The following is a 60,948-nucleotide window of genomic DNA, read 5'->3' as shown; positions in this document are numbered from 1 at the left end:
CTTTGGGAGAATGGGGCTAGTATGCGGTATTTAATACTGCCTGGCAGAATTTTATAGTGGACACCAGTGAAAAATGATCTGAAATTGCCAGTAAGGGACTAGGCAACAGCCTGAGCTGCAGCAGAAGTGCAGAGAGAGGACGCTCAGGGCCCTGCTGGGCCCAGGGGCTCCCGGGGGGCGGGGGGGCTGCCCATGGAGGTCTGTTGGGACAGGGCCTGGCAGCCACGGCCTGTCCCTCCCCCAGCCAGGAGCAGGCAGTCAGGGACACTGGGTAGCCCCAGCCCCGGGCATCAGGCACCTCCCTGGGGATGGGGATGGGCTGAGGTTGGGCCAGGACATTGCCCCGTGGGTGGGTGGGTGGGGGGGGGGGTCAGGATTTGGGCCTGGTGAGGGGAACCAGGATCAGACATGGCTGCAGGAAGACCCAGCAAAGCGGAGGATGGGAGCCTCGGCTGAGGCAGCCCCCAAAGGAAGGTGGTGCGGCCCTAGCCGGGGTGTTTTCCAGCTCTTCCCTCACGGCAGTTCCTGCTGTGGGCAAGCCAGCCCTGTCTGCTGCCAGCTGAACCCCTGGTAGGGGTGTCCTCAGGACAAGTCCCAACAAGGACTCCTTGAACAGCTAATAGCAATGTTTCTATCAACAGGAACATATATAGTATTACTGCTTCTACAATGCTTTAGGTATGTGAGGCATTTTATTGGCAAAGAGAGAGATAAATTTAGGTATGATGTGCAAGGCAGATGGTTTCACATAGCTGAGTGCTATGGGCAGGGCTCCTCAAGCAGTGGTCTGTGGCCAGGCTCCATCCGCAAGGCACAGCCAAGTAGCACCACGCCACAGTAGCCACCAAATGAGCGTGGAAAGGCAAAATCCACTGGCCACTTAAGGTCAACACTGAGGAAGTTCCTGTGCTATTTGCTCATCTGAATCTGGTCCCGATTTGCGGACGTACTCTGTCTTCCTACTCCTAAGACGCCAGCTGGAGAGAGAGGGTATGTAGGCATGCAGGAAAACCTGGGAACATCTCATTCTGATGGACAGAGGAGGCTGGAGGTAACACCCCCGTGTGCCTTTCAATTTTCTCCCTAAATGCTGCCCAAGGCTTCTGGCCCCTGTGCACTGCAGGACATCGTTGCTGCTTGGTCCTTAGCTTCCTACTCCAGCCATTGCTAACTGCCTCACAGCATTGGCAACTATTTGGACAAGTTTTCGGGTATTAAGGGGAAGATGACAGCACAGGTGAAGTAGGAACAAGAAGGACATCTCACCAACAAAATCATTTGCAAAGCAAAGTCCAACTGCCTTTCTTGAGCATTATGGTTCCACTAATGTTATTGTTGCATCCAGTGTATAACATAAGAAAGGAAAAAAGTGAAGGTATGCTTCTGAGCTCAGCAGGAACTGGGCTCAGAATTCACAGTTCTTGCTCCAGTCTAATGTCTCTGAAACTGGGGCATCATACCACACAAGAAGACAAAATCTGAGCTCCCCTACTGGCACCTACTACTAGATTACAGGAGTCTGTGATTTGGTCAGAAATCAGACAGAACAATCTAGCTGCTAGGAAAAAGACATTTTCGCCATGGGTAGCAGTGACTACCAGTTTCTGCTACATTCATATGCCAAGGCAGCTGTCATTCAAGAGCTCTTCCTATCATCAAAACTTACTTTGCGACTGAGAAGAGCAGCAATTGATAGACTGAAAAACACTCTTCTACCTGAAATCAGAGGAGCTACTGCAATCCAGGTGTCACTGTCATTTTCACATTATCTGAGTGAAAGCAAAACATCTCCTCCACTAATCAACCAAAAAAAAAAAAAAAAAGGAAAAATGAGAATGTTCATAACTTTATCATCCTGTATTCTTGAATTAATTACAGTAGATTGACTCAACTGTATGTTTTGAAAGTTAATATTTTGGTTCACATGGAATTATTTACTGCATAAAATAAAGTAATAAATATTTTTAGTCATAGGAAAATAGTGTGCATTAGGAACAAGATACACACGTATGAAGAGAAATGACTTCTGAAAAACTATTTTGGAGCTCTGGCTTAGGAACTATCTTGCACCTTTTTGAGAAGCAGCTGCTTTCAGATCTTCTCTTCTCTTCTCTTCTCTTCTCTTCTCTTCTCTTCTCTTCTCTTCTCTTCTCTTCTCTTCTCTTCTCTTCTCTTCTCTTCTCTTCTCTTCTCTTCTCTTCTCTTCTCTTCTCTTCTCTTCTCTTCTCTCCTCTCCTCTCCTCTCCTCTCCTCTCCTCTCCTCTCCTCTCCTCTCCTCTCCTCTCCTCTCCTCTCCTCTCCTCCTCCTCCCTGCCCTGCCCCTCCCTTCTCCTGATAAACCTGCATATTTAGGATATTTACTTATCACCGTGTATCTTGTTAGTTTGGTTTATAAGTAAGTCCTACAGAACTTAATCCAAAAGTACTTGAGGATCTAAAGTAAATTGTTTCCCTATTGTAAATACACAAATCTGTTAACAACAATGTAGAAAAATTTTTGGTGATATTTTGCTATGATACTTAGAATTCATGTCATTATATCCTTGATGTTCTTTGCCAAACTTCATTTAAAAGATAAATTAAATAAATAGGAATGAAAATGTTGATTCCAAGTTGGAGTCTGTGTTGTAATATTCATCCTAAACTACAGTGGAAATGAGTGAGAGCTTCCAAAAAGCCTTGCTGAGTTCTGCCTCCTAGGTGGTAAGCAGCCAGTGCTCCAAAGCTCAGCTGTTTCACTCCTTGGTCCCTTTAGAATTCATGAGCTCTCTGGCCAGTGATAAGCTGCCTCAAGGGTTTCTAATTAATAAATGCTGACACCACAGGATGAAAAGTAATAACCTTGTATGGGTTCATTTTTCTGATTCAAATGAATCAAAACTTTCAGTCTGTTAACTTTGTCCTTCCAAGTTTAATGTTGAATCAACCGCTGCCTGTCTAAATCATTCAAGTTTTATGCCAAAACAAACACTATCTGTCTGCCACAGCTGGCACACTATTGGCTTAAAAGCACAAAGCTGGCATGCAATCTATATCCTGTGTCCTGAGTACATGGGCTGAAATACAATTGATTGTGTGCCCACGACTGACTTTTCATTGAATATATATGTTTCAGTGATCTGGCAGTACACAGATCTGATGTGAGTGACTTGAAAGCCACAGATACTTCTGATCTCTGTTTAGCTTTTTTTTTTTTTCCTTCAAAAAAACCCCAAACCTGTCACTTTAGGTTTGAAAGATAAGCTGTAGTTTAATTTATGGAGTTGGAGTAACTATATAGGAAGTTTCACATTGACTTCATGGGTTCACTTTCTCCTACACAAACAAACCCAGTGATTAGTGATAGCTCTGTGATTCTGCTTGAACTCTTAGAAACATCTGGTCTTTTACAATTTCCTGATAGAAGGCAGGCATTTTTGCCTTGGTGTATGGTAACATAACGTGTTATTGTAATGACTTAATTACCCACAAAACAAAGTGATGGGCTGACACAATAGCCATAAAACATTTGGAGTCTGGTTGGGAAAAATATGTCTGGGGAAAAGACCAAACAAGAGTTTGTTTTCCCTTTCTTTCTTTTCTTGAAAATGCTCATGGTAAATAAGACTCAGAAGACCTTACAGCATGAGAAATCTTAATCTGCTATTTCAATTACTAAGTATATAAAGCAACTATGGGATGAGATAATTATGTCACCAACTGAACCAGAAGAATACAGCAGAACTTTTTTTGCAATCTGTACATAAGAGCACAAAGGAAATGTGTAATGACGTAATTGCTATTAGTTTGCAGAATATGAGAACTAATGTTCAGGTAGTATAAATGTAATACAAAGTACAGTGTAAATGAACATACTTGACCTTGAGGCTTGATAAAGTATACGCATTAACGAAGGTAAACGACAAAAAAGTTCAGTCAGATGCCTTTAATCTTCTTTTTGGTTTTAGGAATTCTCTTTTTTAACACTACTGTTTAAAAGCGGTGAAGAACCCATGACGTAGCTTATGCCTTTTAACTTGTAACAGTAGAATAGCACTATCAACTTTGGAAATTGTTTTGCATTCATATTATAAACATTGTTTGCATTCCTAGTCGTACTGAAATGCATGCCAGTTTGGCACTTCTCTTACTAACTTTAGCTGGGCCATTTTCTCCCCTCTTTGGTATTTATTTTATACATATAAGGAAAACTGAGCACCAACACACTGAATAGTGTCACAAAGAAAAAGACACATAGAACAAAGGATTTTCTTACAACTTTAACTTTTTTTTTTTAAGTAAACAGTAGTGACCTACAGGGGTGTGTGCTCCTGTACCTGTTCAGAGGTATCTTATCTGCCACTATACATTTTTGGTATTTTTTGTCAATCTGCATTTTTTGTAGACCTTTCCTTGATCACAATATCAGTTGGCATTGGGGTGTTCTATCTGACTCAGCAGGTGCACATCTGATGGGACAATGTATCTTGATACTACAAAGCAGTGGACAAAGGTGGATGCATGAACGTGCTGAGCTGGCAGGTCTCTGCCTACCTTGTACAGCAGCAATTTGAGAGTTTGGAGGTGCGGAAATACCTACTTAAAAGAATTTTCTCCGACCAAACTCTGTTTTTTTGTTGGTGGGCAGACATGAAATGTGTTTAGAAATTACACAGATATTTGTCCTTTCCCCTAGAAAATGCTAGCCCTCAAGTAAAAGAATCATAGTTTAAAATACACACTTCTCAATGAAACACAGGGTTTTGACAGTAATTATAATTTTGCCATTAAAGCTGCTTTAGCTAAGTGCTTGGACATATGTTAAATTTCATGCACTTGTGTAGCCCTGTTGAAAACAATAAATCTATTCAGGTTGTTATTTATTGGCTTATGTGCTTTCCTGAAGTGGAATATAAGGGGGGGGGGGGGGGGGGGGGTAAGGAAAAAAAAAAAGGCTATCTAGTGTAATTAAAGTAACAGAAATTCATCACTCAAAGTTACTGTAGTCTATCATGTCACTTAAATACAAACTTCATAGCCAAAAGTGTGAAGTATTTTTCATATTGGGGCAGTGTACTCCATGTATTGCTAACATGCAACTCTGGGGTGGAGCATGACACTCATGTTAAACACGAGAGGCTTAGGAAGTGAAGAGAAAAAAAAAAAAAAAAGGCCCATTACAAAGCTGAAGGAGGATGCAGAGAGTTGTGCTCCAGAGCTCTGCTCTTGCTTTGAATAACGAAATTGTGTGTACACAAGGGCACACAATACAGCAGAGTGAAAAACAGCTGGTGTTTTTCCTTTCTGTAATTAAATACTACAAAATAAAAAGTACTGGAGAAATTTATGAGCAGATCTTCATAAACAGCAAGAAAAAAAAGAGCAAACTCCACTGCCTGGGCTCTGTGCTTGTTGCCATATCTTCCTCTCTGGAAGACAGACGGACTGGAAAGATGTAGTGTCTCAGGCTTGTCTGTAGGGTACGGGGCATGGGGAAACCTGTGACATTCAAGCACCATAGCTATTCTGGAATAGTTACACAAAAAAGCATCTTTAGCCTGGATGCAGACAGATTTTAGAGACAGCGTAGAGCTATAGGAATAACAAAATTCATCGAGCTCCCCTTTGGTCTTATCGGCAGCAGCAATGTGCCATTGTTGATGGCAGCATGCTCCCATTTTACAGTTTCTTTAAAAGCAGGGCTGGGAGAGGACTGCTGTGGATGCAGGCTGCCTCTGAAGTTTCAATGCCCTGAGAGAGGAGTGGGCAGTTTTCAGTCACTGCTCTGAGACGCTTCTCTCTTTTGTACTTTTGCCTTTCTCGTCTGTCATGGTGCTTGGCTTAGATGGAGAGAGAGGCAGCTACCTGGCAGTGCGAAATTTTATCACAGCACTGCTCACCCCACTGGCCTCACCATTGCTGCTCCGCTTCCAGCGGTGCGTCCCTTCTGCAAGCTCACAGTAAAGGGGTGAGGAGGTTCTGCAATGCAACTTACAGCAGAGTTAAAAAAACCCCAACCAAACCAAACACAAAAACCAACTTGAATTTTAAAGCAATTCCACTACTTAGATGTATGCGATTTAGGAAATCGGTTTGCCCTCTGGAGATTCTCAGAGATTAGGTTTCTCTTCCAAACCCAGTGCTGACTGCAGGGCAGTTTGCAGAGAAGACACATTCCTTCTCTAGGAAAACTCAGCAGCTTTAATATGCAGCCAGAGCCGGACAAAGCAAAAGCAGGTGCTCTGTGCTGGAGGAACGAGGTGGGGGGAGATGATGATTTATGTTTAGAAAGGTTAAATGTTTTTTTCCAGACTTAGGAATGTTCTTTTTTTTTATTTTTAGTAAAAGGTTTCTAAGGGGAAAAAACCTTGTGGTTTCAAGAGGATTTTTTCCCCAAGACATATTACAGTTGTGCAAGAAATCTTTATTTTGTCTTTCCAAAATTTAGTTCTCAAAACTGGAAATACTTGCTTATTATTTCTTCACTTTACTCACTTTATGACACCATTCATGTTCCCCCTATTTCTTGGTAGACACATGAGGGAAGCCACAGGCACTGTACTGCTGACTTGACCATTCTAGCAATGCGTAGCGGCCCCAATCTATATGGGTATTTGATCTGTGGCTATTGCTGTGAAAAGCTGCGTTTAATTACTTTTTTTCCCTCAAGCATAAGGACTTTATTTTTATTTTTTAAACAATAACAAATTCCACAAGTAGGCCCCAATTAATTTGTATTTATTTTATCTTTTATTATATATACATGCATACATGCACAAAACGTCTCTTCCTCCCAGTCTGCCTCATTTTCAGGCTAGGCTAACATTTTTAAGAAAAATATTTTATAAAAGACTAAGCCCTTTACAAAGACATGCACCCTCTGCAAAACTGCCACTCAGTATAATCTAGCATAGTTGTGGGGGAGAGTCCTGCATCCCCTTTAAGCATGTTTATTTATTCTATTGAGTTGTTTCGTTTATTGATTCATATAACACACAGAAATATTCTCAGAAACAGCTACTGCCCCTTGCTTCCCACTGAAGTAGCTATTTTCTATTCCCCCATGAACTGCTGAAGAAGAGAAACAGTAGGAAAAGAAGAAATAAGAATCTCTCTCCTCTCTTCCTCAAAGGCCCAGGAACTGGATCTCTTAATAGAGCACAGAAAAAACCAAACTAGTAAGTTACATACATCTGTGGGGAAATTTAAGTTGGCATATAATAACCATTTCTTTTGCTTGAAAGACTCTTTTGGTTCTAGAGGCATTTCCTATTATGACAGTAAAGATTGTGTCTGTCTGTCATGCCTAGAACTGGAGGACCTCTGTAAATCCACCCTTCTACATCTAACTGGAAAAATGGATCCATGATTTTCCTCTGCCCTTTCTACTGAAATTTATAAAAAGTGCTGCTACCATTTAGTTACTAAAATAGCAGGCTAGGCTCTTGACCTGGTAGAAAATATGTTCTGCACCATAGTAATGTCCCTAGCATTATGCTGATAATTCCTCAAATAATAGGATATGGCTACTTAGTTCGCTGTCTTCCATTGAATCCTCTTTCTCTGTTTCATCGTTGTTTGGTGCTTGGGGCTTATTTGGATTATATGGTCAACAGTATGGCAAATGGCCCATCAGGAGATTGGTTTCTGTTGAGAGTCAAGTCTGTGAAATAACGATTTCAGCTGAATGCTTATCTGACTGAGCTACTAAGAGACAGGAAGCCTTATTCCATTCAACAAAAATCTGAGTAGAAAGAATGGGTTTTATGACTTCCTTTCCAAGTCTACATAAATGAAGTCTTCACTTCCTCATATGGCATTTCTCAAAATATGGGGTTATAATACATACCAGGTTGACTCAGGTAGAACATCACCACCATTCAAAAATGACACTGCTTTTCCAGTAACCCAGAGAAATATGTTTCTTGAGTAATGCATAGCAAAAGAAATCTCTTTATAGCATTTATTTTATTAATGTTTTTTTCCACTTCTAGTGGCTTACTTTTTCTCTCCTCAATACATTTTTCTTTCTCTCGTTCCTCAATCTTTCCTTTTCTGCCCATCTTTTTGGATTTCTGCTGTAGATCATCACTTCAGAGAAACATCACATGCTCTTTGTGCTGAATTCAATCTGCTCAGAGAGCCCTGTGGTTTTTGTGCTGCAAATCTTACAATTATGTAAAAAGAGAAGTTTCTATAACTCACCTTCCCTCTCAGTCACCATCAACACTATTGAGGAATCCCAGTCCCAGTCTGGAAAAGGTAGGATTTGAGTGGAAATCACATGCAGGGCAATGTGGTAACTATAGATAAGAAGAACCAAGAGCAGATGAAGAAAGGAAAATGGAGGAAAGTATTGCAACTAGTGCATAAGCAGGGGAGGTAATTAAGGAGCTGCTACTTTCTTAATATACTTTCCACAGCTCTGTATATCCTTTAAAATTATTCTATGCACAAAACTTGGTCAGAGTAAACAGCTGGAAATAGAGAGGTAACTTTATCTAGTATCAGAGAAGACTACAGTTACACTAGGCCATGCACCTACAGCATGCTGGTTTATATATCAATAACTGTCAGTTCCTGTTCATGTCCCATAAGGGTCTCAATATTCACTATGCAAGTGCATGCCAACATCATGGGTTCAATATCATTTCAGCATCTGACCCAAAAGGTGAGCAAAATGAGTTTGGGACACATTTAAACCTTCAGCCTTTTCAAAAGTCAGGAAATTTTTTGTAAAGTGACCAAGGTACCCTTGAATTTGTGCAGGGGAGAAAATCTGCCCTCTGAAGACCATGCTTGTGGGCTAACTCTCAAAATGGGCTCACAGGGATGTGCTGAGTAAATATTTAGATCATTGTAAGGGGATTATGGAGATTCAATGGTGCCTTAATTGAAACTGTGTACTGCTTTGTAGGAGACAAATCTGTATTTTTTTCTGAAATGCACATCAGGTCTGTTCCTCAGTTGCAGTAAACCAACACAGTCGCTAGAGAAAAAGCAAATGAAGTTGTACTGAAGGTTTGAAACAGGAAGATTCACCTTCTCCTAGGTGTATGTAAATTCAGTGACTTGAACAAAAAATGACTGCATGTATTTACTGTAATTTTACAACCAAATATAGCACCTGAATGTGCAAATGCCCCATTTGACATGTAAGTTAGCACAGTAAGTTTTAGCTGAGCTCATCCTGAGCACAAATTGTGCTTTTTCTGTACACTCTTTAGGTCATCTAGTAGATGGCTGTCATATATCTTGCATTTGCTGTAGCACGGAACATTTCTTCATTTGCCAGCTTCACAGAGCACAGGTATTTTTTTTTAATGAACTATTTTATTTTTTTCTTGGAAAGGGTATCCAGGGTTGTAGATATAATCAGTTACTCCTTAATTGATTTCAAATGTTGAGATTCAACGTAACATGAATTGAACCACTAAACTGTACTTCACCCACTACAGATTTTCTTTATAGTCCTATATTTTGTCATCCCTAAGGCTGTGGGATACAGTATGTGATACTGCACTCCTGGCATAGTCGTGTGCACTGAAGTGAAACACATTGTGTGGGTCATGTAAGGCGGAAGCTCTTATTTCCTTTGGAGACAGTGACATCTGGAAACCCTGCCTCTCACGTTACTGTGAGAAGGATCTCATCTGGGGAGAGATGAGAAGCTGCAAGTGTCATTTCAGCATATCATCATTTTCCCAGCAGGGGAGTCCTCTCAAAGTCAAACAATTCACTTTACAGACTCTGACATGTTTAATGAGAAGTAAAATAAATGTTATGTTGCAGATGTGCAGGTCCAAAAGTATTATTTTATTTCATGGCAGGCACACCCCTCTCATTCCAAACATTTAATTAGATCCACTACCATGACATGGTGAACTGGGAGAGGAAAAGGAATCAGGAGCAATCAGAAAAATATAACAGGTAAGGGAAGAGGCCAGGGAAATAACACGTAACCTACGGGCCTCTGTGTTCTTCTGGAAACCACTGAATCAACCTCAGGTAATTTCCTTTGCTAAGTTTGAATGGTAGAGGAGAAGATTTTCTTTTGACAAATCAGGTGCGAAGCAACTTGGCAACTGCAAGTAGCAATTCAATGAGTGAACAAAAGAACAAAGACAGAGTCATCACTCATGCAGAGAGAAAGTGAAGGGAGTTTTATTGCCATCCTGTACAGTATCAATCACCGCATGTCAGTAAAGACTGTTCTTTGTGCCAAATCCAAAAAGCTAGTCAATGAAAAAAAATCTGCTTGCACTGTGCACTTTCTGCTTCATCAGCCAAAGATGGCTGCACCACCGGTAGTAGAACTCCTATGTATGATGGAGAATGCTTCACATCTTTAATCCTCCACCAGTCTATTTTTTTCATATGTACATGGATTTTTTCTGCAAAGTTGTCAAGATTTTGTCCAAGATATCTGACACAAGCCAACCAACATTTGACTAGCTCAGCCTGCTCCCCATTCAACTTATTCTCCACCGCTTTCTTGGACTGAGGAAATAGTTCTAATGGAATATGTAAAAAAGTAGTTTTATATTTCTTGTCTAAAATATTCCAGGCGGCTTTTTACAAACTATGACAGAGAAAGGAAATAGCTGATGGAGATATTTTTCACAGTTGGCTAACCACAATATATAAACATACAGTTATGATAAATATCAATACCATTTTTTCCCAATTAAAATATGCATTACATAACACCCAGGGGATTGCTATATTGTCGCTATATGCAGACTTTTAACTTTCCGCTTTTTGTAATTTTTAAACTAGATGGACTTGAAAGAGCCATGGGAGTTTGAATATGAATTTTCTTCAGTGACTGTGTGATTGGTTAGAACTCAGAAACAAATGATACATTTTCTTGAAAGGTCTTAGAATATCAAGCTTCCTACAAGAGACTTCTAAAAAAACTTGGAGCAGATACAGAGTTAAATTTTCATGGTTTTAACTACATTTCCATGACATTTCTCTGAACTTTGTTAATAAAGAGCTTAGGAGAACACAAAAGCTACTACTCAGTGTAATACAAACTTCACCTTCTGAAAACAAGGAAATGCAATTAAGCTACCCACCCTTTTCTGCCTCTGGAGCACCCTCTTGCACTCTTCTCCAGAGGCCCCAAACATGACGTTTAGCTCAGCTTTACAGGGAGCAGCGTGTCTCTTTGAGCCTCCCAGGCACTACATCAGTGCAGGTGTGGAGCTCCTTTGCTCCTCAACAGACACTAAGCCTCAACATTCACATGATGCTTCTTTCAGCTCATTTTCTTGTCTGGCTTTGAGCTTCTAAATTAAACCTTGAGAAATTTTGTATGTGAATCCCCTCCCACTACCTGTTTGCCTAAAAGACCATGACTGTTATGTGCTTGAGACATATCCAAAAGGTCTTGGTTCATTTTGGGAAAGGTTGAGCCAAGGTTTGAGCCTTAGCTGTACATATAAAACAAAGGATCAAATGGCTTTGTGTGCTGCTCCATGGCTATGGAAGGGGGGCAGCTTTGGAATTGATTTCTTGAATAACCTTGAACCTGGGACACTAACCCTGCCTTGCAACCTCAGGAGACCAACAATTTTCCAAACAGTCAGGGTTATATGTGAATTTTAGAGTACTTGGAATAGTCATCTTTGAAACAGTAAACCACTGTCAATTCCAACTATAACTCAATCTTTATTCTGGCACTGTTCCCATTTAATTCTGTGACATTTCTGAGTAAAGAATGATTAAAAACTGAGTACGGACATCAGAATTTGTTCCACATACTATAATGCTGTGACACTGCGTGCTGCCATGTCAGCTCCAGAAATGCATGCTTTCCTGGCAAGACTTCCCAGTTTGATGTATAGTTTAGTGACCTCTTCACACTCCCTTCCAAATGCAGCTGTAATGAGGAGTTACTTATGGCCTTCTATTGAAGTTGAGGAGTTCTTTTCATGCCTGTCTCTAGGAAACAATTTAGCAGATTCCTCCAGTTTCTTAAGTGAAAGAACTAACAAAAAAACCTTATGTGTTTGTGGTGCAAGAAGCACCAGGCATTTCCCCAACAGATTTTACTCTTAGCTGAGCATTGTTACATAAATTGGATACATAAACTGACATGAAAATATGTCAGACATGCAAAATTTTCCTGAAAAATATAAAGGACCAGCTACATTTTGTGAGATGTTTTTTTATTATGCATGCCACTTCTCTGGAAGATCTAAGTTTTCCCGCAAGAATCTTTTCTACTTCCAGAGGCTTATACAATGAGCATCACATTTTATCTTCATGTTGCCTGCTTGAAACATGAACTGTGTATTTACTGAGGTTTTTCTTTCATGCTTGAAGCTTCAGAAAACTGCACTGATGCTATTTCAGTTCATATCTATCCATAAAGTAAGTCCAAATTAATTTTTTAATAAGTACAAAACAAAAGGATTTTTTCTTTGTTCAACCATACATAACTTCAACCTTTTTGAGTAGTCAGAGATTTAGAGAGAAATTTCTCATTAGAATAATCACTCAACAGGTCATGATCTGACTAGGAAAAATTCCTTGATCCTCCCTTCCTAAGAACATTCCTACACAGTGAGGGTCAACTTCTATTTCCTACTGACATAAATCTCTTCTGTTTGCTTAGTATTTCGTAATGTAGTTAACCTGATACTTGTGGATTATTCCAAGTGTGATAGGAATGTTACAGACAGTGCAGATAACAACTTCTCTACTTTAAGGCTATCTGATTATTTTTTTATTAACTTTTACATTTTCCCCATGCTAATACTCTAAACGAAAATTTTCTGCTTTTAAGGCTGTCTCAGAGTTCATTTTTAGGAAGTTTCAGAAAAAAATAGTTGGGAAGGTTGTTTCTGATGTTGGAATGAGCCTGTCTTACATCTGATTTTCCCAACTCATACGTATAAGTCATTTAGAGGAAGCTTTGTGTCATCATTTTTGGAATAAAAATTCAAAATTCAATTTAAAAAGGAAGTAGCCTTACTTGGTAATGTCAAGAATGCAGTTTGGGAGTTACTTTGAAGAGCAGATCAGGTGAGTCAGGAGTGTGGGAAAGCAGCCTCGGTGAGGAGACAGTAGGTAGACAGCAAATCTGGAGACTATACAAGAGATGAAGGCAGGAAAGACATCTTGTGATTGGTTTCACATATAGGGGACAGATAAGGGGAGATGGTTAGATAGAAGAACGGCAGAGTATAGTTGCAAGAGAAGAAGAAATATGTCCAAGAGGGAAGCTGGCTTGGTAGAGAATACTTGCAGATAGTTCTAGCACCCTCACTGCAGAATCAAACTTTTAAATGTCTGAGTCCATGGCTCCCAAGAGGTATGTGTGAAACCTGTACGAAAGTGTAGGACCATCCTTGTCCAAAGCCTGAGTCATTACTCAGCCACTGCTTTTCCCACTGTCTCTGCAATGTCTGGCAGAAGTCTGTACTGATGATCCAACCTGTGTGTAAACATGGTTTGACATGAAGGAATTTCTGGGTTTTTTAATGGGTCTTATATCACTTTGTGAACTTCTAAATAATGAGGTGTGGTACAAGAGCTGAAATAATTTGTTCTCTATAACCTAGCAGCCTGACTGTCTCATGGGTTGTCTTGCTGTTATAGAGCTTGGAAGGTCAATGAGAAATTAACTCCCCTTCAGAATCTGTTTTTTATGAGTCCAGCACTGACTTAAATATCCAGATTTAAGTAATTAAATTATCAGATTTAACCTGAATTTAGCACATTCTACCTTCCCCTGTTTCTGTGTGATGGGCTTAATGTCCTCATTCATTCACTCTGCGGTTTTAAGTACTCATTCTTCTTTGTCTTCACTGTTAATTTTCAGTATCTGCATTTTCCACATTTGTTTTTTTGGCTACATGCTGCATTGTGAAGCCAGGTAACAATTTGCTAGTCAAAGAACAAATTATGAACTCATAGAGACTTTAAACAGAACGGGCCAAAGAGACCTTGGAAAGGTTAGATAGCTGGTAATACTTAAAGAAACAAATATCGATCCAGGCTTATCAGAACAATGTGTGAACTCTGACACCTCAGTTATTCACTGTCACTGTAACCTTTAAAGGCATATTTTGTTCATTTTGGTCTTTGGTAAGCACCTCTGGATCTCATTCATTTTAGACTTGCTTTTAGGAGGGGAAGAGTCATCCTCTGGAAATGCCTGTGTCTCCGTGTTGACCACAGATAGAGTCAGTCTAAGACTAGCTAAGACTTGTATAACTAGCTTCTGAGTTAAGTGAGAAAAAAAGTATTTTTGTAGTTAGGGCAGCTCTTGACCCACCACAATTGGAATTTACCAAAATCTCACTTTCTTATTTGACATTTTTTCTTCCTTAGCAAACGCAATTCCATTAGTTTTAAAATTCTCCTTATGGATCTTCTCCTTTTCCTCATGCAAATAAGAAAGAAAAAAAAAAAAACAACTTTTTTTTTTATTTACCTGGGAAAGGATGCTCTTTGACATTTTTGTAAACTGTCGTGAAGTTGCAGAACAGACCTAAGCAGGGAATGTCCGTAAGATGACAGTGTTCCAAGATCCTGTGCCATGACCTGCTTACCACTTCTAAAATGCACAAGCGTATATGACATATATACAGAGTTGGTGGATAAGGGAGGAGGAACTGACATCATCTACCTGGACTTGTACAAAGTATTTGACACTGTCCCACACAACATCCTTGTGTGTAAATTGGAGAGATGTGGATTTGAGGGATGGACCACTTGGTGGATAAGGAATTGGCAACTCAAAGAGTTGCGGTCGATAGCTCGATACCCAAGTGGAGACCAGTGATGAGTGGCGTTCCTCAGGGGTCAGTATTCGGATTGGCACTGTTTAACGTCTTTGCCAGCAACTTGGACAGTGGGATCAAGTGCACCCTCAGCAAGTTTGCTGACAACACCAAGCTGTGTGGTGTGGTGAACACACTCTAGGAAAGGGAAGCCATCCAGAGGGACCTTGACAGGCTTGAGAGGTGGGCCTCTGCAAAATGCATGAAATTGAACAAGGCCAAGCGGCAAAGTCCTGCACATGGATTGGGGCAATCCCAAGCACAACTTGGGCACAGAGGCTACGCAGAGAATGGATTGAGAGCAGCCCTGAGGAGAAGGACTTGGGGGTGTTGGTGGACAAGAAGCTCAAAGTGAGCCAACAGTGTGAGCTTGCAGCCCAGAAAGCCACACGTATCCTGGGCTGCATCAGAAGAAATGTGACCAGCAGGTCGAGGGAAGTGATTCTGCCCCTCTACTCCACTCTTGTGAGACCCCACCTGGAATACAACAGCTCTGGGGCCTTCAATATAAGAAGGACTCAGAGCTGTTGGAGTGAGTCCAGAGGAGGTTCACAAAGATGATCAGAGGAATGGAGCACCTCTCCTATGAGGACAGGCTGAGAGGGTTGGGTTTGTTCAACCTGGAGAAGAGAAGGCTTTGGGAAGACGTTATTGTAGTCTTCAAGTAGGTGAAGGGGGCCTACACGAAAGCTGGAGAGGGACTGTTTACAAGGGCATGGAGTGATAAGACTAGGGGTATTGGCTTTAAGCTCAAAGAGGGTAGATATAAGGAATAAATTCTTTACTGTGAGGGTGGTGAGGCACTGGAACAGGTTGCCCAGAGCAGTTGTGGATGCCCGATCCCTGGAAGTGTTCAAGGCCAGGTTGGATGGGACTTTGGGCAACCTGGTCTAGTGGAGGGTGTCCCTGCCCATGGCAGGGGGGGTGGAACTAGGTGGTCTTTAAGGTCCCTTCCAACCCAAACCATCCTATGATTCTATGATTCTATACCAAATCTGCTTTCTATCATGAAGGCAGATGACTACATGCAGTTGTGAAATAGGTTGTCTATAAAACAATCCAGTAAAGATCAAAGAAGATCTTGGGCTAACTATGTGTTATGAAAGCTCTTAAACACATTTCCTTTTGGCTGTGTGTTCAACCTTACACAGACTTCTATGATGCAGAAATCTGATGACGTTTTAATTATATCTGGGACTGAATTTCTAAGAAAATCAGCATTCTAACCAGGCCAAACCTCAAAAGAGAGCTTTCATTGTCTTTTTTCCAACAATAATCTGAGATCATTTTCTTTTGCGGTACCACAGCCGTTCTTCCATAGATTTGACTTTTGGAGGCCATATGTCTAAGGCAGTTGGAAGCTACTGATTTTCCTGGCAGAACTAATCACTGCAGATTTAAACGATAAGGTCAGACTGTCCTACCAGGAGCAAAAGCCACTATTGAATGTTTAAAAGAAAGATGATAGACACTCTCTTAACTGAGATAGTAGCAATGGTCAATGAACAACTTGTATATCTATGGCTACAGACCACTGGCATAATTAGCCAGATGTTTTTCAAGCCTGTTTGAACTACAGCCCCCGTAAGCTTAATTATTACTATTTCTCTGGGATGTGTTAAAGCTGTCACTCTGCTGATCACCTCATAGCAGTCTTTTAAGTGACCTACAGCAACAGAGAGACACGTAACTCAAATTTACATCCTCTTCACACTGAGCTGATGCACACCTTTGAGGAGAAAGCCGGGTGAAAAGGCAAGCTGATGCTTGAGCTTTGAAAAGCAGTTCTGTAAGAGCCACTGAGGCCACCTGGTGCAATTAACCTCATCCTCTGGTTATGTGCCACTCATCAGCTCCCTTCAGAAGGTGATTAAGAGTCTGGAAGCAGTATTTGGTTGAACATATCCTAGTCCATAGTCCATATATCCCTACAAGGAACCCCAGGCTGGCTAAAGAAATTGCACCATTTCCATTTACAGAGTGAAGTCCACTCTTATAGGTGGTGTCTAGCTTTACTTTACAATCCAAGAGGCTGAAATAGTAATTCTAAACAAAGGCAAGGCAGTTAGGTTTTTATTAATTACTAAAAACTTGATTTTCAACAAACAAAGAACCTCAATCTAATTTTGGCACAGAAAATGCACACAACTATTCATGCTCCAAATATTCCACTAATTTACATATACCGGAAATGAATCTGAGAAAATCATAACAACAAGAGAGCACTGAGGAATTTAATAACGGACACAAATCAGGACTTAGTTAACTATCTGTGATGGTGTGAAAAATAAACAACTTTTAAATATCTAATAACCTTTCAGTAAATTTGAAAACACAGACTTTGTTTATTATATTGAAAAAGGCTTCTTATTACATGTAAGAATGTGGCCTCAAGGGGACTCACATGGGTATAACTTATTGAAAATTATAGCTACAGTTCTTAGTCAAAGAGGCTGATGCAGGGAATATGCCTACTGCCTACTTTCTGTCTGAAGAGAAATGCATTACAGCTGATCAAGAATGTTTCTTCAACACCACACCTGAATGGAGCTATAGACTATCTACTAACATCTTCTCATTACAGTAATATTATGCAAGCCATACAGAAAACTGAAATTTTAAACTAAGTCTAAAAGCCTTTAAAAGGAGTCACTCCAAACAGCCATCTAATTTTTCACCTAGTATCCAAAATTCAGTGGCAGGAATATCACTTTCCCTCCCAAGTTCTATAAAGAAATTGAAAAATAACCCCACATAGAATACTATTTCTAACAAATTATAGAATTACATCTCCATAGACTTATTCTGTAGGAACTAGTCACTCTGAAGGTGTGTTGAGTTGGTTAAAAAACAGAAGCCCAATTACTAGTTGCTTCTGAATGTAGGAGCCAATGGCATTTTCATGTGATTTTGGATGTCTGAAAGAATAAGTAAATATATATAGCCAGCTTTATGTAAAAAGGTCTTCAATTCTGCTAGGACGCACAGGGTGGTAGTTGAGTACCTCCCTCTGCTATCCTTAAGTACATCAAACTGCCACAGTAATTCTGGGGCCCAAAGAAAGGCAGAAGCTGAACAAAAGATAATCTAAGAAAGTATTTGTATAATTTAACTGCAGGAAATGAAGAGTGCTACAAGAGCTGGACTTTTGAATGAAGAGTCATCTAGGCTGGCAGATAAGTAGCTAGCAAGCTGCCTTAGACATGACATTGTCAGAAGGTTCTAGATGGTTTCTGGATGGAATTTGATAAATATGCAAGGGATTAGACCTGTAAGTGGATATCTAGACTTGAATCCAGATTTTCTGTATTTTTTTAGCGACTATTAAACGTAACCTTCGTTAAAGACTTGGGGGCAGAAGAATGAGGAATAACAGTAAGCACAATTCAAATTAAGTGAAGAATTGCTTGTTTGCTGTTTTAGTTTCGAGAAAAAAAATCGTTAAATCCAAACGAAAAGACATTCTGCTGTATTTGAACAAGGGTTGTCTGATGCCAGGATTAACACATAGTATGTGATTATCCAAAATAAACAGAAGTAAAGGCACACATTTTTACCCAAGCTGGGTCTGAACTAGCATAACATAGGAAGCTCTCAGGGACACTGTAGTGGGGGATACATCTTTGAATAGTCACACACTTATGCTTACACAAATGCATTAATAGAATACTATGCAAACCTCACCAACATATAAGCATCCACCACCAGTGATATGAACACAGGCTCATCCCCATCTCTGCAAAAACATTCACCCAATTGTAAAAATGCCACAACTATCAACTTTACTTCTCTTTTCCTTAATGTTGTGAACCATGCAAATTTAAGATGCTTTATGTGGTTAGCTGAGAGAAAAATGAGACAGTTTCTGGTCAGCAGAACTTTTCTTCAAGTAGAACCAGCTTTGTTCTTGTGTGGTTTCCTAGAAGTGAATATTCTCAAAACATAACTAACTAACTAACTAAATGCAAGACAATAATAAATATTAATGTCCTTCTTCCTATGATGATTATCAGTCCATTCCTGTGCCCCCATTTCCAGCCCATCATTGCAAGCATGAAGCAATGTGACGAAAATAATATCATTAGAGAGAAATGCAGTTAATTGCTGTAAGGTAAGTAAACAAGCAAGAATATTAATATCAGTAAACCATGCATAGGTTGAATTATATTAGCTTATAATTTTTATTGCCAGAGAACATGGATAGAAATAGGAAGGGTATGCTCTGTAGGAAGGGGAACAAATTTCAGTTTCCTTGTAGTCTTTTGACTGATGTGAAGCCAATTGGTTCTTTGAATAGAGTGAAACATAGAACTAATTACAAATAAATAAATAAATAAATAAATAGCTAACAACTTGCAAGAACTGGCAAGTCTGCAACAAATGCGTGTGGAGCTACATTGTTTCATTTCTGGTGTATGCTGTAATAGATATTTTCTCCATTGCTCTAGTTTCCCCAGCATTTCATTATATGACTGTATCGAATTGAGTAGTCCTTGGTTATCATCAGAGTAAATTTCTCCCTGTTCACTTTTCAAGAGCACCAGAGACAGCCACAGTGGAACTAGCAACATAACAGCAAAAGTGATTTTCTTCGCCTTTGGACTATTTCAGAGGGTTTTTTGAAATTATTTAATTCTATGATGTGGATGATGGCTTTCAGAGACATTTCAGAGCAAAATGGATACTTATAAGCATGAGTAGTATAAGATGCCCCACTTTTAATATGTATGCCCAAGACTTTATTGGGGAAGTGGTGGTGTGCTAACCGGGGAGCTGAAATGCTGCCATCTGACTCCTCTGACCATTCACAGCTAAGCAAGATGATCTGGATTTTAAGTATTCATCAACAATGCAGGTAATGGCTATATGAGCACACCCAAGTAATTAATGTGCTAAGGGAAGCTGTACTCTGTGTATGGATGTTCTTATGAAAAGAAGAAGAGGCAAAACACATATAAGAGTTTAAAAAAAAAAAAAAAAGAAAGAATTATTTGTTCAGCTTTAATCATCATAATCATTATCAGGCCACAGTTGAATGACGCTCTTTCTCCCAGTTAGAGATCCATAGCCAGCTGTAGTAGTTTCATGAATTGCTTGCTTTCATCTTTTCACTTCATCCTGTGGGACCCACAACTCCATCTGTGGGAGTCTGGAACATATGGAGAGATATCAAACCCCCAGACTGTTCTCTGTGGCCTTTCAAATTTTTTGCAATCAATTTAATTCTTTGGAGTATGTTTTTTTTCTCACCCTGTTGGGGCTTTCATCCATTTGGTTTCTCATGCCAGTTGTGCCTCTTGATCTCTTCAGACTCCATGAATCCCATGTTTCAGGGACACGCAGTACCTGGTGAGACCATGCTTTGCTGTTGGCCAGCCACCCTGCTGTACCTGTAGAAAAATGTCTTACCTCCTACTGAAATGAATGGCATCTGGTCCCCTGAACAACTTCTATGATCTGGCTGAAGTTATCATTTTAGTTGTATTCACTTGCTGCTTAGCTAAAACTATCAACTTCAGTATGTTTTATTTCTAAATAAGGATTGAATCCAAACTGTTTAAAAGCTTTGAGATTCGGGCTGTCTTTGAACATATGTAAATACAGCAGACCAAATTCCGTTTGACCTACAGACAGTACAGTACTGCAAATAAAATAAAAATGATAATATTACAGCCTGGATAATAAGGATAGTCTTAGCTGTTTAAAAGTCAGTGCTGCAGTGATGCATTCTTTTCCTGTTTTAAGTGAAAATATCAATGCCTTTGTGATAGAATGCGAAACTATGTAACAAAGTTGTAACAAAAGCAGGTCTTTGGGTAGGAAATCTGTTCTGAATCTAGTAAAAGGATTTTTTTGGAACACAGAGAAACAACGTGGGATTTACTGAACATTTTCAGTGCTCATTTGAATTGCACTTGGTAGGGGAATGTTCCTTTCTGGACATTGAAAATATTTGGCAGTTCTAACATGTTCAGCAGCTTACATGTGGGGAAAGAATACAAACATTCTGTAAAATGTAAAAAAAAAACCATTTAACTGTAGATGGATATTTGTTTTGTCATATGTACTATAAGGACAGGGGAAAAAAACAGTTTCCAGATTAAAGTTTCTGACCATAAGTTAGAAGTCTAGAGCTCCACTTACAGCTCTTTATGAAATTATTGTGTGAAACCCATTAAATCATGTAGGAACCAATTTAGCAAAACGCTTAAACATGTGCTCAGTTTTAAACTCAAAGTTCTCCTGCCGACACCACTGAGCAAGCCTTTATGTATAAGCCCTTTGCTGAGTAAAGGCAAGGTTTGTAAATGGGTGGTAGCAAGCTTTCTCTCTTTGACAAGATTATTGTAAAAGTATATCAGCTGGTACTTGTACAGCCCATGGCCCCTTGTTCTGACAAAATGTGTTAGGGTTTGTATCTGGATACATTTTATATCTGGAAATTACTTAAGGAAGGTTGGAAATAAAACACTTCTCCCTCTGAACCAAAGAATAGAAAACTAAATAGCTGACTATGTTGCCCATTTTTTCTGACTGTTTATGCACCAGAACTTAAAGTAAAGCATACATAAAACTTCGTCAAGAATAAGTTTCTCCTTCATTATAGATGAATTCTCTGTCCCCTGTGTAATCTATTCCAGTATTCAAAATCCGCATTTAGCTGGCGTACTTATGGCATGTTGTCTGAGGAACCACCCAGGTCTCTCTCCCTATCACTACAAGCTCATTCAAAAAACTGAATGGCTGAGTCACATGCTAATCTGAAGAAATCTGTTTCAGTTTTGGAACGCAGATATAGTGAATTATGAAAATCAAACTTCCCCACAGGAAGAAAAAAATGAAAAATTCTTCATGGCTCTGGGACAACATTTCAGAAAGAATGTTTATCAGCATCAGGTGAGCATCCAAGATAAGACCTGAAAGACTCCTCATCATATTTGTGCAGTTAGATCCATTTCAATTAGTGGGGATGCTTTTGTGTAAAAAGAAAATAAAAGTGAATCAGGATTTCACCCAGCAAAACTCATGGAATTTGTTTTCTGGCATCATGCCACAATAGCTTCAATTTTGTCAGAAAAGCAGTCAAAACCAGAAAAAACATTCTAGTATGTATAGCATATTCCACTTCTTTAGTGGGATTTCTTCTAATGTAGGAGAGTTCAAGTCTTGCCCCAACCTAAGCCAAGTCAGAATGTGAGTGATAAACTCCTAGGCAAAACCAAGGATTATTTGGTGGAGATCCATCAAATCACAGTTCTTTCTGAGATGGTGCAGGACCAGAATCCTGCCATTCCACATTGATTTTCAGTAATACATGTTACCTTGCATGATGCTCACATGATCCAAAGTGGAAGTCCCCTAGGGCTGGTGCCCTGGGAAAAAAAGCAAAACCCCAAACAGTAGGCTGAAAAAGGCAAAGGGAGGTGCATAAAGAAATGAGAAGTTAAGGACCTGTGCTCATGTCTGATATGCCAGTCTGAAGCAAAATGCAATGAAAGGTAAAACACTACCTATTAGTATGAGAACTATTGCCTCACTAGTGTTCCTAAATGTTAGTAAATCTGACTTTATTATCTAAGTACCATTGCTCACTTTCACCTCGTACTAAAAAAGCAGGTAGCTTGAGAAACGTGAGCATAATTCCAATGTTTGCATGTGTACATTGGCCAGCTGGGGAAAGCAGAGTGCCGCATTCGTTCCTGTGAGCCTTTCTGTCAGGAAGCTTGGAAAGAAGAGGATGTTTACCTCTTCCAAGGTGGCCCAGGGAAAGTGAGCAGTGAGCTTTTTCACAGTTGTGGAAAGAACAGAACCAAATCTGTCTTCTCAGAGATCATCATCCTATATATAAATCACTCAGCTTGAAACAATATGCTATCAATCCTTCATTCCTGCAACGCCCACAGAGATGGAAAGAAGAGTTTTGTTATGAGGTAGCTGGTTAAAAGTAATCACAATAAAATCTGTCTTTTTACTTTTACTGACTTAAAAATTTCCACTGTAAAAAGTGTTCGTATATGAATGTACCAGTAGTAAACTGCCCTATCTCAAAGATACCTTCTAGGTCTTCTGAACACTTTGCTCCCCTCTCTTCTCCATCTGTAAACCCAGAACAGCTTCCTGACGAGAGTTATGCCACTGCTGTTCAAAGTCTTGTGAAAAACACACCATACAGCTACATATATAGATATAAAGCCTAAGTCTTAATATAGCGAGGGGAATGAGTAAACTCAGTAGAATTTGAGGTTTTGTGAACTTCATTAGCTATTTTTTAAAATTCTTGAGGTTTCGCAAAACTGAAAACCAAATGTCTTAGGAAGACAAAAAACCCTCTCCCTCCTAGCTTGGCTCAGTCCCCTGGACCCTGTGAGAAAGGGGAAGGCTCCTTGGCTCCTGCTACCCTACAAGGCCAAGGCCAGCCAAGTTGGAAGGAGCTTCCATGGCAACAGGAAAGGCAGCGATGCTTGCGTTGGCGTTTTCTGCTCTAGTGACAGATTGAGCTTTTCGAAGTCTTCTGAGTTCTGAAACATCAACACCTTTTTCTACTGGAATTTCGAATTGTGATGAGCAAAGTTGATGACTTCCTATGCTGTTTTTTCTTTACCTTTTTTTTTTTTTTTAAACATTTGTGGTGTTTATCCACCTATACATTTGACAGGGCTCCATTTCTTGGATTTTGCAGACAACTCAGCCAAATCCATGCCTCTTTGCATCAGCGGCAGGATCTTTCCACAGATATTCTGCAACCCTGGTTTGGGCCTCAGCAGCAGGGATCCTGGTCTTCCCGTTTGATTTCTGAAACGTTTCTGCATGTCAGGGCAGGTTCTGTGGACCCGCCACAGGGTTCCGTTCTCCTGCTCCATACGGAGCATGGTGCCTCCAGCCCTGCTCCTCAGCAGGGCGACGCACTAGCCCAAGTGCTGGGACTGGAGCCCTTGCTTGTGGAGATGCTTTCCAGTGCTCCCAACGAGACTGGCAGCAGAAGAGTGAGGTTTCTTGTGTGCTGCTTTCATTAGCCCAAGGCAAGGGTCCCTCCACCAGGAGCATGCCTAAGCAAGCCCACTGCGCCTTCATTGAATCAAAAGGGGATGGAGCTGCATCCCATGGATGAAAGAGGGGCCAGGGTGCTGGGGCTCACTTGAGGAGCTGCTCTGATAAGCACTTTACATCCGGGTGCGGGGGGGTGTGGGGGGGTGGTGGTTACTGACTGGGGCATACATCGCTTAAAAATAAAAAAGCATAAAAATGAGAGGATTCGGTCCTCAGGAAAGCCGAATTTCGCCGCAGTGGCAGTAGGAACACCGAGCTTCCAGCCGGCGAGGTTTCGCGAAGCCCCCGGCCGGACCGGGCCGGGCCGGAGGGGCCGGTGCCGCGCTCCCGGCCCGCGGGGACTGGGCTGGGGAGGCCCCGGCGGCTGGTCCCGGCCGCGCGTGGAGCTCCGCGGCCGGGGCCTGGCGCCGCCTCCCGGGGGCTCTGCCGTGCCGGGGCGGCCGCGCTCGTCCCCCCGCGAAAGCGCACACAAGTCAAGGGCACGACGGCCGCTCTCGGCCGCCTCTCCCCGCCCCTCCGCGCCACCCGGCTCCCCAGGGGGGAGGCCCCCGCCGGCCGGCCCGCCTCCCGCACCGCCCCTACACGGCCGGCGGAGGGCGGTCGGGCGGTCGCGGGGCGGTGCAGGGGAGGGCCCGGGCTCGGTATGGCCTCGCAGGTAGTCGAGCGCGGGCCGCCCGGTGGGGAGGGGGCGGCGGGGGGGTTATGTCACCGCCGCGGAGGGGCGAGCCGGGGGCGCGCCCCCGCACCGCTGATTGACAGCGGGGCCCGGCCCGCAGCCCATAAAGGCGGCGGCGCGGGGCGCGGGGCCGCGGAGGGACTTGCGACGGCGGCAGGGCACCGCGCTCCACTCCCCACCGGCATCGCCCCGGCAGAGCCTCACCGCGCCGTCGGCTCCCCCCATGCCAGGTGAGGCGCAAGGCGTGAAGTCGCCGTGCCCCGCCGTGAAGCCCCCGCCGTGGGGAGCTGCTGCCGTCCGGCAGCGTCGGGGGAAGCGTCGGGGGCCGCTCCGGCTGCTCCGCCGCCCGGCCGGAGTTCGCCGTGGGCAGCCGGGTGGTCACCCCGCGCCGCCGTCCCCCGCGGGTACTCGGGGTGAAAGATGAAGGGACCTGCCCCGGGGAATGCTTGCCGGAGGCGGCGTGCGGTACCTGCCCGCTGTGCCGGGCGCTGCCAGCGGCCCTGCCCGCAGCCCTGCGTGCCGCGCCGGCGGGGGCTGTGCCGGAGCCGTGCGGGCAGGGTCCCACGGGGGAGGCCCTGGATTTGAGGTGAAAGAGGCTTCCTGGCGTTTGCCGGTAATCGGTGTTAGAGGTGATACCTCGGCGTGACAGATAATAAGAGTTCTCTGACGGAAAAAGGAAATATAGACAGTAAAAGGTAGCATCCCCGATGCCATACAAAACCGTGTGGAGTTAGCACAGTGTTGAAGTGATGTGGCTGTATCCTGAGAAATGAATGCCTACACGTTCCAGTGAACGCCGTCTGCTCCATTCATTGCGAGTGCACGCGCATATGGAAATGCAATTATGTGGCTTATAGCTGTATAGTGCTGCAGGGCGAAAATAGCATCATGTTAAAAGTCACTTTGTCCAGCTATGATTGGGTACAGAGGATTGTAAGACTGGGTAAATTCTATACATATGAGAAAGAGAGAGTAGTTTGTGTGATGACACTGAAAAAGGTACTAAAAAGTATCCCTCGTACTGAGATCGCATTATCCTGCAAGGAATTTCAGGTGAACGTTGTGCTCCAGAGTAAAGATGCAACTACAGAGATGCTGTATCTCATGTAGTGTATTGTGGTCCTTATGCCAACTGCTGAAAAATCACGGAGAAAATAGTAGCATGTATTTTCTGTATGTCTTTCCTTTTTGTTATTAGGGATATTTGCATAAAAAGCAGCTTTACTGATGTCAAGAGTTCCTCTTCCCTTCACTTGATGTCATGTTTTACTTCTGACATCAAGCGTAACCCCAGAATAGGTGTTACAAGAATCAGTAAAGATAGAAATTCTAGTTTTATATGTATAGTTGCTTATAATGAGAGTTCCATTTATGGCATTTCATAAGGTAAATTAAAATATTTGTAGTTGATAAATATTATTTCCGTAGTACTTACTACTTTTTGGTTTATTCATAGGAGTTATGCTGCAGAGGAGTGGGCTGTTGTGGCTTGCTGTGTTGGTAACCCTATGGGTTTCCTCAAATGCTCAGGGTAAGTTCTGACACTTCTTAACTAGATACAGTTTTACTCCCAAAGCTAAAAGTTGGTGTAAAGCATTGGTTTACCTGAGCTACAGTGGGCAAAGTAATCATACATGATTTTTTTAGAAGTGCCTGAAATAGTAGTTGCTGGGGTTTTTTTTTTTTTGGTAGATACATCTTACTGCAGTTAAATCAAGATTCCCCAATAAATATTGAAAAATTGTTTTCTTTAGAAATTGTTGATCAAAATGTATGCAATATCAGAAATAATTGCTATTATACTTTCCTCTGCAGTGGAAATGTATGATGAAAGTAACATAAGCAGAATCACTGACTGGGGCGAACACTTCTAACAAGATAGAGAAATAGACCTCTACAGACCAAGTATAAGTAGAATGTAAATTGGCACAGTGCCAGGTGCTCATTTACATCTGACTTAATGGCCTGAATCTTTAGAAAGCAAATCTCTTTCTTCCTGTTGTCATGTGGCCACATGGCTTCTCATAATTTGGTTTTTGTTAGCAGATAGTCAAAATATAGAAATTGGCTCAACTTTCTTATTCATTCATATATATATTTAAAATATTTAATGAATACATTGTTACATGCATCTATGCATAGGCATATACATGACATGGCATGTGTATTTGTATGCAAGTGTATATACAGTGCTATAAAATACATAGCCCTGTGTTCAGTTATACAATCAAACTTGCTTATAACTACACACATAGGAGAGAGTCATCATGTAAATTGAAATGACAGGTGGAAAATACGATTCACTTACATGCTAGTAAGAACAGTTCTGCTTGTGGAAGTAGGAAAGTACTGTGTTTACTCTGCTGATCTTCACATCTGTCATGTAACTGCAGTTACTAAGTATAGCGTGCAGAGTTATTTCTTGTAAGACTTTTTGTAGACACATTGTCACACACTGTTAACTTTTTCAGATGGTGACAAGGAAGAGGAGACTGCCTTTGATTTACTTCAAATCAGTAACATAAACCGAAAGACAGTCGGAGCAAAACTGTTTCGAGGTCCAGACCCCGCTATCCCAGCGTATCGTTTCATTCGGTTTGACCATATACCTCCATGTAAACCAGAGAAATTAAAAAAGATTGTCAAACTCATACGGCAAAATGAGGGCTTTATCCTTTCAGCCACCCTGAGACAGGACAGGCAATCCAGAGGCACTATCCTTGCTTTAGAGGGTCCTGGCATCAGTGAGAGGCAGTTTGAGATCATTTCCAATGGCCGGGCCAACACCCTGGACCTTATCTATTGGGTGGATGGCTTCCAGAACGTGATTTCCCTAGAAGACGTGGACCTCGCCGACTCGCAGTGGAAGAACATCACTGTGCAAATAACAGGGGAGAACTACAACCTTTATGTTGGCTGTGACCTTATTGACAGCTTCATCCTGGAGGAGCCTTTCTATGAGCAGCTGAAAGCAGAGAACAGCAGAATGTATGTGGCGAAAGGGTCCATTCGGGAGAATCATTTCAGGGTAGGTAACCTGGAGAAGCTCGGGTCTCTGGTGAGGTAAGAAAGTAACTGCAAGTAGTTTGAGAAGATACAATAGGTGCAGTTTTGTTCTCTTGGATTTGATGATGTCACAGGTGTTCCCAAGCAGAATTTCTCCAGAGTGTGTTTTTATGCATTGCTGGATTTGTGTTGTGTGAGTTTGGAGTTCCTGGAAGCAAAGGGATGGTAAAGCAAAGTCTACGTCCAGGAAGAGTGCTCAAAACCAATTTATGGGCTTTCCTATGCAACCATCCACTTTCTTTTCCAGATGTAAGAATTCTAAACATGTTGCATTTTTGTGGTGATTTGTAGAGTTCTTTAGAAATTTCTTGAAGAACTATTTTTCCATTGAAATATATCTATTAAAGTCATAAAAGACTGTCAATATTTTAAAATTTTATTTGAAAGAGGAAGGAAAAAAAAGAATTTTTAATGGAGATGAAGCATGTGGTGTTGGACCATCCCCTAACAGAACATCTTGGTTTACCATTCTGAATAACCTTTTGTTTCAATTTAAAAATAAAAAAGAAAAAAAAAATAGAGCAAAATGTTTTTGTCAGTCCTGTAAATGAGATATTTTTTTTTGGTGGAAAAAAATTTATTGTTTCTTTCTTGTTTTAAAATGAAGCAATTACAAACTTTCTGGTTTTCCTATAAAATGCCTCATATAGCGATATGCTTTAAGGATGGCTTCTTTTCGCTCACAGCTGAAATCAAACTTGAACTCATGGCTTCAAAAATTTGAAGAGCCCTTTCTTTCTCATCCTGTTGTGCCATCTAGTTGTCAGCCAGAGTGTGACATGCTGGAGTGTGGTTCCATGGGATGACCAGATTTGGCAGGGAAGCTAGAAGTTCTTGCCCACAGCCTCTCCATTCCTGCCTGCATGACTGTTTCTCCATCAGTTGTGCTCATAGAACTGGTTCTGGAGCTGTATTGTTAAGTGGGTCACTGAAATAATCTATTTTTAAAGTAATTTTTTTCTTCGAGTTTTGTTTTTTTTTCAAAGTGAAACAGATACCAGTCTGGTTTTATAGTGTTGTCTCAGGGTAGTGTCAGCACAATTGAGGAGACAGCAAAATACGGTGCATAGGAATGACTGGCTAAGGATGGAAGTGTGATGGGGCAGGAACTTCAAAAGTTGGCTTTGACCTCGTGGCGAATGTCTTGTAGAACTACAATCTGAAATTCACGGTATGAAAATGGAGATTTGAGCTCGTAGCTGATTAATAACTTTTATTATGACTTATTTCAGAACATACCTGATTTTGTTGCTTATAGTATTGAAATAGTATATAACAAAATTAGAAACACTTTTTTTTCAGTATCTGTCAGGTTTAATGCCTTGTAGATTGTTTTCCACATATTTACTTATGGCTGAATCCAGTCAGTAGCATGGGATTGAAGCAGATCAGTTATTAGTTACTCTCAAATTGATCTAACTGTTTTTTAATTATTTTTTATTATTATTATTATTACAGGGTCTTTTGCAAAATATTCAGTTAATCTTTGATACTTCAATAGAGGATGTTCTGCGTAAAAAAGGATGCCAGAGAAGCCAGTCAAGTAAGGCTTTTTTTACCTCATTAATATCATTCAGTTGACTCTGAAAATGAGTATGTCAATGATGACATATGATCCTAAAACCATGTAACAGATCCCTTTGAAATGAAAAAGAAAATTAGTTCCTTTTTGGTGGTAATAGGAACATATATTTTAACCATCTTGAGATACCATTTCTACTCTTTAGCCTACTATTTTAGCTGTGATTCTTTGAGCACAAGACTGGGAATGTTGCTTCTGAATTCTGCTACTGACTCTCAGTGGGCCCATGATCAAGTCTGCAAGTCTTAAAGACACTGAATTCCTCAGCAATAAGTTTGTTGACTGAAAGAGGCTTTGGGTTTGAATCCCAATGCATTGTTAATGAAAACCACCTAAGGAAAATAAGAAAAAAAAAGAAAAAAAAAAAAAAAAAAGAAGAGATATGGAAGGCATGTATGTGACAAGCTGACGTGTTCATGCTGACCTCACCAGGAGGGGAGCCCTCTGTGTGTGGGAGTATATTGGATTCATCATGACAGTTACGAAAATTTGTCAAGTACGCGCTAAGGTTTTATACTTGAGCTCATGGGAGGTGCTGACTATTTTACTTTCCAGTGTTTGTAACTGGCAGGATCTCAGTCAAGAATCAGGGACAACTGAGTCCATCAGAGGAATGTGGTGGGTGCACAAGGCAGCCAGGACTTCAGGGTTTTATTTGAAACTCCTGCCATCTGAAATGCCATTATTCTGTCACTTAGCTAAAACATATGACATAGCAAATCAGTTAAGCAGACTACGCTCAAGTTTTTTTCCTCGTTTCTGCAAAACCCAGAAATTAAGCAGTAGCAGGTGTTGACCAGGGGGCCAGAGTATTGAGATTTTGTAATGAAAAGTCTCTATAAGATATATATATGTATGGATATATCTATATGGGAGTGTGTATATGTATATGCACAAAAAATTAATTAAGGTCGCTAGTCTGTTTTTAAATCTTGATAAAGGATATTGTTTGGTTATTTCACATGTTTCAGAGGTGTGCCTTGCTGCAGGACCTCAGGTACAAGTGTGACGATGTGTTGAAAAATGAGTCACGTGTCCTGGAGTGGAAGTGGCCTTAGATGGCACAGGCAAGCAGACGTGCCCTCGTTTGTTGGTTGTCATCTACCCCAGCCAAGCTGTTTTCTGTACTCAAACTACTAAGAAACTACTCAGGACTACTTATTACTGATTTTCAGCTTTGTTAGTGGAGGACAATGCTTGAGGAGCAGAACTGCTGTGGGAAAATAGAACATGTATTTAGGTCTAATTGTAATCTGAACAAAAGAGAAGAATGGTTTCAGGAAGGATGCAGTTCAGCTATCCTGTTTCATTTACCAGTGGAAACAAAATTCCCAGAAGTTGAGGTAGAGCCTTGAGGGCACATTCAGTGGTCAGAGGCAGAACAGTCTCAGTAAAGAGGCCGGGGTCCCTAGGTGTAGACAGATTGAACCAGCAAAACCAACGAAAGAGGGCGTCTTCAAATCTTTTATATTATTATTGGTTGATCACCGCAAAGGGAAATAGTTTAGCTAAATGTTTTGAAATATCGCCAAGTAGAAATGGTAGGTTACTGTACTTCAACTCTAAAGGGGAAGCCAGTGGGAGCCTAAAGGTATAATTGGGTTCTGCATGCTGATACGTACCTTAGGAAGAATTTCTGTACCCTTCAGCTGTTGCAGCTAATAGCCAACAGATGATATTTTCTTAATGTATTTTTTTATCACATCTGTCAACTACCAAATTTTCAGGTCTGATAAATTATACAGATTCGTGGATTTTTTGTTCCCTTCTTGGGAAGTATTAGTAAATAGATCAATTCACAATATTTTTTGTTTTACTTTGCAACACCAAGAGAACATTACAAAATGGAAATTACTTGTGCAACAGCAGAAGAGGGCTAATGGCACACTGTGGCTTGAGGCCATCAAAATTACTTGAGAGACTTGTTACATGCATGACTGAGTTTCTGGCATTGCCTGTCCAGCCTAATTACCACAGTTGAAAAGCAATGGGTGATATGTTACTGACCACAAAGTACATAAGTATTTTCCCATTTTGATGGCCAACCCTTTGAGCTGACATACAGGCACTAAGATGCCAAATTTATGTGTGAGTTTCCCATATGGCAGATGTTACCAATGGAGTGTCTTCAACTCTGAGAACACAAAAAGCCTGCCACTTTTTCAGAGACAGGGCAATGTTTTCCTACTGTATCTTTAATTCTAGTATGAAGTATGGTGAAATGGTAGCTTGGGGTTGCTGTTGGATTGAGGGTAAGAAAGTATGTCTGTAGTGTGGTGGTTGCAAATACTTTAAGCAGGACTTACACACCATGCTGAGTAGGAGAGATGATAAAAACATGCCTAAATAGACACATCAGTAAAGTCCCTTCTTCAGCTAGATCAACAGAATGACATTTGCATATGTGAAAGGATGCACATTCTGCTCTTCTCATTTCTCATTTTAAAGGTAATCATGTGATCCTTAGGAAATTAGCAGGAAGCCAGCAGCAGAGAACTGATTTCCCAGTGATCCCCAGGCATCTTCTTTCAGTTGCTGCCAAGTACCAGTAGGAAGTGTGGATTTAGTTCTTCTAACATAGTTTTGGTTTATGTTTCCTGCTGAGATTGCAGCTTTATTAATGTCCTCAGAATGTTCCGGTCAAGGCACACTCCATGTTGGCTTGCAAAGTATGAAATTAATGTCCTGAGAAGTGCTATGGGGGAATCTGAGAAACCTAGTGTTTCAATGTGGTAGGAAAATTGCATTCTTTCCATGGAATCAAAAAAGCAGCTGAAGTAAACAGTTATGACACAGAGAGTTCTGATCTGCTATGTGGTATATTGGTTTTCTCCCATACTGTAAGGGAAGCTGGACAATTACTGCAACTTTGGAATACTGCGAACAATTTTTTGTAGACCTTGGCTGGTGGCAGATACTTCATAGCTAATTTAAAAGCACATCAAGCCAATCATTTTAAGTATGGTTGAGAAGCAATTATTTAATGTCATCTTATGGGTTGGTTCTTTGTTCTTTTATTTTTAGCCTTCTGAATGAATGAAAAATACTTTGCTCCCATTTTCATTGCTTGTACATTTAAATATAACAGTTTACATTGTATAGGCAAGCATCAAATCAAGCCCGCAAAGTTTTTGAAGCGTTGCCACCTTCTGTGACTTGTCAGCACCAAATGGTATTGGGGTGTTTTGAAGCATATGTTTTACAGTACACATTCCTGTGCTGGTTTCTTCTTGAATTGCTGTATCCTTTGTTTCTCCTTTCTGTCTGGTAACCTTGTGTTATTACAACATTATTAAGTCTGGTAAACATGTCTTTATTGAGAGCCAGGGCAGTATGGATTTCTGTATAGCTGATACCAAATCAGAGTGTACCATGGAGTCCTTAGAGAAAGCTTCCATGGAATCCATGAGATGTTTACCTGGTGGAGATTTAAATGCTTAACAGAACACAGACTGTTTTATTTAGTTTTCTATGGGTTTTTTTATTAATTACTGCTGATGCTTTCTGTTACATTCTTTTTCAAGAATTTGCTATAGACAGGAATGTATTTCAAACTGATATTAGAACATGTCCAGTTCTTCCTGAATAATGCATGCAAAGTTCTGTTTTAATTACGATCTGCCTGATGGAGGAGTGACACATCAAATATTCAGCCTGATCTTAGCTTGACCTCTATTTCACTTCAGAATTAAACTATCATTATAACAGCTTCTCTGAGTTTAACACCAGGCAGTGCAAAATCGAGCAGCCCAGAGTCCGGTATAAACTGCGGAATGGTCCAGATTTGATCCAAGTAACCATGGGATTTATGGGCAGAACAAGGACAATGACTTTCTGCAAGGAAAAGTTCTGTCTCCTGCCTTTTTCTCTGCACTGAGAAAATGTGATAGGTCATGAAAAGATCTGAAACCTTTCATGGCTCTGAGTGGATAAAATGGGTTTGCTTTTTTGATACTGTGTCCTTTTGTTATGCCTTCTTCATAAATTAATGTGTTGCAGTGCCAACAATGTTTTAAAGTGAGGGCCGTGTGAGGCACAGCTTGGCTCTTAATTTTGAAAAGGGAAAGCCTGTAATTGGAACCAGCTGACATCTAACCCCTCTCTTTTATTCATGTGTATAATCTAGTGTGAAGCTGTGCCAAAAGAGACGTGTTTAAACTCTACCCATGGGTGCCAATGTGTGATTTCAGCAGGAATCTGTAATCTGTGGAAAAGCTTTGCATATACAGCTCTTCTTTTTTTCCTCTCTTGCTACCAGCTGAAGTGAACACCATCAACGAGAGTACTGAAATCCTTCACTTGAGCCCTGCTGTCACAACCGAGTACGTGGGCGAGAAACCAGAGAAGAAGGCTGAGTTCTGTGACCGCTCCTGTGAAGAGCTGGGAACAATGTTCACGGAGCTCACCGGTCTGCGCATCGTGGTGAACAACTTAGCTGATAACCTCCAAAAAGTGGTAGGTACCTGTAAGTTTGAAGAACCGAAAGAGGTCTGCTGTGCAGTGCTCTTTCTTGCTTTGTTTTATACCAGAGGCAGTTAATAGAGATTTCTGTATGTACATGTGTATACCTGTTGATAAATCTACATAATGTAGAGATGACCTACATTTTCAAAGTGACTAGTTAGGTAGTTCTTGAGTATAACACTTTACTGAAGGCTTGATTTTCACAGACTGGGTTTAAAAGGGCTCACACATATGCACTCATACACAGGGGAAATTAATCCTCTTAAAGGTTACTGCAGATTTGGAAATAGAAAGCTAACAAACCCAAACTTGCCTGCGTACTGTTAAAGTGTTGTTACCATGCTTATACCATTTATGAATACATGAGCAAGTGGCTACACAGGGTACTTAAACTGTGATTAAATGTATGGGATTCTCATAGTTGAAGTACGACGGTGATGTTTTTCTGATTAGAAGTCCACCCTTTCTATTCTGAATCAGTTAATTCTTTCTGAAGGAATTTTATTATTATGCCATCTGTCTCAGGACTGAAATGAGCTGTACTAAAGGAAAGCAAAACCGCTAAGAACAGATTTCCCTTAGTATTGTGTGACTGTATTTGTACTATTATCTGAAGAATTGCTATGCAGTATTGTGGTACCTGAGATCATCTTCTTTATGTACTTAAATATGAAAAAAAAATTAAACGGAAGAATTAAATCCAGTAGTGTCTCAGTTTTGTCTTATTTAAAATGGTTTGCTTACAAAGTACACAATTTGTTTTCATTTACTTCATCTTCTAGTCTGAAGAGAACCAAATTATGTGGGAATTGATTGGGCCCAACAAAACGCTGAAGAACCAGTCAGTTTGCTGGCAGGATGGCCGTGTCTTTGCAGATAATGAAAGCTGGATTGTAGATAGCTGCACCAAGTGCACCTGCCAGGTAAGATTTTGGAAACATTCTTCTCCTCTGCAGAAATGGATAGTGGGTTTAATCCAGCCCGGCTTTCCAGGTTAGGTCACATTTATTCAGAGCTTGGCCTAGACTTACTGATATTTATAAATAAAGTAGCCCCCATGTCCATTACAGTTAGAACAAATCCAAGAATTTCCACACACGAAACTTCCCCAGATGCCCACCTTTATTTGCCTCTGCATGTGAGCGTAAGTCAGTAAGTTGATTTCTTTGCCTGTAGGATTCTAAAATTGTGTGCCATCAAATCACCTGCCCAGCAGTCTCCTGTGCCGATCCATCTTTTGTTGAAGGCGAATGCTGTCCAGTCTGCTCTCACTGTGAGTATTCGGCCAAAAAGGAAGATAGTCTTTGGCAATATTAAAGTAACTACTACTGTGCTGTAGAGGTCAAAACAAGTAAGAGGTCAAGGCAGGTAAGATCAAATGTGAAACTTCTATGTGTACAAGGATCATATGAAGTAACTTGGCTGCTTGAAGTTACCTTCTGGAGGAGTTGGTCTCTCTTCAATGATTATGCTGGTTGCTTAGAAGTAAGCTGATAACTTGCCTGGCCAAGTTGGACACTAAAGGTTAGATGCATACTCCTACCCAGTCATGTTTTCCAAGGCTGGACATTCTTTGTTGGTTTGCTATAGCACTGTGCACTATTATTTCTTTTCCATACTGCCTGGTTAAAACAGACTAGCAGAGGCTGGGATGTCATCTTGTCTCCTTGTGGGGAATGTTTAAGTTCCAGATGAAAAATTTCATGCAGTTTGAAATATTTATTAAGAATGTAAGTTATTTTTGGTGTCTGATACTGTCATCCTGTTCATCTGTTTTCTTTTCAGTCATACATCCTCTTTTGGCATAATGCTTTACTTACATGGAACAGATTGTCAAGGTTCATTTAGGACAACATTGCAGGCTGTGAACTAGACTTTGGAGTGACAATAGTTTTAGTAATTTCACTATTGAAGTGACTTCAGTGTGGGTTTGGTACATTTCATTCTGTACTGGACAGATCTGTATGGAAGAAAATGGTTACTTAGATCTTCTAAATAAAAATGCATTGGAATATACTCAGAGTATTTTGCCTATTCAGAGCATAGGGCATGTTCTTACAATGTGTTCTTGATCATGTTCATTGTTATGTTGTGTTCAGAGGTGAGGCCACATCTTATCATACTGACCTATATTCTGAAGTCAAAGGCAGTTGGGACTCGAGTTTTTGGCTCAGTCCGCTCTAGAGATAAGATGTGCATCTTCCTCCAAAGGTCTGTGCCTTGCGCAAGCACACTGCACGTGAGGAAGTTCATGATGATCCCGGATTCTTATCTGGGCTAACCTCTCATTACATTAAACCATAATTCCCTAACTTCAGTGGCAGCTTGGGAAAGCAAAATCAGAAAAAGAGAGATCTACAGGTCAAAGCATATGTTTAGAGAGAAAGAGAAGTAAAAATCTTCTGAATAGGATAACAGAACAACTTTCAATGCTAAGCACTTTTTCTTACCTTTTGCTCTGCAGCTGATGACAGTGAGGAAGGCTGGTCACCATGGTCAGACTGGACAAAGTGCTCAGTTACCTGTGGCTCTGGGACTCAGATGCGAGGAAGGTCATGTGATGTCACCAGGAGTGCTTGTACAGGCCCGCACATCCAGACAAGGATGTGCAGCTTTAAGAAATGCGACCATCGCAGTAAGTAATAAAATGTCTCCCCTTTTAAAGCTTCTTTGGATTTCTCTAAGCAAAACCAAGCTTAGTCTGGATTTCCTATGAACACTGGCTAGTCAGAACAGTATGCATTTGAACACTCATATATGCATCATTAAAGCAGCTATCATTAGATTCTTTGCCATCTGCCCCCTTTCAAATATTTCTCTTTTTCCCAACAATTTAATAGGTGTATGCACTCTGGTCTCAGATCTATTAAAGAAAAAGATAGTGGGTGATCTTTCATATTATGAACTGGAGTCTTATGTTTGAAATCGGTTTGGGGACAACACTCAGTTCACGTTCATGATACATGGGGCCGTGTTTTGATCTACCATTCATTCACGATTAGCCCATTCCATTAGCTTAGTAGTGTTTAGGAATACAGTAATCATAGAAGACTTTCACAGCATATCAAACTGCCTTCATATTTAAGGCACTTAAAAGGATCATGCTCTCCCCAGAACTGTAGTTCTGTTGCAGGTAGCTGTTACATCCAGGCTGCTATAGTACCTAAGGCTATTGCTGATGCTGCTAAATGTCCAAAAGTGCATTTTAAACAAGTATTTGTTCCATTGGAACAAGTTGATTTTTAAGTAAAGTTTCTAATGTCCATGTTAGTCCTGCGTCGGTCATTGAGATTCTTAAGCAAGCTGTACTTGAATGTCTGAGCTGACATACTGGGTCTTGTAAGCGACAGTGGTAGGAAAGAGATGGGACATTCATCAGATGTGGTGAGAGGCTTAAGTGGAAGAGTAACTTCACAAGTGAGTTTGTATTACTGCTTCAGGTGGGCTATTTCCTTGAGTTTTGCACTTTTCTCTGGCAGTACGTCAAGATGGTGGCTGGAGTCACTGGTCTCCCTGGTCTTCCTGTTCAGTTACCTGTGGAGTAGGAAATATCACCCGCATCCGCCTCTGCAATTCCCCTATTCCCCAGATGGGTGGGAAAAACTGTGTGGGAAATGGACGTGAAACAGAGAAGTGTGAGAAGGTTCCATGCCCAGGTATGTCTGTGGTCCTGAATCCAAGGTGATGCAATAATATTCCAGCTGAATTTCTTCTCTTCATACAGGTCTAAATTACAGTGAATTTCTATGGCAGAAAGAATTTCTGTGGTTCAAAGATGTTTGTATTTGAAGAAGATTCAGAATTGATGACAACAGAATCGGTAGAGTTGTACCAATGTAAAATATGCAGAAGAATCATTGACATAAGTTATTTATACTGACTCAAGCAATGCTATTGAAGATACACTGATGAATGGAATACCAAACAAGAATAATAGCTACAACCTTATTGAGCATACTGTTGCCATAAAAAAAGTCAAAGAGCTCAGGTTGGGCTCAGCAGAAGTTTGTATCCTGTGGTCACACCCTGCGTACTGTACAAGATGAAGTTTAGTAGGGAGCTTTGAAGGCACTGTACTTGCTCTGATCAACTTAGTGGACATACACCATGCCAGTGGGCACGGCATATTGTTTAGAATTATTACCCAAAAAATGCCTATAAAGCAGTTGGGTATTTTTTATTTGTTTCTGAAATATTGCTGTCTCGGTGTAATGCTTTGCCAGCATCTTTCTTCCTATGTGTGTAGTGAGAAACTGTCTCCAGCCAGGGATCTGAAGAAAGGCTGTTTGTCCTTGGCACCAAACGTTGTCCCCAGTGTATTGCCTGTGATGCTCTTCTCCTCTCTTCTGCATACCCTAGTGAATGGCCAGTGGGGTCCTTGGTCTCCATGGTCTGCCTGCACGGTTACCTGTGGAGGAGGAATTCGTGAGAGGTCTCGTCTCTGTAACAGTCCAGAGCCACAGTATGGAGGAAAGCCATGTGTGGGAGATACCAAGCAACATGATATGTGCAATAAGAAGGATTGCCCAATTGGTTGGTATTTAGTTATACATTATTCAGTCTGAATAATTATTACTGTTATTTCTTTAATGGATAATTATGAATTGACGCTACAGAAATCTACTAATTACTCATTCGTTTCAGGAAAGCACTTTTAACTTTTTTGGGTTCTGTTTAGATCAGTGGGATTTTTTATATATTCTTAATACTGACTTCTGAACAAGGATGTGTTTCTTAAACAGGGCCTCAATATGCTGTAAAGTAGTCAATTAGATGTAGCAATATGTAATATATTCATATTAAAACAATAGTATATTAAATGCATTCAATAACCCTAATTCTACGGGTTTTTACAAGAGTCTATTGCATCAGATGTGATTTAAGCTAATGAGCAGAGAATACCTGTTTATTAAATGAGGTGTTACATGCCTTTTATGCTCCTAACTTAATTTACACTTTTATGTGTCTTTGCCAGATGGGTGTTTGTCAAATCCTTGCTTTCCTGGAGCAGAATGCAACAGTTACCCTGATGGGTCCTGGTCATGTGGGCCGTGCCCAGCAGGTTACCTTGGCAATGGTACTGTTTGTGAGGATCTCGATGAGGTATTGATTTTGTTTCTGTTAACATCAGGAAATTCTGTGAAATTATCATTATTTGGAAATTACATGGCCATCTGATTGGTTTCTTCTTTCTTTTCCTTCAGTGTATAGCTGTGTCAGATGTTTGCTTTAAGGTGAATCAGGTCCATCGCTGTGTGAACACAAATCCGGGTTTCCACTGCTTGCCTTGTCCTCCACGCTATAAAGGAAGTCAGCCCTATGGTGTGGGGTTGGAAGTTGCCAAGGCAGAGAAGCAAGTAGGTGATGTTGAGAATTTGATGGCTTTGAAACTGAGTAATTCTCACCTGAAAATATCTGTGAATGAAAGCACCTGATAAACTTGGGTACCAAACAAAGATAAACTGCTAAATAGATAACTGCTGTTCAAGGATATTTTTGGTTTGAATGACAAAATACTGAATTTGGGGTTGGTTTGTTTTTTAAGGGTTTTGTTTTCTCTAGGCATCTGCACAGTTGCACCAAGTAAGTGTAAGATGCCAGGAGCAGGCATTCCCCTGCTTTGCATAGGGGTATAAACCTACTCTGGGGATTGGAAACTGAAGAATCAGAATCATTCTCTCCATAAATATAACGCTGTTAATGTAGGTGTCATCAGACATATGTCGGAAGTTCTCACTCCCTAAATTCCATTGGGCCCACACCTAGTGGTGGTGAAGGACAGAAGAAAGTGGAAGTGATGTTGAAAACTGAGGTTTGATAGACAAGACAAAAATGTTAAAACAGGTGTCATGGGATGCCTGCTCTTTGTTGTCGTTGAATAGATCTGTGGTTAGTTCAACATGTGAAGTCTAAATGTAAAACATCTGTGTAAAATTATCAGATATCAATGAAAATAAGTGAAGTGATAAGAAAGATGTAACAAAAACTTACTTGAGGGGAATGTGAGAATTCATTAGGGTGTCTTTGATTTAAGAAAATAAGATAGTCCTTCCATACTGACAGGCAGAACACTAAAGGAAAGGGGTGAGTACAGTCTATTTTCTGTTGCAGTTGATTTCTGATAATTAATGACATCTGGAAGAAAGTAGATAGAGTTCTGAAAATGTTAATCACTTTAATTGCTTTTTGAATAATGTCCAATTTTTTTCTGTGTTTTGTTTTAATTATTTTCATTGTACACATGGTCTGGAGTTGTGAACTGACAGAGCAGTATGACTTACTAACCACAATTAAAACAAAGTTCCTGTCTTTAGGCATCTAAATAATTGGCCTGGTTTCGGCGAAGTTGAGACACACACAGCTGGCTGTGAATATTGCCAGATTTCAGTGACTACACTCTATCTGTTACAGGTCTGCGAACCTGAGAATCCATGCAAGGACAAGACACACAGCTGCCATAAGTCTGCAGAGTGCATCTATCTGGGCCATTTCAGCGATCCTATGTACAAATGTGAATGTAGGACAGGTTACGCTGGTGATGGACGCATCTGTGGTGAGGATTCGGATTTGGATGGCTGGCCTAATAATAACTTGGTCTGTGCTGCTAATGCAACATACCATTGTGTGAAGGTAAGTAATAAAGGTTGATAAAAACGCCACATCATAATCAAATTTTCTCTCTTTTTTTCCTAAGTAGTTGAGAATAACACTTTTCAGCATCAAGCTGGTGATTGGTTTCATTTAAGGTTTGACTGTTAGAGCATGCTCATTTTCTAGGAGATGCTGTGAAATGTGTATCCATTTAATACTTGATCTAAGAAGGGATTCTAAAAATAAAATCGAGAGTCTTCTGCTTTGGATTTCTTTCTACTCAGTTTACACAGAAGGTTGGAATGCTTGTGAATAGAGTTAGCACACTGAGCAGGAGCTGCATAAAGCATGGGTGTGGAGCACACAGCTAGTGAGAACTAACCAGGAGTCTCTGGGCACAGGTGAGTATAAAATCCTACCTGCAAGGCTTGTAACAAGACAGACAGCCACATGAGGTCTACAGTTCTAAATCCTTTCTTGAACTACCTCTCCCTATTAAAGAGTTAAGCAGGTCACACACAGTGAAAACTGGATTCAGAGCCTGAGATAATTTTTGGCAATAGGAACCTAAGAGAGGAATGAATACAAGTAATCAGACAGAGGAGTTCTTTTTGTAAAAGCTCGATGGGAGAGGATGGGAAATTCAGCCGCTCTTACCCTTCAGAGATGTGGTGTTCCAGCTCTCACCCTCCCGAGAGGAATGACCTGCCTGCCACCATTGGCTCTAGACCTGACAGGGGACTGTTCTCCTCTCTTGCTGCTACAACTGTGCCATTGTAGTGAAAAATGAAACATTACTACACCAAGGAGAAAATAAACATCAGGGACCCTAAAAATGGTGGTATGTAGGTTTAGCAGTGGGTTCCTACCATGGTATGTTCCCTGGGACCTGGTTCTGTACTCATCTGAAGTGCGCTTAAGTCCTCGGCTCCATGGTCTGAGGTTTCTTCCAGTGGAAATTGTTCAAAAATGGTGAGCCTGCTTGGATGTCTCATCCTGATGCAGTTACACTGCTGTGCAAAACCAGGCTGAAAGTTGTTCCAGGTCCACCAGTTTAACAATGGCCCAAATAGCTCCCTGACAGGTAATTCCCTGGATCCCAGTTCTGAGTGGTGGCCTCACTGATGGTTGAATGACAAGCATAGTACAGAGGGGCATACACTGTTTGCAGCAGTAAATTAAGCAACTGGGATGAAGTGAGCTTTATCTGAGCAGAAAGAATAGGCAAGTGCTCAGTTTTAAACACTTACCCGTGGGACCACTGACAACACTGGATTGATTACCTACATGCTTTCACTGGGGCAGGTGCTCAAGTATTTTGCTGAATCCGTCATGGCTACAATGGCAATGCTTTCTTGCCTGAGGTTTTTAGATTATTTTTTTCCCCCAGACCTGAAACATTTTGGTTTCTCCTTCTCCATGATAAAGTGATCTACCTCTAAACTCTTATGAAGTTCTAGCACAATAACTTCTGCTTAAAAAAATGAGGAAAAAAATTAAAAAATTCTAGACCACTACAGTGGTAAAAAAACACAGATCAGGACACTAGGAAAATTTGAAATCAGGCTGTTTGAGAGAATCAGAAGTCACTCAGGTGTAATCCACTTGAAGTTGTGAATCTGGGCCTCAGCAGCAGAAGAGTTTCAGACATTGATGGAAATTTGAGCCTCAGATGTTGATCTTCCTCACTGTAGCTGATGTCTGTTCATTGTGGATGCAGCCAATTCAGCAATTGAAGTTCATATATTCTTTTTCTGTTCCTGTCATCAGAATTTGCAACATGTTGACTCAAGATGTAACACAAAGTTTTCATTAAAGACCCAACATGCTGAACCCATTCAGAAAAAACTGTTTCTGAAGGTTGATTCATGGTTTCTATGATATATGTGTTGATATAATAGGCACAAATACTTCATTTAAGGGGAACCCCCCCACCTCCCAAAAAAACACGCTTAAAAATATCAGGTATTTTCAGGTCATTGTATTCATTAAGTAGCATTTTTTCCATCAGAATTATCATACCAACACGCAACTTTGTCAGTAGGTGAACCAAAGAAGCCTAGCTTCCAGTGGGTTATGCCTCAAGGTTGAGTTCCCAGGCTGAAGCTACGGTGTCTAATAAGTTCTCTTTCTAATATCTAGTAAGAAACTTTTAGAGTACACTGGTAGGATCTCTTTCCTCTACTCCGTTACCTCTTTTTGCAAAGTTTGTAGTAACATGCTACCTATGAGGTCTCGACCTTACTCATTTATTTGTGTGAAACTGGACTCAAATCTATAGAGGATGCAGACAGACAGAAAAATGTATAGATACAAACATACAAAGTAGTTGAGCAGGCTTTGACTAATTTCTTTGATTGTTTAAAAAAATTTTTTTTGTATTGCTGCTAACCAGTGTTCAGTTGAACAGTCAAGGCTGTTATTTAGTAAAAAAGTGCCATAAAAAATTTGGAGTTGCATTGGGGTTTTGATATTTATCACAAATTTTCCAGTTCTCTTTTTCTTAAATTATCTCTACCATTAGAACTACTGAGATTAAAAACAGGGCTAGGAATCTTACCATAATATTCATTTTCTTAGGGTTTGTGTTACAAAAAAGATATTTTTGCACTCTATTGGCAGATACAGTTTTGGTCTGAGGTAGATACGGAATATGAGGAAAAAGTGAGAATAACAGAGTGGGTTTTTATAGATGTATTTATTCTTAGCCAGTGGTAGAACTGCAACCCATTTTTAGCTGATTTTAGTATTTTAAAAAGGAATACATGTTAAAAGTTTGGCAAACTATTTCACTTATTTTTTCAGTGTAACCTACGACTTGCTCATTCAAAATAATCATTCTTTACAAAGCTGTTATACAAAGTAAAGAGATACATTTGCCTTTTATTTTCAAAGCCATGGGAGTGCAAAGATACTGTTTTGCAGAACAGTATAAAGACTGTTTCTCAAACCCCTTTCTTAGTGTTCCCCTTCTTTGCTGTGTACTACTTCATTCCAGTAACTTTCCACATGATCAACTATTTCTGAAGACCATCTCCTGGCTTGTATCTTTGCTTTTCTGGCAACCAAACCTGGTCATTTTATATGTAATTTTCAAATATACTTCATGAGCTGTCTGTAAAAAAGTTGATGTAAGAGTGCATGTGTGTGCATGTGGTATGTTCTCTGCTAGATAGTTTAATCTAAAATTTACTGGAAACATCCCTTTAACAGAAGGAGAGCTGGGAAACAGAATGATTTGCAGATGCATTTCACTTACTTTATAATATGAAAGCAGCAAATGAACTACTATATTTGGCAGCGAACAAACAGGCACTTTAAAAAGTATGTGTGATTGATTGTTCTTGTTTTATAGCCTCTGGTGTACCATATCTACTCTTCTGCCCAGACAAGTCATTCTGACATAATGTAAACATAATGTATTGATTATTTCTTTTGGCCAGGATAACTGCCCCCTTCTGCCTAATTCTGGCCAAGAAGACTTTGATAAAGATGGCAAAGGAGATGCCTGTGATGAGGATGATGACAATGATGGTGTTGAAGATGACAAAGTAAGATGCATTGCTGTGTCTTCAGTACATTTGACCTAAACATCTGTTTTTAAGGAAAACCATTACAACAGATGAGAGCTTTACTGTTCAGAGCTTCAGCTGAGTTCAGCACTGCTTTCCCTGAATGATATCTGGTGCAGAGTAAAGCTATATTGGGTCAAAGGAGAGTAACACTGTGCAGAGCAAAGCAGCCTGGGGAAACTGGGGCTGAATTCTGTTCTCCCTATCAGTTCTAGGTTCAGTTGTGTGCATGAAAACAGTTTAATAGAAAGTGGTATTGGATTTTTTATTTTGCAGTGGGAGAATGATAGATCAATTGTATTTGAAAAGCTGGTAAGTATTATACCTGAAGTATGATGAATAATGTAACTGTATGAATAATACAACTATAAACACAGCCAGCATCAAGGGGAAATGGTGGGAGGAATGTACCTAGCCTGGTTCATACTTTCCTCCTTTAGATCTACCCACAAGACTGAAATTTATTTACCTGCAGAGCCTAAAAGATAGACAGTTAGTCTAAACTCTTGCATGTACATTCAACAAAAGGACAGAGGCACCTCCAGAGTGGGCTTCACCCTGCCTTTTCTGAACATGTTTGGGAAGAGTGAATTGGTTTTAGGAATTTACTGTTCCTCTGTTCCATTCAGAGGGAGCCTAGATGCTCTAGAGCTTCAGATGGTTAAAGCTGGATTAGGACTGTGGTTATATTTGGAATATTTCAAAACTCAATCATTTGATAAAATAATATGATTTAGTACATATATTTGAAAAAAATTTAGCCAGAAGTTGTTTTATGGGCAGTATAAAATTTTGACTTGCCTCTATATCTTGTCCTTGAGTATATAAAATGCATTTCTGAGGAATTTAAAATGTTGTGCTAAAAACATTATTTCCTAGTTAATGTCTTTTGCTTTAGCAAAGGAAAAGTAGTTTAAAGATTTTTTTTCCATATGACCTTCCTTCAGATTCCATGATGCTGATGTAGCCCTCACTCCCAGTGCTTTGGTTTGGGTTTGATCTTTGCTTTCTGCACTGAGTACTTTCACGTGCCTGTGCAAAACTCCATGTGTAATTTGGGGATGTGTGAAACATAAGAATTCTTGTTCTAGCAGACTTTCAAATTAGGGACTAAACTGGAATGAAATTTTCAAAATTCCACTAAGAGGAATGGTCTCAGGGGGAAAAATACTCTCATTGACCCAAAGTATTTCACTTTAACTTTGCTTTTTGAAAGTTTTTACATTTTATTATCATATGCAGAATAACCCAACCCACAAAAAAGTCAATTCTTGTTTAAATTGAAAAATCAAAATATATGGTTTTAAAGTGAGAATATTGATACTAGTTTGTTCAAAAAAAGTCAGAGTAACAATTCTATTTTTTTCCAAAAAAATATAATATGCAGCTGAAGTTAGCCTGATTTTGCAACACGTTCTGATTTTTTTAAAAAAAACATATGTACCAGTGATACACTTTAGTTGAAATACCTGAGTACAGATCCAATTTAAAATGCTTGTTGCTCTCCTAGTGAGATATGGAACACATTTCACATGCCTTGTACAAAACCATGAAAACAGACAGTGAGCCAGGCTGTCTAGATGCTGTCCCACTACCACCAAGATCTTCAGTGTAGGTACAGCTTGTCCACTGAAAAAAAAAAAAGGATTAATATTTTTATTTTTGATGTCTGTCCAAGGTGAACAGGAAGAGTTAAGCTCTTGTGAGTTGTGATTTATATTCTGAAATCTTCTATTTCTTCTTACTAGGACAATTGCCCTCTTCTGTTCAACCCTCGTCAGTTTGATTACGACAAGGATGAAGTTGGTGACCGCTGTGATAATTGCCCCTATGTGCACAACCCTGCTCAGATTGACACAGATAATAATGGGGAGGGAGACTCATGTGCTGTGGATATTGATGGAGATGGTATGCTTTCAATTTTGAGAATTAAGTGCTGTTCTAGAAGTACACATTGCATTATGTCCTGTAAGATGGGCTACCTGCTTTTATATGTGGAATAAAATTTAGTCTAGCAGCTCAAAAATGCAGAAGAAAGGACAGAGGTTCGTCTGTCCTGTGTAGTATAGCTGTCCGTAAAGTCTCTAAATGACTACAGTGGATATTATTGAAGAATAAATCACAGCAAGTCTTTATTCAGTGTAATCTTAAAAAAGAATTCTTTCCTTCATTTGTGTTCCAAAGTAATCAGAGTCTAATATAACACTTCTGTTGACTTTTTTTTCCTTTTTAGGGAGGGAAAAGAACATCAGAATGTCTGTGCGGTTAAGACTATATCTGTAGGAAATTAATCTGCTTTTCTATGAATGTAATGCAAAGCCCACAATAATCCAAATACACATTTTTGTGTGTCTTAAAATATTATTAAAGGTGTTTATTTCATCTACCGGTACCTGCCTATATGACCCAGATTTGATCAGAGTTAAGGAGGGGGAAAAGCACTTAAAAGTCTTTCAAATTTATGCAGCATTTCAAATTTATGAGAATTCAGACATACTAGAAGTCAAATAAATCTAGTTTTGGATTTTCTTCAGAAACATTTTAAACTTTTAGATGCTTGTCTGACTTGAACTTCTGAACATTTTGAAGTCCTCTCATCCTTTTCATCATCATGTTCTTAGTAGTACTCATGGTAGTTCTGCATTTGAAGAAAAATGTAATCATATGTTACTGACTGAAAGATTATGCAAGTATCCAGGGACCATATAATGTAGGAAAGGGTCCTTGTATCCTTTCCAGACGGATATGCCAGCCTGTCTTGATTTTGTTTCTTTTCAACATATTATGATTTTGAAGGAGATTGTTGGTTGTGTAATAAAGTTTCCTGAGGAGGAACAGTTTCTTTTGAAAATTTGGCATGCTGTACAATAAATTATGCAAATATTCTGCTAAAATGCAATTATTTAGTGCGGAGGCAGCTGGACATTAATGCAGTTGTTCCTATACAAAATGCTTCAGCAATTCCACCGTGATACAGCTGTGCATTCTGTGCCATTTCTTAGAGTGTGGGAAGAAAATCCAAATCAAATTATTTAAAAAAAAAAAAATACCTGCCTCTTTATCTGTTATTCTATGAAAAAGGGCTAAATTCTTAAGACATAATCAGCCCTCACTCTAACAAAATTCCTTTAGGAAAATACATACAGAAGACTTTATCATAGCAAGAAAAGTGGAATTGATACCATATTTTTTCTTTCTGATACTAGTCTTTTCACTATCTCGTGTTGTAGCAATAATGTTGTAGCAGTGAAGCTCTGAAAAGCCTTGCTTCTTTACTGGTGACTCCTTCAATCCATTGCTGTCTGTACTGGATGCTATGTCATTCTGATTTCTTCAATCTTTTGTGATTTATTTTTTTTTTCCTCCTAGACATTTTTAATGAACGAGACAATTGTCCTTACGTCTATAACACAGACCAGAGCGATACAGATGGTGATGGAGTTGGTGATCAGTGTGATAATTGTCCATTGATGCATAATCCAGACCAGGTAAATGTTAGGTACAGTTTCAGTAATGGTAATGTCAGAGCAAGAGTGGAGAAAAGAACACAGGAATTGCTATCAGTCCATCTTTACTGTAGAGCTGGAGAGAGATGGATCTGTATTGCTCATTTTCACATCTCAGGCTGTCAGATTCCTTTGTATCAGATGAAAGGGAAGTAGAGCGACGATGCCTTTAATCCATCTTCAAGCCTTTGGTGAACTGCTTTCTTCCCCCATAGCAAGTGAGTACAGCCTCAGGGCTGCATTTGGTATGCCCGAGTTTGTTGGTCCATGTGCAGATAAGTAACATCAAGTATACAGAAGCAATCAGAAAATATACTGCCCAGACTGAGTCTCCCCTATGATCTCTAGAATGAGAGCAATTAAGATTGTGGCCAAAGACCTGCCCTGGAAGTGTCTTGGGGACCAGATCTTATGCACTGATAGAATAAGTAGCCATACTAGTTGAAGGTTGTTTCTGCTTTAAGCACGGTTCTCATCATGTTACACTCGTCTCCAGAGAAGTCCTTGACGAGAAGTGTTGAGAAATTAAGTGCCAGGCTATCCATGCTTTTTTGTTTAGTAACAATAATAAATTTACTCTTTAAATTTTTCTTGGGTAGACTGATGCAGATAATGACCTTGTTGGTGACCAGTGCGACAACAATGAGGACATAGATGAAGATGGCCACCAGAATAACCAGGATAATTGCCCTTACATCCCCAATGCTAACCAGGCTGACCATGATAAAGATGGTAAAGGAGATGCCTGTGATCCTGATGATGACAATGATGGTGTCCCAGATGACAGGGACAATTGTCGCCTCAGATACAACCCTGAGCAGGAGGATTCTGATGGTAAGAACAATGTCTTATGAATTTCATTTAGTTCTTAGTATCCAATTCTGATATTGGAAACTCCATATCAAACGGAGCTTCTTTTGACATTTGAGACACCATGGACTTCAGTGGAACTGAACTGGCCAGTTTGGGCCAGCGTTAGAGCATTAGGAAACCTCTTTGACAGGGGCTGAAAGACACACAGATACTTATTTATAGTAGAACACCTTTAACAAATTTAAAAATAAAAAATCAGATTTTTTTTTTATACTTCTGATTTTCACTTTGAATTGAAATATTAACAATCTGGGGAAATATTTCAAATACCTTGAATTTCAAGTGTCTTAAAAAATGAAAAATGAGCTACTTTGCTTTCAAAACAAGTTATCTTTTGAAAATTAAAATGGAAAAAACTATGGTTTACTGCTCTGTTTTATTTTGAAAGGTTTTTTAAGTCTAAAATTCTGTTAATTTTTAACTATTTTTGTAGAAAAGATTTCTGAGCAGCTTTACTCAAATTTGCTCTATAGGTGGCTTTAAATATGTCTTGATGATGTACATGTTACAGTTTAAAAAATGGATGCAGAATTGTTGTTCTTTCCAGTTCTGTGGTAAAATGTTGCTGGTCACTCTCAGGCAGTCCTTCTCTATGCTTGGCAGTATTTCAGTAATGAAATAGTGATAGTTTCACAATCATAAATGTAATTTAAAAAACATTTATGATCCTTTGAAAACCACCATAATACGTCTACAAGTAATGGCCCTTGCAATAATTACAGGTGAGCAATTTCTGTTCTGAGTTATACAGCTTGCTGGCATCATTCCATGGTTGTGCTGGTGAGATTGAAAGCAGAATTTAGTACCTACAGAATATGGTTTTATGTACATTGAGAAAGATAAAATCCTGAGCTGTGACTGATTTCCTGGTAAGACAACTGCTGGCAGTAGGAAGTTTCTGGTTCATAGTTAGTAGTAGTTCTTAAATTACTTAACCCTACAATCTGATGATATATTCTTAATGTCTGTGTACTTGCCAATCACTGGAATAGCCTCTTAATTTCAGAAATATTCCAGAATAAGGGTGCCCCCAAACTGGGATAGTTTGTTATAGTCGTACGTCACCAGGGTCTTGCAAGGAAGATTACTTATGTATGGAGTAAGGATTCGCAAAAAGCGTAAATTTAAACAGTTTAGCCAGCTAATCACTGTCATTAGTGGCAGGTCCAACAGAAATCTTGGAAAAGTGATAAATAAAGCCAAAAGATGCTCCCACGCTCTTGAAGGTGTGAGCTATAGCATATGAAGATGAGGCCCTGGAGAGAGCTGTTGGACGTGGCTGGGTAAACAAACAATTTCTAACTTTCCTTGACAGGGAATCAATGTTGTCGGCAGCAGCTCAGTACCAAATGAACGTCAGCAGGACTTTCAGTGAATAATTAGATTCTCCTGTGACTCAAGAATTACCTCTTTGATATTGGCAAAGGGAATAAAATTGGAAATTCATTCTCTTTTCTCCAATAAGCACTGAGACAAACAGGTGCAGGAGCACACAGCTGGTCAGGAATTGGAGTTCTCCATGGCTGAGTGCCCGGGTGGAAAATGGGATCATTTTACCACGTAGCTGAACTGCAAAAAGTTTTTGAGATATTGGATGCTTCAGCTTTTGCTAACTATTTTTTTCTGGCTGTTTCCTAAAGCTCATTCTGCTTTCTCTCTGAAAGCTTCATACTTGGATAATGCTGTGCTGGTTAGGCATAGTAATGTAGCTTTCCATGTGTCTGTGAAGCATCTAGTAGTAGGTCTATATTGAATGAGCTGGATTACTGCTATTTCCCATTGTGTTAATTCCCGTATTCTTAGAGCAGTCACAAACGCTTAAAAAAAAGCAGATGCTGAGATACATGAGGATAGAAACAAATTAGCTGGCAGTTCTGGTTTTACGTTAGTACCCTGTGTAATATCCAGTGGTTTCTGTTGTAAAAGTCAGAGCCATTTGTGAATTTGTTGCTATACTTCTCTAGCCATTTTTTTCTACTTTATTCTCAAGTATGAATAACAGTGGCATTGGCAATGAGATTTTTTTTTTTTTAGATGCCTCCTTTCACCACCTGCTATTCAAGGCAAGTCACATCTGGTTTCCACCAATATTTTGGGTAAATTAGGAAAGGAAATAATTTTTTATTTTTTTAAAAAATATTGAGCGTAGTAAAAGTGTTGAGCAGAAGTACAACTGCAGCTGAGCTATATGGATGTATTTTTAGGTTCTCTAAAAAACTTATTGCAATTCATGTAACAAAATTTGATATTTCCATTCCTCCAAGGCTACTCCTGTTGGATACAGTGCTTCTTTCTTTTTTCTTACATTTTTCTGAAGCACTACATTTTTTATAAGACAAATTGTTCTACCTACAATTGAAAGTAACTAAGCATATATGCATGTTTTACTGCAATACTGTCCCCACTTTCTTTTGCCATAGAGGTGACACTTCTGCAATCTGAAGCACTTTAGATGGATTGTTGCCAAAGGAATCTTGAGATAGAGATAAAAGAGTCTGAAAAAAAAATTATTATCTTCAATAGTATATACAGATTTAGTAATGTGCAGGAAGATTAAGATTTTAATGCTATTGTTTGAATTCATTTACACTGCACATATTAAAATGTGGCGTTGTATCCACATCTGGGACAAATCAGACTGAAAATGTAATACAAGCATTAGTGAATTACATCGACATAGCAAACTTCCAACTTCTCCCACCCTGATTCTAAAGCAGCATATAGACTGGGGCCAAATTGATCACTGTCATAAACCACTGACAGCACAGTTTTATTAACAATTTTGGCCCTTATCTAAGTTGATGACTTCTTCCAGTCACTTCCAGCAACATTTCAAATGGACTTTCAGAGAATGAACCCTTTTTTGGAGTCGTTTGGAGCATTCTTTGAGAAATTAGAGAATAACATACTCATATATATCATAAATTTCTTCCATCGGTGGGGGTTAGGAAGGCTGGATAAATTGCTAACAATTGCATTTGCTTATTCACATTGCTTATAGGTGATGGCAGAGGTGATATTTGCAAAGATGACTTTGACAATGACAATGTCCCGGATATTTATGATGTATGCCCTGAAAACAATGCCATCAGTGAAACAGATTTCAGAAAGTTCCAGATGGTCCCCTTGGACCCCAAGGGAACAGCTCAAATTGATCCCAACTGGGTTATTCGCCACCAAGGCAAGGAACTGGTGCAGACTGCCAACTCTGACCCTGGAATAGCCGTAGGTGAGTATCAAATGTCAGCTATCATCTTTGGAAAAGTAACCAGTGATCTAGTGATAAGAAGAAGAAAAAAAGTAGGTAAACACACCTATTTGGTGCTCCAAGCTTTGGACTGACACACAGGGACAGCTCAATGCTCTTTGCCTTTTTTTGACCATTCATTTCATCACTGACTGTAACACACATAACATACCCAGTTGAAGAACTTGATGTAAGTATAGTGCCTGCTGTCTTCAACACCCCTTAATAATTTAATTCTCTCAGAAGCCTCCATGCAACAGGTAGGCAAGTGTAATTACCTCCTCTCCTATGGGGAAGAAAACTGAAAAAGAATGTTTACGACTCCTGGCAAAACTCAGGATAGAGCTGGGACTCTTGGGTGTGGGCAGCCAGACCCGGCATTGTAACTCGATGGTTTGTCTCTTTCGTCCTCTCCCAGGCTACGATGAGTTCAGCTCCGTTGACTTCAGTGGAACGTTCTACGTTAACACAGATCGTGATGACGACTATGCTGGCTTTGTGTTTGGCTACCAGTCCAGCAGTCGGTTTTATGTTCTCATGTGGAAGCAGGTCACTCAGACCTACTGGGAGGACAAACCCACCAGGGCTTACGGCTATTCTGGTGTGTCACTCAAAGTAGTGAATTCAACAACTGGTACTGGTGAACACTTGAGAAATGCTCTCTGGCACACAGGAAACACCCCTGGACAGGTGAGAGATTTAAAACTTCGGGCCAACAATGCATGACTAATATTTTAGAAAGAAGGGAGGTGTCTCAAAAATAATTTCCTTTCACACCTCAATTTTTGCAGAGGTTTATCAGCTTTTCTTCAGTTCCCATATTACTAGTGTCAACAATAACAACTTTTGCATTGTGTTTCAAATAAAACATTACACGTATAAAAAATTATGAATGGAAAAAATTACATGTATAGAAGGGAAGATGTGGTGTGGTCCAAAGAAAAAGGAGTGAGAGGTCTCAGTTATCCACAAATCCTTCGTGACCTCTGTATTGGCACTTGCTTCTTCAACATTCCAGCTTGTTTGAATTATACGTGGTTTAGAGTTCAGTAACTAGTGACAGCCAAAGAGAAAAGAAAACATTGAGACAAGAATTGCTGCTTTTCCAAATAGGGCCCAGCCATGGAAGAAACTTGTGCCTTTTGGAAATTAAGTTAGTGGGGCTCTGCATGTGGATAGGAATTTTGCACTTTGGAGCTCCCTGCAGGAAAAGGACTTTGACTAATTGCAAGGGATTTCAAGGAGCAGGCCACAGGCAGTAACATCTGCATAAGCTGCTGTCCCTCTCCTTCAGCAGAGCCACTCGTATGTATAGGAAAAATAGCATCAACTCTGGCAGCGTGGGTGTGTATGTGCAAACAGGGGCAGGACTTCCTAAGGGAAGTCAGGTTCGATGTTGTAATGGTCTTCAGTGACTCCAGCTATGAAAGTACAGATGAGTAACTGATCAATAATTTAAGACAGAAATGTTTATTACTCTCACCCTATGAAAGAGGTCTACCGATCATACCATCAAATGTTAAACACTATATTTTCAGTTTCATGCTCTGCAGCAAATAAGGTTTGGCTGCACGTACAGTTACTATAGTGGATGTACAGTTACTGGAGCACAGTCTGTTTCTAATAAGGCATTTGTATTCCTACTGTAGGTGCGTACCTTGTGGCACGATCCCAAGAACATTGGCTGGAAAGATTATACAGCTTACAGGTGGCATTTGATTCATAGGCCAAAAACGGGATTAATAAAGTAAGAAATGTTTCTGCACCTCTGTATTTTCTAGTAGCAAAACTTCTGCCTCTGATATAAGAGCTATGTTATCAGTTTCTTTGTTAGTTCTGGTAGTGATGATACTTGTGTGACAGTTTGTTCCAATATTTTGGGGACATTTTATTATCTTTAGAATAAGTTATTTTCCTTTTCAGATGTATTTAATTTAGCCTGGATGGTTCAATATTTACATCAGCTAAGTATTCTTAAATTAAAGAAAAAAATAAAATTCTCAATAGCCCTTCTGTAAAGGGAACAAAAATTCCTGAGCAAAACTCAAATCAAGATTAGAACACGAGATTCCTCCCCAGCCTCTGGAATTTGAATGAATGAAATTAATTAGAAACATCAGAACTGCCACAAGGAAGTAGGCCAACGGCCTGTCTGCTTCAGCATCCTGTCTCACATAGTGGCTTATACGAGATACTGCAGCAGTAGCCATGAGCACATCTGTAATGCACACAAAAAGGAGCTAAGGCATATGACCTTCCTTAGAGCCCAGCTGTTTCTCTGATGTTCCAAAGAATGAGCATTAACTGTCCAGGTCAATTTTATCTTCTATTAACTACTGTAACTGCAAAGGACATTTTTCATGGGGCAGAGTCTGACCATACTTCTAAGGTCTTGTTTGTGCTTGTGAGTGGGGGAGTTTCATTTGGCTGTGAAAGACAAAGGGTAGAAAAATTTAGCTAGACTGTTACCTGTTTCTCAGAAAGAAGAGAGTTTCTTTATGCATCAAAATATCGCAGTGCAAAGCATTCATATTGCTGTTACCTGTATCTTCCTTTGCAGAATCTACTTAGTGTCAGACAAAGCGTGTTTCGACTGGTGTCCCATTAGATTAATCAAGCATGACAAATTCTATGGTCCAGGGCATTAAATTCCTTCATTCTTTAGGGTGTTTTTATAGAAAATAAATAAATAAAATCAATTCTTTCACTAATACAGTAATGAAACCATTTTATTTATACAGAAATAGAAATTTACTATTAACATGATTAGAGCTGTGTAATTTTTTGGTTGGATGAATAATTTATTAAACTCTTCCTATGCATTTTGAAATTTTAAGAATTATGTTAAATAGGGTTACATGAACATGAAAACCTGTCATTCTTTTTGCTGTTCTTTTTACCATCCCTTAAATACTGTTTTCAGTGAGCAGTTTCATATTTGTCTTTGGGCACCTTTCAGAAAATAAAACACTTCAAGGTAGAGTAAGTGCTGGACATGCCTTTCTGCCTAAGTAGAAAACTGTCCCTAACCCTTTGAGTTGCTCAAGTGTGTTCATCCTCAAGTGAAGCCATCCTGTTTTGTGTAACTAATGTATTGTCAATTGACCATAATCCCTTCCTCCAGAGACTGCTCTAGTTAACAGACTGTAGAGTCATTCCTCATTTGGCCCAAAGGCTATTTTAAGAGACTGAGTGCCTAAGAACCTTGACTATATCAAGGTCTCCCATGAGAAGTGGAGAATCCAAGTTCAAAGAACTGCAGTCTGTCTGATAGAGAAGGAAAATGAAGAGATGTCTTTACAAGTGTTTTGGCTTCGGGGTGGATGCCTTAAACACTACAGAAAAAAACCCCAAAACTCAAACTACCCTCCCCCCCAAAAAAATAAATTCTTCTTTTCGAATTTATTGTTGGTCTAGCTGTTTGCATCCAAATCCTTCCAGCTTTCATTAAGCTCTTAAAATGTCTGAAATTGAGATTCAGCATGTCTCCAGTTAATGTTTTGTTTAACTCTAAAGGGATGGTTCTTCCAATTTCTGATGTTGGCCCTTGCACCTAAGGATAAATAAATCAGCCGTTCACACAGCTGTAAAGATGACTTTGCTAAGTGATGTGGCAAGGTCTTGTGCTAACCTCTGAGTTCACAGGGACAGGGGCTTATCAATGAATGCTAGTACATGACATAGTTCATTCCAGGAGACATGACTCTTCTAAATAAAGAATTGGGAAATCTTTTGCAGATGGTGTGCATAAAATTACTTATGGAACAGCTCCACTGCTTCTGATTAATGTGTTATGGCTGCCAGCCAGGTGGGCGTGAGATGGAGATGAGAAGCAATCCTTACAATGAAGTTGGGTTGTCTGGTGCCTTGTTAATATTAATTCTGTTTCAGTTCTTGGGAACTATTACCAGCCCTTAGCACTGGACTCCGCATTATCCTACTTGTCTAATTTAAATTATGTTCTTCTTTACAGAGTTTTAGTGTATGAGGGGAAGCAAGTCATGGTGGATTCTGGACCGATCTATGATACAACCTTTGCTGGTGGACGACTAGGTCTTTTTGTCTTCTCTCAAGAGATGGTCTATTTCTCTGACCTCAAATATGAATGCAGAGGTTAGTTACAGAAAATGTCTGGAAAATGCTGAAGCCTTTGATAACCTGTGGAGCAAGCACGAAATATGGAAATGAAAAGTATCCTCTAGTTACTGAAAGCAATCTGTAATATCATAGCATGTAGTAAACCTTGATTTATTGAAATACCATTTCCCCCTATAGTAATCTCAATTTGAATAACAAAACCCAGATGTTTAATATTACCCACCTGGAAAAAATGAGATAGAAATCTCCGAGTGAGATATGTGCTTAGAATTCTCTCTGTATATCCACTTTCCTTTGTAGACTATTTCAGTGTGTCCTGCAGGCAGAGAGCTACTTCTGGATCACCCCTATTTCAAGAGGCATGAAGGAGAGAGCGGATGTTTTTAATGAGCATGTCTGTCAATAGTGCCTTGTCCAAAATGTTTTGAAATACAGAAAATGCTTTCCCAGATTTTCTTATATATGATTTTTTATATACATTTAGATAGGTAGGTGCACATACACATATGTGTGTGTCTCTATCTATATAGACAGATACCTATTTTTATATGAATGTCCTCACATTTGTAGGAAAATGCAGAACAGGAAACATTGTGCTGCATCTTTATACTGTATCACGATGGAGCTCTCTTCTTGTGTGATTGACTTCCTAACCAAATAAAACAAGCACAATTAATATATTTTTTTACCATTTCTTTCAGATGCTTGAGCAATGGTTGCTGCATTACCAGCAAAGTACTGTAAATGCTATGCAACCTAGACACCTCAGTACATCCTGGTACTCCCAGTTTCTATTTCTGTGTACCTCCTGTCCTCTGTCCTCGTGCTCCACTCACCAGGTGCTTCCCTGCTGCCAGGAGTGCCTCAGCCATCCCTCTACCCAAGTGCCTTCTCACAGCCAGGACTAATGAAACCTAAACGTGAGCGTCCGACCCACCACTGAAGCAAAAGCAGATTGATACATTACAACACTTTTGTAGAGTGAAAACTTAGCAAAACATGTTTGTTTGTTTATTTGTCTTTTTTAAGGAATGACGTTTACATATAAAAATGTAATTACTTAATGTATTTATATATATATGGAGAAAAAGAGGGGGGTGATGATTATCAGTCATTAAGTGAGGAAAAATGCATTTGAATAACTTTTTAGGTGTACGGTTGACACTTCCTTGCTCTGATCAGGACTGGACTTCAGTAACACAAAGCCTCTGGGTCTAATTTTAGCAAAGTAATGGAGGGCCGCACCAACGGTATCTATAATAATAGTGAAAATGCCTTTGGATAATAAAGTAAAGGTCAATTATGAACATTTCTTGATCCAAAAAGATGTTCTTTAGCTTATAAGGATGCTCTTAATAACACCCATTAAAATTACAGTTGGCAGAAATGTCAAATTTGCAACATAAAGCATTGTCTTGTAGAGACTGAATTCTGGCCAAATAGAATTGAACTGCAAACTCCCATCTGAAAGGGAATAGTTATTCGTTTAAACACCCAAAGCTATCACTATTGTCTGACTTACAGAAAATTATTTCCATTTGTTCTGTTTCCATCATATTTTGCATCCTCTTTTAATAAAGAATATACCATGACCGTGTGGAAACAAAATGAACCTGAACCACTTTCCCACCTCTGCTGCAAAAAGCACTTTGACATCCTGAATCCTGATGTGGGTTTTTGAAAAGGTGGCAACACCACTATCACTTAATTTGGTAACGTATGAACTTAAGGTTCCATCTATAAATATTTTGTTAGTATTTATTATTATTATCACACTGAGCTACCTTTGCTGATAATTTATTTTAAAGCATGTCATATAATGCATCAGTAATACATTCACAAATAATGATATTTTAAAACTATTTTTAAAAGCATATCACAATATGTAGATATTGTCAAAGCATGGTATACACTTAAGTATATTTTCATGGGTTATATTCATGTATGCTTTAAAGTTAAATGAATAATAATAAGGGATTTATAAATGGAACCTTAATATATATCCAGTTACCCTAATTTTAATGTTTTGTATTGTTACCTATGTCTGCTGTATATAGAACTTCTTAAATAATGCTGAAGGGATACCAGTGTTTATTTTAAACAGATACAACAGTTACTCAGATATACAATAGTATAAACATGTTTAACATTTTTTTTGTTTTGTTTAAGTTGTATGAGCTTTGTTCACAAAAAAAACACACGCTGATGTAATTTTATTCATAGATGGGTTAACTAATGGAATCATACAGTACCTCTGCCTTCTTATAGGGCACAGTGAGCTAAATGTTGAATCAACTTTTTCGCCCTTGAAATAGATTTTATTGCTTCATTCATTAGAAAGGAATTCACAGTTGCTGGCTTTATTGCACATTTTATAGTGTTCATATTATCAAATCTATTTTGTTTGGTTTTGGCTTTTTTTTTTTTTTTTCTTCTTAATTTTCTGTTGTGTGTTGTTTGGGTTTTTTTCCCAAAAAACCTCTTCATGAGGTTTTTAAATGTTTCCGTTTCTTACTTCTGGTGTTTCAAATTGTATCCTCAAGTCCCAAGCAGAAGGGAGGGTGACTTCATTAAATGTAATGATTGTAATGGCTGTGTAGGGTTTTTTGTTTTGTCAGAGAGAGACATCAGTGTAGGGATGAAGATGTTAATATTTGGACTGTATCATAATTTTCCTATTCTATGTAAATTATTTATGATGTTTTTTTAATTTCTTTTTCTTTTTTTTCCTTGCAAGTGTGTGTGAGAGAGAGTGAGATCAATGAAATTTCATTTTGTTTTGCCAAAGATTGTAAATAATTATTTATTTGTTTACATGGACGGAACTTTATCATTTAACGTCCTGATTCATTTAGTCAGATCCTCATTTTTTTATATATATATATTTTAAGAAATTAATGATAGGAAATAAACTGTAAAAAGGTTTTATAAACAAAATTCTCTTTACCTTTTTTATAGTTAAAATGTTTCTTTAAAGAAAATATTGCATTCCCCAAAGCCCTCAGTTAAACAAGCCTCTTGCCTTGCTATAAACCAGTTCATTTCAAGCAGACCAGCAAATCTGTTGCTTGGTTACAAACCACTGTCTTCTAAGGTTGTAACCAGCAGGTTTCCTAGTCTCTCTGACAAGACATCATTCCAGGTGAAATCTTTATCTGGCAGACTATCCCAAGCTTTATTTATGGCATTGCAACTGAGAAATTTTGGTCCTACTTCTCTTTTTTTTTTTTGCTGGACTCGTACACGCACTTTCTGTATTGTGTCTTGGCCCATGTGTTTGAACAAATATACGACCCTATTCTGTAACTGCTTCTGCTGTGAGTCCCATCTAAGTCATTGGGATTCGTTGGTGTGAGCGAGGATTGCCTTCCTGCTGGAGAATTTCAGGAAAGAGTGAATCGTCACTAACCAAGCAGAATAAAATACAAGAAAAAATTCTTGGCATGAGAGATCTTTGCCACAAGTGTGACCTGCTCCCAGGGAGAGGAACTTGAATTGGATTAGGAAAAGTAAAAATGCCCAGAATGCTGAAATGCCAGTTCTGAGGTGTGAACTCAAGCCATATTCTCTTATAAATATCCCAACTATTAACTTCTCTTGGCCTTACAAATGTCCCACCTGTTCTCTTTCCGTGGCTTTTGGTTCCAGTGCAACATAGCCAGAGTACTCAGAACATAACACAAGAAAGCCATATACTCTTCAGCACGATATCTTGATGAGTCCTTTAAAATAATACAAATGTTCAGTGTTGTAGAGAGGTGACTTTCTTCTATTGTGTGCCACGAGGATGTAGATGGTTGACATTGTTCAGGTAATAGAGTGATCGCAATCTTGTTACCCATGTTCCCAAGAGGCACTTTTAAATCTCTGGTATGAATCTGCAAGAGAGTTTTGACCAATGTGCCAATTTGAAGGGAAAGAAAAGTCCCTTCGTGGCAACCAAACAAACCCTGCAAAACAAACCCAGGGAAATAAACCAACTGGAAACAAATGAAACCATAAACACAGCACTTCAGTACTTGTACAGGGTCTTTGAGAAAAATAGAGAGGGAAAGACCGAAAAAGCAGATATGCTGTGAATGAGCAGGTTCACATAAAACAGTGACATCCTCTGATTTCATAGTTCTAACTACAGGCTTTTGGAGATGTTCAGGAAAATTTGGCTAATTTGGGAAAAATACATATTTAAAAATTTTGCAGCCTCTGCACTTGTTCCCAGAGGGATATGGGTATGGAAGAAGACCTGAAATCCCTGCAGAGAGGCTGTTTTTCTCACAAGGAGAAGCGGTGAGTAGACTGATTCTGCCACTGACTCCTGTGTGATGCTGGGCAGAATCATTTCCCTGAGCGCCAGGTTCCCATGTACTAAAAGGCAATGATTGAATTTCCTTTCCTTTAAGATCCTTTTGATAAGTTTTATGTATCTCGTTGTTTCTGGGCCACCTGAAAAAGCAGGAAGTACTGAAATCCTGAAACTCCTCTGAAATAAAGTTCCGATGAGGCTTCTTGTCCAGTTTTAAAACATAGGGGTTTTTAGATAAACTTTGGATAAACCTCTGAATTCTGAAAAGTTAAGCTGAACTCACAACATTTAGGGATTTGTTCATCATAAGAGTAACACATTTACCATGGTTTCTTCCAGAAAGGAAGGAAAAAAATCCAACCAAGGATTATACCTGTGATTTCGCACATCAGGCGGCCCAAATAATAGCATCGTGAATGCTAACATCTGTCTGGTCCTTGGTAGCTACACAATGGGGACAGAAGCTGAACAGACGATCACAGTGGGCCAAACCTTCATCTTGGTCAGCTCAGTGGGAGTTTTGCTATGGACTTGAGTGATATCTGGATGAGATTCAGGGTTCGGCTTGTGCTGCAAACCTCCATAGAGGAAGAGCTCTAATGCTCGCAGGGGAACATCTGCTCTCTAAAGCCATTTGAAAAATAAATAACTATGTAATAACTTGGCACAGGCTTGTTCCCAATGTGGAGAAGACCACCCTTGTAGATCAGGAAGGGGGATTTTGAAGCAAAAGAAACCTGGGACTGATTAAACCAAAGGTCCATCTAATCCATTATTCTGCTACTTGATAGCTGCCAGTATCAACTGCACCAGAGGAAGGTGTAATCCTTATCATTAAAAATCATACATTAACATGCATAGAAGGGAAATATCTTTCCTAGCCCCAGCCAGTTAATGAGCAGTTTCTGCCTTCATGCCTGTGTGGCTTATTTTGCACTAATATAACTGCAAATATTCTTGTTATTCATATAAATGTCTCGGGTTTTTAATCCCACTTCTCAACCTATTGAGACTTCTGGAGGTCGATTTTACACAATATACAGTATAAATTAACCAATTTCAAGTCTGTTACTGTTTAATTTCATTGACAGGCTTTATTTCTCACAGACTTTGGGAAGGTGTGAATAGTATATATTTCATCATAA

General features: G+C 39.7%; 1 protein-coding gene across 1 annotated transcript; it reads left to right on the top strand.

Moving 5' to 3' along the window:
- Positions 1-24,577: 24,577 nt before the first annotated feature.
- Positions 24,578-57,092, top strand: THBS2 (thrombospondin 2). The gene is made up of 22 exons (XM_075748611.1): positions 24,578-24,731; positions 25,958-26,032; positions 26,973-27,529; positions 29,026-29,110; positions 33,408-33,604; positions 34,396-34,536; positions 34,790-34,886; positions 36,078-36,248; positions 37,093-37,269; positions 37,973-38,146; positions 38,589-38,716; positions 38,818-38,970; positions 40,025-40,243; positions 43,648-43,755; positions 45,525-45,684; positions 47,146-47,264; positions 47,882-48,116; positions 51,157-51,384; positions 51,821-52,092; positions 53,052-53,149; positions 55,376-55,515; positions 56,202-57,092. The coding sequence occupies exons 1-22, from the start codon at positions 24,725-24,727 to the stop codon at positions 56,207-56,209; spliced, it is 3,549 nt and encodes a 1,182-aa protein (XP_075604726.1). The 5' UTR covers positions 24,578-24,724; the 3' UTR covers positions 56,210-57,092.
- Positions 57,093-60,948: the final 3,856 nt, after the last annotated feature.

The sequence above is a fragment of the Balearica regulorum genome, chromosome 3 (assembly GCF_011004875.1).
Source record: "Balearica regulorum gibbericeps isolate bBalReg1 chromosome 3, bBalReg1.pri, whole genome shotgun sequence".
NCBI lineage: Eukaryota > Metazoa > Chordata > Aves > Gruiformes > Gruidae > Balearica > Balearica regulorum.
The sequence above is the reverse complement of the archived record's forward strand: the minus strand, read 5'-3'. Positions and strand labels throughout refer to the sequence as shown.

What these genes read in the sequence shown, in the direction of transcription:
- THBS2 (XM_075748611.1), top strand. An exon ending in CAACATACCATTGTGTGAAG is followed by an intron (nt 40,244 to 43,647) that starts GTAAGTAATAAA and finishes TCTTTTGGCCAG; the next exon opens with GATAACTGCCCCCTTCTGCC. An exon ending in TGATGCATAATCCAGACCAG is followed by an intron (nt 47,265 to 47,881) that starts GTAAATGTTAGG and finishes TTTCTTGGGTAG; the next exon opens with ACTGATGCAGATAATGACCT.